Genomic DNA, 53,486 nt, shown 5'->3' on the forward strand with positions numbered 1-53,486 from the left:
CCATAGGCGGCAGGTTCTCACAAGGCATGGGGCTGTCGGCCACCCACTGGGAACCCCAGAAGGCCTGGCTCAGCCCTGGACCGAATCTCCCGCACCCAACCACACAGCCGCTCCAGCCAGGCTCCTCCTCAGCCCCGCTCTGAGCAGCCAGGGAGAGGGCTTACCCTAGGAAGAATCAGAGAATAGGAGGAAGGGGCGGCGGGGAGAGGGGGGATAACTGAAGAGGGTGGCAGTGGGGGGGGGCAGGGCTCAAGAAACTGGGGGCCAGGGGTCCAGGGGAACCGAGAGAGAGAAGATACAAGCAGTGAGGAGGCCTCAGAAAGATCCATGGGCTCTCATCCTTGTCCTCATGGCCGCCTCCATCTTCCCACCCTAGGACCACTTCTCTTCCTAGGAAGGACTTGGGGAGCAATGAAGAAGTCAGCAGAGGAAAGGGAGATGCAGGAGAGCCCTGAGAACACAAGCTGACTGCGGGAGCAGAGGAGAGAGGTGGGGAGCATGGTGGAGCCCGGCCACGGGCGAGAGGAGAGGGCTGATGGGTGGCGGAGCAGAAAGGCAGGGTGAACTTTGGAGAGAGGATGCGCAGGAGCTGAGGGGGATGCTATCGGGCAAGGGAAGAAATCCTGGGTCACCTTCAGATATGAGGAAAATCGGCAAGGCCAGGAGTAGTGACGTTAGAGAGGGGCGGACAGAGACCCTGGAGCAAGACGCAGAGGCAGAGATGAGACAGGCAGAGGGTGAGCGGAGGTAGGGCTGAGAGCAAGCAGAGACTCGTGGAAATGTCGGCATATCAGCCCCCAGGATGGGCAGAAACCTGGCTCCAGGGAGACTCGGAGGCCAGGCCCAACTTTGAGACAGGGAACCGGGCAGAGGGAAAGGGAGGTCAGCCAGAGACAGACAGAGATCCCGGGAGCCAGGCACAGGGTGGCAACCTGGTGTCCCCTCACCTGTGACAGGAGTCTCCATCCCGTGCCCTCACGCTCCAGAACTTGCAGCACAATGAGATACTGCTGTGGGAGGCAGCTGAGGGAGGACAGAGCGCAGGGATGGATGTGAAAGCTGGCGGAGAGGAGGAGACCTATGGGGGGGAAGTTGGGGGGAGATGGACCAGAGAAGGAGGCTGAGCCCTGGAATTAACCTCTTCCCTCTTCCTCCTTCCACTGGAGAGAGACAGTGGGAATGGCCTGCCCACCCCTCACCCGCTGCTCCACCTCTACTGAGTCTGGCCTGCTCACAACACAGGGTTCCCTGAGGACAAAGCCTGGTCTCTGTCGGCTGGACCTAACCCAGCCTGACCTGGTGTTCTCAGCCCCTTATCACCTCCCCAGGGCAATGGGAACCGGGCACTGACGCACTGGGCTAACCCCCCAGCTTGCACACCAGGGCCTCAAGTGACCTAGAGCTGGGGACAGGTGGTCTGCATCCCTTGGGGGGTAACACTTTGGTGTATGTACCTGAAGGAGATGTGGATGTGGGGTTGACGCAGGTTCCCCCCCGCAAGGACACTGGGTATAGGGTACAAGTCCCCTGGAACAGATGTGTGTTCCTGAGTCTAGTAATGGGGCAGTGGAGGGTCCTAGGGAGTTGGGGACCTCGGGGGAGAAGCCACATGTTTAATGGAAACCTCTCCTACCCGGAGGAACTGACCCTTGTCTGTCCTACCCCCCTCCACACTCTAGAGCTATATTGAGAGGTGACAGTGGATGGGGTGGGAGGGGGGAGCTGGGAGAGTGTTCCTGCATGTGAGGGTGTGTGGAAAAGCCAGAGCAGGGGAGTCTGGCTTTGTTTCCTGAACACAATGTCCACTTAGTCATACCAGGCACGGCCTGCTGAAGACCCGACACCTACTGCCTCTGAGAGGTGGCATCGCTGGAGGCCAGGGAGGGGGGCCTTGAGGGCCTGGGGCACTCGGGGACGCCTGCAAAGAAGGGCATGTGAGTATGAGCCCCAGGAAGGTTGGGAGAGGACACCAGAGTTCTACCTGAGGAGGGGGAGACGGACTGCAGAGCCCCCCGCCCCACCCCATGGAATGCAGAGCTTGGGGCCCAGCTGGTGTAAATCCCTGGGCCTGCCAGGCGCCCCAGCCAGCCTCAGCAGCACCTGCACCCTCTGGCAGCCGGGAAGGGAGCAGCCCCCCACCCCCACCCCTCCTCCCTCGGGCCAGGATTAATGCCTCCTGTCTTTCCCCACCCCCTCCCCGTCCCACACCAGGATTAGCGGAGGGTAAAACTTCTGTGTGTGAAAGTGGGTGTGCAAATGTGCGTATCAGTGTGCCTAACAGCAAGTGGGAAAATCTGTGATCATAAGTGTGTAAGTGTGAACGATCTGCATGTGTGGGGCTAAGAATGCACATGGACGTGCGTTTGTCAGGTCGATAGGGGAGGGTACAGGACTGTGGGTCTGAGTGCAAATCTGCTGTGGTGGCCTGGGAGAATTCCCTCTCCTTTGAGAGGACAGATGGTGGCCACTTCATCGGGAGCATCGCGGGAGGGGCCAAGGGCTCCAGATGTGTCCCCAAAGCAGCACAGCCTCAAGTCCTCAGGAGGATACCTGCCTGGAGATTTGGGGAACAGAAGGAAACCAAGCACTGCATTTGTGCAGAGAGAGGGTAACACAGACATCTTCTTTTTTCTTTTTTTTTAAATATTTTATTTATTTATTTGACAGAGAGAGACACAGCGAGAGCAGGAACACAAGCAGGGGGAGTGGGAGAGGGAGAAGCAGGCTTCCCGCGGAGCAGGAAGCCCGATGCGGGGCTCGATCCCAGGACCCTGGGATCATGACCTGAGCCGAAGGCAGACGCTTAACGACTGAGCCACTCAGGCGCCCAACATCTTCTTTTTTTCTAACAAAGGGAGTCATGGAGCTGGGCAGTAGATTCCCGTTGTTGGACATCCCGGCTCCAGCTCCCAGCCCCTAACACTGTGGGACTTCAGGTCAGAGAGGGTAGGCAGATGCTCCCAGCCTGGGGCTGTGTGAGGACAGGCCAGGGTAGAAACGGGTAGAAGGGTGGGGAACCCATGGTTGGGGTGCAGGGGACAGCATCTGACCTGTAGGAGAAGGTGACTCTTGCCCAGTGTGCTCAGCTCACCCTTCAGGTTAAAAATAACAAAGGTAAGGGCCTGGCGGGCACGGGCGTTTGTGCGAGAAGGTCCTGTCTTCCTGCTATCTGCCACACATCAGTTCTTTGGAGGGAAGGAATGTGCCCAAGGACTAAAAAAAGGCCCTGGAGCCAGAGGGGCTAGGGTGACAGACCTTTCATGGGCAAATCTAGAGGCCCTGCTGTCCTCCTGTCACCTCCAGAGCCAAGGGATCAAGGGAGGAGGAGCTGGGAGGGAGGGTCCCTCCGGAAGGACTCCAAATTTAGGCAGGGGGTGGGGGCAGCAGGGTATAAAGGAGATTGCTCCCGAGGACAGACAGACACTCCTCTGAACAAGGTAAGAGGGAGTTTGGGAGACTCTTTGGCCAGTCCCCAGAGCCCCCACCTTGGGGGACTCTGCCTTCTTGGAGAATGGGGTGCAGGGTGGTCTGAGGCCCAAGGGTGCTGCTAGAACTGCCTTGCTCCAACCCCAGGAAGTTCCCACTGATAGCGGGGAGGTTCACAGGGAAAAACCAGAAACTTCTCTCCTCTGATCTGCCTTTCTTTCCCTGCCTCTGCTGTCCCCTACTTTCTGTATCCTCTATGCTCTGTCTCCATCCTCCTCCCACCTCGGATGGCTTTCTGCTCTTTGTCTGGCTTTATTTTGTCTCCTGGTCTTTGTCAATACCCGTCACTGTGGTACTTCTTTGTCTGTCCCCTTGCCCTTCCTTCCTGGCTGCGTGTTCTGATCGCCTCACCTCTCTCTGTTACTCTGATCCCACCTCCGCCCCTGGCGCTTTCACTAACTCTGCATCCTTTCTTCGCTGACTCTCTGCATCTTCTCTCTCCCAAATTCCGCATTTGGTCTGTCCTGCTCATCCGGCTCTTTGGGTCGATCCACCTGGCTCACTTCTCCCCAATGGCCCTTCTCCACTGTTCTCTCTCCTTGTCTGGTCTTCCCTCTGCCTACCTGCGTCTCTGTGGCTCCACCCATGGTTCAGAATCTTCAGGATTCTCTGTGAAGAGATAACCAGGTGAGAACCACCCCCAATTTTCTCCTGGGAGCCAGGTTGCTGGACCAGGGCCCCCTGTCTCTCCTCCAGGCAGCTCAGCACCTCCCCGTGCAGACCCTTAGAGAGTCTCCTTCAGCTCCTTCAGTCAGAGGGCAAAGGAAGTAGAACCTGAAGCATGGGGAGGACAGGACCCAGGCCCGGATCTTCTCAGTGGGAGGGAAGAACACAGCGCCAGGTGGTGAGGAGGTGTGGCCAGGAGTAGGTGCCACCCACTGAGGCTTGGGCCCTCCTGTCGCAGGCACAGGGAAGCACTAAAATGACTGATGCGCAGATGGCCGATTTTGGGGCGGCAGCCCAGTACCTCCGCAAGTCAGAGAAGGAGCGTCTGGAGGCCCAGACCCGGCCCTTCGACATCCGCACTGAATGCTTCGTGCCCGATGACAAGGAGGAGTTTGTGAAGGCCAAGATCTTGTCCCGGGAAGGGGGCAAGGTCACTGCTGAAACAGAGAATGGCAAGGTGTGTGGGGCATAGTGCCAGGGAAAGGGAGAGAAGGTTTGGTGGGGGTTGCATTGGGGGGGGGCACTTGCAGTGGGAGCTGAAGGCTCTGGAGAAGAGCCAAAGTCAGCAGGAGTGCAGGACATGCCCCCTCGAGGAACCCAGCTCTTCGGTGAGAACTCTGACGTTTCTCAAATGGACCTGAGCGGGTGTAACAGGGCACCACACCAGGGATGTGTGCCCTTTGCCAGATATGGTGCTGGGGCAAGGGTGGGGGGACCTCCCCTGGTATCTGCCTCAGCAGGGTCCTGGAGATAAAGAAGACACAGACACCACATCAAGTAAAGTTCCCTCTTGAATGTGTATCCCTCCTCTCTGTGCCTCAGTTTCCTCCATGGACCAACTCCCCCAAATCCACCTCACTCAAACCAAGAGCAAACTCTTAGACCCAGATGAACGCAAAAAGCAGGAACTCTTGAGCTGAACGCTCAGTCCCGGGGCTGGTGACTAGCACTCAGAAGTCCACAGTACCTGCTTCCTCACGCAAGCCGTGAGAATTGCCACTGGTCACTAGCAGCAGCTCACAACTGTCTGCCTTCACACATGCCAACTGAATGTTGGGTCCCAACGAGGTGTGCAACGACAGGCCACAATCTGCTGGGGGCTTTGACTCTGATCCCGGCTCTGCTACTGGCTATCTACCAAGCTGGAAAACCGTTTAACTATTCTAGCCCTAGCTTCCACCACGTCAAAAACAATACCAGAATACCTACCTGCAGGGTCTGATCACATTAGGGCATGGCGAACTGACTGGTACCAATCGAACCACACTGATGGTGACCAATGGGGAGTGTAGGGTTGGTAGGTGAGTTGTTTTCCAGCAGGGCACGGTTTGCCCTGAGCAACTGATGCCCACAAGCAATGCCCCCAGGAGTCAGGGTAAGGTGTGTGCACAGACTGGAGAGCTGCCAGCCCCGCCAAGTTTGCCCCTAGATGCTTGAAGCAGGGACAGAAAGGTGCTGCTCATGCGCACAAGCCTTGGGCACTGGCAAGACACAGAGACCCTAGCATGAAGGGACAGTGAGCAGTAAGTTGTCTGGGGAAAGCGCTATGGGGGAGCCACGGGGCAGGGCTTGGGCACTGGTCAAAGAAGAGTTGGGGGAGCGAGGCCAGGTAGTGGCCCATGTTCTGGGAGGAGGTAGGTGGGCGAGGCTGGTGAGCGCCGACTGGCAAGGTGGGAGTGTGGTCATCCCTGTCCATGCACCCACCCCAGACGGTGACCGTGAAGGAGGACCAGGTGTTACAGCAGAACCCGCCCAAGTTTGACAAGATCGAGGACATGGCCATGCTGACCTTCCTGCACGAGCCCGCCGTACTCTTCAACCTCAAGGAGCGCTACGCCGCCTGGATGATCTACGTGAGTGCATGTGGCAGGAAGCCAGTCCTGGATGGAGGCTAAAGTAGGCCAGGGCAACTCTCTCAAGGCGAGGGGTCAGAACTCTCCCAAGGGGCCCAGCTCCCCTCTGCCCCCTTCCTACCCCTGGTCAGCTGCAGGAAGAGAGGAGCCAGTGGGGGTGACCAGGGACTCCCCTGCCTGTCACCACCTGCCCCAGGCTTCCCCCTCCAGCCCCTCATGCCTGCCCTCTCTTCTGCTCCAGACCTACTCGGGCCTCTTCTGTGTCACCGTCAATCCCTATAAGTGGCTGCCGGTGTACAACGCCGAGGTGGTGGCCGCCTACAGGGGCAAGAAGAGGAGCGAGGCGCCGCCCCACATCTTCTCCATCTCTGACAACGCCTATCAGTACATGCTGACAGGTGAGTCTGGCAGCCCTGACCTGTGACCCCCCCCCTCAGCCCCGTACCGGTGGACCTGACCCTGTTGCCTCTCCTCTTTTCTCTCCCAGATCGGGAGAACCAGTCCATCCTCATCACGTGAGCAAATGCCATCCACCCACCTAGGGATTTGGCGGAGACCCAGGCTGATTCCTGGGGGTGCAGAGGGGAGGAAAGGTTTAAGGTTGTGATTGCAAGGAGTGCGGGGAGCTGGGCTCTCAGGAGGGGTGTCAAGTGACCTACAATGATATGCAAATTCTGCAGGGCCCTGGGTCCTGGTGCAAGAGGTTAGAAGGCCGGGATTCTGAGGGAGGAGGGTGCAGTGGGCTGAACTCCAAATGGAGCTTAGGGGAAATCTTGGATTCTGATGGGTCTCTCTTGCCTCAAGTGGAGAATCTGGTGCAGGGAAGACTGTGAACACAAAACGTGTCATCCAGTACTTTGCCAGCATCGCGGCCATAGGTGACCGTGGCAAGAAGGACAATGCCAGTACAAACAAGGTACGGGGTGGGCCACAGGCTCAGCAGAGGGGACCTGGGGGCAGGCTGACCCAGGTGATCCCTAGCCTTGCCCTGAGGAACAGTGGGGACAGCACTACCGAGGCCAGTGCTCAAGACCTTCCTGGCGGGTGCCTGGGTGGCTCAGTCGGTTAAGCATCTGCCTTCAGCTCAGGTCATGATCCCAGGGTCCTGGGATCAAGTCCACATCAGGCTCCCTGCTCTGTAGGGAGCCTGCTTCTCCCTCTGCCTCTGCCTCTTTCTTTCTCTCTCTGTCTCTCATGAATAAATAAATAAAATATTAAAAAAAAAAAAAGACCTTCCTGGCAGGAGATACACACTCTGATGTCCGTATATGGCCCTTCGGAGCCACAGACCCACCTGCGGTCCATCCAGCCCCACCCCCATTCCCCAGGACCAGAGCAGCCCCCTGTCCTCCCTACTGCTGGAGATGGACAGAAGATAAACCCTCGGGGTTCTGCTGCTTTTACAGGGCACCCTGGAGGACCAGATCATCCAGGCCAACCCCGCCCTGGAGGCCTTCGGCAACGCCAAGACCGTCCGGAACGACAACTCCTCCCGCTTCGTGAGTGCCTTTGACAGCTGCCCACTGGCCTCATTTGGTCTCGACAAGAAAAGGGGGGGTGCTGTTTTGTCAACAGTCACTACACCCAGTTGATCATCCTGTGTTTGGCTTTGGGATATCAACAAGCATGCGGTGCACCAGCCTGTGCGTGTGCACACACACACACATACACACATACACTCAAACCCTCCTGACTCAGCCTGGCTCCCTGAGGTCTGAGAATTCGAGAAAAGAGACCCAGAGTCACCATAGCTATTCCATAGCCAAGTAATGGAGCTGATGTGTCACATTCTAGATTTTCCAAATGACTTTTTCCAGAACTCTTCCAGAACTCTTTCCAGAACTCTTGGAAGTGGGAAGAGAGCAGAGGTACTGGAGCCAATTCTCCAGCATCCCACCCGCCCAGCAAGTCCCCACGCCTCTCTAAGTCCCAGTTCCTTTATCTATGAAACAGAGGTAGCAATATTTACCTTGCAGTTTACTGAAAGGATTGAGATCATATCAGAGGTACAAACGGGAGGCATTGTATCTGTGTTCATTCCCGTGTTGTTGTTTCTGCTCAGAGATACTTAGTAATATGGAGATAAGCATGCTTTCCCCTGTTTTACTGAAACTAAACTGGGACACCAAATAGGTCATTAACATTTCCAGAACTACCCAGGGCTTTCTGGATTGTGTTGAGGTCCAAGATCTCCACTCTGTCCCTTCTGGCCAGTTCCCTGACTCTTTGTCCCATCCACCCCCAGGGGAAATTCATCAGGATCCACTTTGGAGCCACCGGAAAGTTGGCTTCTGCAGACATAGAGACCTGTGAGTATGGCAGGGAGCCCTGCACACCCCTCTGTGTCTTCCGCCTCTGTGTTCTTTCCCAGCTGGGCCACCCTATCTCAACATTCCCTCTCCATCTTTCCTCTTCCCCTGGCTCTCTCCATTTTGCTATAAGAGCATTTCTCCCCTAATCTCCACCCTTTTGCTGGACCAGCTCTCTCCCTGTCCTTACCTGCCTTCCTCCCTTCTCCTCACTTCAGATCTCCTGGAGAAGTCCCGGGTGATCTTCCAGCTGAAGGCTGAGAGGAATTACCACATCTTCTACCAGATCCTGTCCAACAAGAAGCCAGAGCTGCTGGGTGAGCCTGCCTAATGCCTCAGTGCCCCCATTGCCCTCCCCAGGCGGGTTGGGTGTCCTCCTCCTGCTCATCTGCCCCTGTTCACCTCTCTCCTCCTTCAGTCTGCTTAGGTCTTCTCTTCCTTCCCCAACTCAGATCTGCCTGCAACTCCTCTCGCCTCTCTTCCCACTCTTTCTTTGTCATATTTCTTCTCCTCCTCCTGGTTGGTTTTCCCCTTCTCCTCCTTGTGCCTCCCCTGCTCCCAGGTGTCATTCTCCCACTGTCCTCCCTCCCCAGTCCCCTGCCTACTTTTTCATGTCTTTTGGATTCTCTGCATGGTTCTTGCTGACTCTCCTCCTCTCTCCCTGCTCCTGGTCCTCTCTTCCATTGTCCCTGCCCCACCCCCACCGTGCCCTTCTCCCAACCCCTCCCTGCCCGTCCCCTTCCCTGCTCCTTGCCTGGACAGACATGTTGCTGGTCACCAACAACCCCTACGACTACGCCTTCGTGTCTCAGGGAGAGGTGTCCGTGGCCTCCATCGATGACTCCGAGGAGCTCATGGCCACAGATGTGAGTGAGGAGGCAGCATGAGAGCTCCTGAGGGTTCCTGCGCCACCAAATCCAACCACCCTCTTTGCCTCTCTTGCTCTGTCCTAGAGCGCCTTTGACGTGTTGGGCTTCACTCCTGAGGAGAAAGCTGGAGTCTACAAGCTAACAGGCGCCATCATGCACTACGGGAACATGAAGTTCAAGCAGAAGCAGCGGGAGGAGCAGGCCGAGCCAGATGGCACCGAAGGTGCGGGCAGGTGCTGAAAAGGCCTGAGGTGCTGGGTGTTCACCTGTCATGAGGACATAGTCCACTGGGAGCAGGGTCTCCTGTTCTATGTCCAAAAGTGGTGCTTTTCAACAATTCTTGAAGAGCTAGGCTGACAACCTAGTTTTATTAAGGTTATTAGGACCATGACAGCAAAAGTGGGAGGAAACCAGAAGTATGACCAGGACGTGGTCAGTGGGCAGTACCTCTTCCCAGGGGCAGGGCCCTCACACTATCCAGCCCTACCTCTAGGCTTTCTCCTTGTTAGATCCTTGTCAGAGGCCACCCACTGTTCCCAGACAGGCTGGTTCTTGGCGACCTGAGGCCTGTGGGGTAGATGGATGGGGTGAGAACCAGGGAGGGGCAAGGATGTGTGAGAGATGGGCAGACAGGGAGCCCCCCCACAATCCTGCCAAATCTTCAACCCCAGCTGCACTGACCAGAAGTGAGTTCAGGATGTCTCCTCCTGGGCCCAAGACTCGCCGAAACTCAGGAAAGCACAGACTCTAGAGCTCTGCACATCCTGATCATTAATGCAGTGTGTATGTGGAGCATGCCCAGCCCTTGGATGAGCCCCTTTCAAGCCCTGTGCCATGTTCTGTTTGGGAGGTAAGGGCCAGGGGTCAGGATATAGCTTGGCATTAATATGTCGCATACCTCCCTGGGCCTCAGTTTCCTCCTTAGTGAAATGGAACAACAGTCCTTTCTAGCTCACTCTGGGGCTGTTGTAAGAATTTGTTGAGAAGGAAATGTCAAGGTGTGAACAGGGCTAGCTAGACAAATGCCCAAGAACATTCCTCTTAGCCTACCTTCAAGGACCCCTTCTGTGTCTATCCAGATCAAAATGCCAAGCCTGGGTTTCATGACAGGATGTCATCAGCTATCACAAAACTCTTGAAATTGAATCAAATACATTTTCTCTAAATAGAGATCATATGTTGGATGGCACAGGTGGAGAGTTAGGGTGAGAGGGGTAACATGCTGTTAGGAACCTTGATTTCAAGTTGTTCACCACATGGATTAAGAATGGAACAGGCCCAGTCCTGGATCAGATCCTGGGATGGGAGCAAAGGAGGCAGGGAGCAGCGCACATCTCTGTCAGACACAGTCCCTGCCTTGGAGACATGGGAATGTGCTCATAACAATGCTGGTCAAGGGCCTGGACCAGGGACACCAAGCAGATGTTAAAGACAGAGACGACAGGAACTGCTGGGTGGTGGGAGGTTCTGGACAGACGAGGAGGCCTGGGCTCCAACCTGATTCTGCACACTGGCTACGTGCCCCCTGGCAAGCCTCGTGCCCTTCCAGGCCTGGATGTGCAACTCTTAAGTGAAAGCGGATGGACCCGAGGCTTCAGAAAGGCTCTGGCCCTGGAGCAGGGAAAGAGGGTCTGCCGAAAGTGCTTGCTTACTTCTTTCCTTCTCCACCAGATGCCGACAAGTCTGCCTACCTCATGGGGCTGAACTCAGCTGACCTGCTCAAGGGGCTGTGCCACCCTCGGGTGAAAGTGGGCAACGAATACGTCACCAAGGGGCAGAGCGTACAGCAGGTGTACTACTCCATCGGGGCACTGGCCAAGGCAGTGTACGAGAAGATGTTCAACTGGATGGTGACACGGATCAATGCCACCCTGGAGACCAAGCAGCCACGCCAGTACTTCATAGGGGTCCTGGACATCGCCGGCTTCGAGATCTTCGACGTGAGTGGGGGGGAGCCAAGGCGCACATGTGCGGGGGAGGGGGCAGTGACTCACTCATTTGCACCTGTGACCATCATGGCCAGTGGCCAGTCACGGGAGAGACAGTGGGGCTCAGGGGTGGCAGACACATCGTCCTGTCTTCCAGGGGAGCTCCCCCTTCCCGGCCTGACAGGGGAGGGGACCAGTCACACCCCTGGCTGGGCTTGGGCACGGGCCTGGGCTGACCCCACTGGCCCCTCAGACCCCTGCCTGCCTGACCCGCTCCGCCCCCACCCCCTGCAGTTCAACAGCTTTGAGCAACTGTGCATCAACTTCACCAACGAGAAGCTGCAGCAGTTCTTCAACCACCACATGTTCGTGCTGGAGCAGGAGGAGTACAAGAAGGAAGGCATCGAGTGGGAGTTCATCGACTTTGGCATGGACCTGCAGGCCTGCATCGACCTCATTGAGAAGGTGCTGCCTCCACCCACTGCTTGTGTTTCCTTCCCTTGGCATCCCAGCCAGAGTGGCAGGGCTGTCCCTTCTACAGCCAAGAAACTAGAGTCCCCAGAATCCCCAGCCTCTCCCAGACCCAGCTTCTACCCACTGTGAAGTCATACATGGGATGAGCCCCCTTCTACTCTCCCCAGGACCTAAGACCTTGTCCTGTATGGTGGTCACCTCCCAGAATCTTAAGAAGGAGATGTAGTGAGGGGAGGACTCTTGGACCCTCTGACAGTTCATGGGAAGCATCATCTATGGAAAGATCCTAGGCTGACACTAAAGACATTTGGCTTCCCATCCTTTTCCTGATAGCTGATAATAAGCCAGTCTTCAGCTCCTCTTGTCCACAGACTCAGAGGAGACAAGAACGGAGCTGGTGTGAGGTTCCCAGTGCTGGCTTGTTCTCAGTGTGCTTTTGCTGGTACAGCCCAGAGCCCAGAATAACTACCCTCACCCGGCCCGCCGGTGCCCTTCAGAAAACTGGAGCTTCCCAGAAGGTCTGGGTGGTTATCCAAGGTGCTCCTCTTCCAGAGGTCTCAGAATCACCTGAAAGTATATGGAAAAGAGTGTGTGTGTGTATATATGCACGTGCACGCACACACACACATGTGTTTACATGCATTTTTCCAGGGAGGCATCTTCAGTTTAATCAAATTCTCATTAGGATTCCTGTCCCAAGGAAAGTCAAGAACCACCAGACTCTCTGAAAAGCAGAATGTTGTGCAGAACATGGATCCCTCTAACCATCCCTTGGAGAACTGTTACCCATCATATAGGCAGAGGTCTGGCCTGCCCCTCAGTCTGGCACCTCTGACATACACCTGTCCCTGGGGCAATCCAAGAAGGAGGGACTTGCTGCAAGGCCTTGGGGACCTGGCAGTGTGGCTGGGAGCACAGGGTTCTTCACTAAGTCCACTGAGGCAGAAAGAGGTTATAGGCCAGATCTGAATAGAATTAGATTTAGGTTAATTCCAAGAATATTAGGGTCCTATATTGGGACAAGAGGTGCTAGCCCAGACACTGTAGCCTGCCAGCCCTACTGGGCTGTAGTTTTTCCTCTGGCAAGGTGTGGGGCTCTGGAAACCTGGGAGTGCATGCAGTGATGCTCTCTCTACCTCCCCACCCCCTGCTCTCAGCCCATGGGCATCATGTCCATCCTGGAGGAGGAGTGCATGTTCCCCAAGGCCACTGACATGACCTTCAAGGCCAAGCTGTATGATAACCACCTGGGCAAGTCCAACAACTTCCAGAAGCCACGCAACATCAAGGGGAAGCAGGAAGCCCACTTCTCCCTGATCCACTATGCTGGCACAGTGGACTACAACATCCTGGGCTGGCTGGAGAAGAACAAAGACCCACTCAACGAGACAGTGGTGGGCCTGTACCAGAAGTCCTCCCTCAAGCTCATGGCCACACTCTTCTCCACCTATGCTTCTGCTGATGTCGGTAAGAGGGCAGCCCCTGACCTGGGCCAAAGCAATTCTGAGGTTGCCAGGGGCCAGGGTCCCTCTGCTTCAAAGCACAGGATTCTAGAGGCAGAAGAGAACCCACGAACCATGGGATGGGGGTCAGGAAATCTCACAGTAGTCATTCTGCCACTGATCTGTAGAAGGGCCATTTTCCACTTTGTGTTAATGGATATTGGTGTACATGTCAAGTGTCTCCTCAAGACTGAACAACTGGAGGTGAGTGAGGCACATGCATCGCTGTGTAGAGCGTAGAGCTGTGCCTGGCCCAGTGTAGAGCTGTGCCTGTGGGAGGTCTTGGTAAATGCTGAAAGGATCACCGAACATCTGGTAGCATGGGTGAGTGTCCCATTCAGAGAAGGAAGAGAAAGGCTGTGGCTTGGGAGGAGGAGGAACTACAGGAAGGAAGGTAGACCGTGGAAAGAAGCAGGCGTGAAGGGAGGGGTTCGAAGAAGGTGGGAGAAGAGCACTCATACGATTTCAGCACCTACTATGTGGCAAGCAAGCTTATCTAATCTCCATCCCAGTTTTTAGAGGCAGTTCCTGTTCTCGTCGTGGGAAAACCAAGACATGGAGAATCACTTTGTGAAGTCACACAGCTAGTGAGAGGCAGAGCCCTGCCTCTGACCAAGGGTTCCTCAGCTTTCGGACTCTGGCTCCTCATCCCTTCTCTTGTTATTAGGGGACAGCGGTAAAGGCAAAGGAGGCAAGAAAAAGGGTTCATCCTTTCAGACAGTGTCGGCCCTCCACCGGGTAAGAAGGTCCCAGAGATGCCAGGGGGCCTGTGGTGGGCAGGCCCAGCCCTTTGACTGTGTCACCCTAATTTGATTCTCTGAGTCTGGGGAGGAAAGAAGCTAGAGCTATGTGGTCATTTTGGGCATGTAAATTCTACCCAAACCTGAACTCCCATCATAAATTATGTGTCAACTCTTGGTCCCTTGGAGAATTCTGGAGACAGGCTGTCAGGGACCCAGGGCCCAAAAAGATGGTCCCTGTGGCTCCTGACTCCCCACTCTCATCCACCCCAGGAGAATCTGAATAAACTTATGACCAACCTGAGGACCACTCATCCTCACTTTGTGCGCTGCATCATCCCCAATGAACGGAAGGCTCCAGGTGAGCGATGTGTAAAGGTTTAGTCTGGGGAGGGCACTTGGCATCCACTTGCCCTGAGACCGACAGCTTCTCCTCTCCTGCTGCAGGGGTGATGGACAACCCCCTGGTCATGCACCAACTGCGCTGCAACGGTGTGCTGGAGGGCATCCGCATCTGCAGGAAGGGCTTCCCCAACCGCATCCTCTATGGGGACTTCAGGCAGAGGTGGGTACAGGGGCACCCTAGAGCTCAGGGAACAGGGGAAGCCTGGGCAGACTTAGTGAGGAAGGGAGTCCACAGGTGGCCCCGAATGCTGTGGGCAGAACAGATTGGTGCAAAATGTGAGTGACTTGGGGCACCTCCCTCTCCAGGTACCGCATCCTGAACCCAACAGCCATCCCCGAGGGCCAGTTCATTGACAGCAGGAAAGGGGCAGAGAAGCTGCTGGGCTCCCTGGACATTGACCACAACCAGTACAAGTTCGGCCACACCAAGGTGGGTCTAGAGCCCCACAGGGTGGCACTGCGGGACATGTCGCCACCTTGAGCAGAGCAGCTGGGAGTTTGGAAAGCAGGCCTCTGATTCCTGGCTTCCTGTATTAATCCAAGGGCTGGAACCCAGGCTTCTTTTCTGTCTTGTTTTTCATATTTCACTCTGAGGTCTAGGATATATGGGTAATGGGTCACCTGGGAGCTTAGTCAGCACCTCCTTCCCTCTTCCTCCACCCTGGCTACCCTTCTCTGAGGCTGCAGCCCTCTTGCCTGCAGGTGTTCTTCAAGGCAGGGCTGCTGGGGCTGCTGGAGGAGATGCGGGATGAGAGGCTGAGCCGCATCATCACCCGCATCCAGGCACAAGCCCGGGGCCAGCTCATGCGCCTTGAGTTCAAGAAGATTGTGGAGCGCAGGTGAGGCGAGGGAAAGGGCGAGGCTCTCCCAGAGATGTAAAAGGTAGACAAGCAATGCTAACTGGTGTGACTCCGAAGACCTGAGTTCAAACCCTGACTTCACCACTTACTAGCTGGCTTGAGCAAGTGACTACCATGCTAGGTCTCATTTTGAATTCTTTACAAAAAGAAAATTCCCCATAAAGAATGAGATACCATTTTAAAACACCAGCTTGACAAAAATCAAGAAGTCTGACCCACTGCTTACAGGTACATAAATTAGCACAATCTCCCTGAAAAACAACTTATCATTATCTTTTAAAGATGGACAATTGCAGGGGTACCTGGCTGACCCAGTCCATAGAGCATGCAACTCTTGATCTCGAGGTCATAAGTTTGAGCCCCATTTTGGGTATAGAGAACATCCCAAAATAAAAAAAATAAAAAATATGGACAATTGCATAGCTTCCAATTCCATTCCTAAGTGCTTTCCCACAGAAACTCCTGCATGTATACAACATGGGACAAAAAAGAATCTTCATAGCAGCATTGGCCAAAATAGCAAAGATTTGGAAACAACTCCAATTTCCATCTCCAAAGGAATGGGTAAATAGTATAGTTGTTCAGTGCAATATTATAAAGCAATGAAAGGAGGGACTTACAACCACATGGTGCAATGTGTTTGAGCCTCAGAAGCCTATGGTTGAGTGGACAAAAGCAAGTCACGGAAGGATACATAAAATGTAATATAATTTTTATAAATCTCAGAGATACTAAAAAATAGTGACATATTGTTTAAAGACATGTACATATATTGTTAAAGTATGTTTTGAAAAAATAAGGAAATGAAAAACACAAGATTAAGGATAGTGGCTGCTTCTGGTGGGGGGACCAGGAAAGGGGATTGAGAAGCACACTGAGAGAGCCAACACTGGCAACATGCTCTTCTAGTTGTTGTTCGAAGGATTGATAGGTTCATGCATAGTCATTTTGTTTCATGCTTCATAACTTACATGTACACTATAGATATTCTTACATGTAAAATATAATTTTTTTAACATATCTGAGGTTCTTATGGGATTAGAAACACTGAACTTAGTAGACACTCTCTGAATGGTGTAGCTTTCATTACTACTAACGCCCCAGTAGGGAAGATATAAACTGCCCTTTTGTTGAATTAATTAATAAATATTTATTGAGCAACTCCATGTTCAGTGTGATAATGTTGGAGTGGGGGTGCATATCAAGGCAACAACACAGGGCTCCTGCCCTCAGGTGCCTATGAGCTTGTTTAGATGGGCTGGGAGCCAATTGCAGTTGGTCCCATGCTTGGGAAGTGCTCTTTCAGAATGCCCCTTCCTGCCTCCGTGTTTCCTTGCCAGGGATGCCTTGCTGGTAATCCAGTGGAACATTCGGGCCTTCATGGGGGTCAAGAACTGGCCCTGGATGAAGCTCTACTTCAAGATCAAGCCACTACTCAAGAGTGCAGAGACAGAGAAGGAGATGGCCACCATGAAGGAGGAGTTTGCACGCATCAAAGAGGCGCTGGAAAAGTCAGAGGCTCGCCGCAAGGAGCTGGAGGAGAAGATGGTATCCCTGCTGCAGGAGAAGAATGATCTCCAGCTCCAAGTGCAGGCGGTGAGGCCACACGATGATCTCTTCATTCCTTCCCTTTCCTCCCCTGGATTATAGCCCATCTCATCCCCAGGAACTAAGACGCTGGATCTTTCCTCTCTTTAATCACCAACTCTCCTCTCTGTCCTCTTCTCCAGGAACAAGATAACCTCAATGATGCAGAGGAACGCTGCGACCAGCTGATCAAGAACAAGATCCAGCTGGAGGCCAAGGTGAAGGAGATGACCGAGAGGCTGGAGGACGAGGAGGAGATGAATGCGGAGCTCACTGCCAAGAAGCGCAAGCTGGAAGATGAGTGCTCTGAGCTCAAGAAGGACATTGATGACCTGGAGCTGACGCTGGCCAAGGTGGAGAAGGAGAAGCACGCAACAGAGAACAAGGTGAGGGCAGTTCCTTCTGGCTCTATCCCAGGTCTCCTCAGGATTCCCAGACCAGAGTGTGGTCCTGGTCCTTGGTCTTGGACATCCTCATAGATGTCTCCAGGCCGATGACCTCTAACCCTAAAGGGGATGGGGTTCTTGGTCAACAGGTGAAGAACCTGACAGAGGAGATGGCTGGGCTAGATGAGATCATCGCCAAGCTGACCAAAGAGAAGAAGGCTCTGCAAGAAGCCCACCAGCAGGCCTTAGATGACCTTCAGGCTGAGGAGGACAAGGTCAACACACTGACTAAGTCTAAGGTCAAGCTGGAGCAGCAGGTGGATGATGTGAGTAGTAAGAACCATGCTCTGTCTCTCTCAGGTCAGGATTCTGCAGGCAACATCAACAGCGAAGGGGCCTCTTTGTTCTCTGCAGTTCCTCACTAGGCTGGGGCTCAGAATTTTTTGTACTCGCAGGGATTTCTCTGCTGGTTTGCCCTCCAATCTCACTGGACTTTGAGTTTAGAAGGGAGCAGAAGAGCACACACTGTGGATCTCAAGTTTTCTACTGCTTGTTTATTATCTTCTTTCCACCAGCTGGAGGGGTCCCTGGAACAGGAGAAGAAGGTGCGCATGGACCTGGAGCGAGCAAAGCGGAAGCTGGAGGGTGACCTGAAGCTGACCCAGGAGAGTATCATGGACCTGGAGAACGACAAGTTGCAGCTGGAAGAAAAGATCAAGAAGTAGGAGCCTGAGATGGCCAGGAAGGGCTAGTGGAGATGGCTGGCCTGAGGGTTAGAGCATAGAGTGCTTCACCCCCACTGGCCATGACTGTCCTGGGCCCAGTGTGAATGAGGAGGTCAAATGGCCCTCCTGCATTCACCGTCTGGGCCGGGGGGAGGGGACTGGTCCTGGCATGCCATGGCAAGAGAAGAGAATGGGTACAGAGGTAGGAAGACCACCTGTCACCGTCCCCCCAACTTCTCCTCCAGGAAAGAGTTTGACATTAATCAGCAGAACAGTAAGATTGAGGATGAGCAGGCACTGGCCCTTCAGCTGCAGAAGAAATTGAAGGAGAATCAGGTGAAGTTCTTCCTGGTACAGCCAATGGGGAGCTCAGTGGGGAGGCAGCTGAGGATGCAGAGCTGCTTAGGGTTCTAGACAGTATCTAGAACTCCAGGCAGCCTTGGAGACCCCACCAGCCCTCACCTGGCACTGGAGAGCACCGGCCTTCCCCCACTAGAGTAATGATGTCTTATTCTAGCAGGGCTCTTTGGGGGAGGCAAACAAGCCTACTAAAAGGGCTCTCTTGCTGAGCTATGCCCTGCGTCGTGGGATTTTGCTCCGGTGCAAATGACAGGGTTCAATTCTCATCTCACCCTTTCTCTGGTACTTCTCCCCTCTGTATGCAGGTGAGAAGGGAGCCCCTTCCTATGGGGTGCTCTGATCATACTCTTCCCAGGTACTGATCCCATGATATATAGTCAACTCCTACAACTCTGAGCAAGTCACTTCCCATTGCTGAGTCTCAGATTCTCTTCTCATCCATGAAATGAGATAATAACACCTGCCTTACAGAGGACCAGGGGAGATAATGTTTATTAAACCATTTTGTCAGCTAGCAGTCAGCCAGCCACTAGCAAGAAGGTGTTCTTTTGTTTTCTCCCTGGCCTTCTCATCTCTCTGCAGGAGGAGAGTAAGTTAACAGCCACAGTCTCCCTTACTTTTAGCACACCCTGAATTTTAATGGGCTTTTCGTCCTGTCTTTATCAGAAGAGCCCTGGAAGCAAGGAAGGCAGGTACTGCCATCCCCATCTTATAGCAACGGAAGCTGCATGGCCACATCTGGACAGAGTGGCCCCAAGGACAACATGTATTCAGCTGCTGTGGGCAGGGCCTTATCCTCTAATTTTCTGGTCAGATGGTGGCTACTGGAGAGAGCTGATCACCCCTCAGCATTTGGAGCCCACAGTCCAGGCTACAAGTGACGCATGGACACAGTTCCACTCATTTGGGGAGCTGCTCAGGGGCTGGCCTGCCTTCAGTGATAATTTGCCCTCCCATTTTCTTGGGTGCCCCTCTGGGTTTTAGCTAGAATATGAGGACATTCTCCAGGTTCTTCTGTTTGGGTCGAGGCAAATTCTTTGGCTCTTAGACCCAGAGCAACAGTGCTGTTATCCTCACCAGGTCTCGGCAAAGGGCTGTGGCTCCTCCTTCTTCCTGCCCAAGCTCTTGCACACAGTCCCACTTTCTTCATCTTGGGAGTAGAGGCATGGTGTTCCTCTCTCTCCTGCTCCCAGCACCCACCCACACACATCCTGTAAATACTGTCCACAACCACCAATGCAGGGGTCCCACTGATCAACACTCCCCTTTGCTCCTGGCTGGTCAGGGAACAGATCAAAATGACAGATGGGACATTCTCCCAATTTAGTCAAGGCCAAGGCTAAGGCCAAAAAATGACGTAGGGACATGATGATGATAAGGGCAACCTGCTAGCACTTGCCTGGCCTAGAAGGGAACAGTCAAGGTGGACCTGAGCCTAGGCATAAATAAGGCAAGCCCTGGAGAGAGAAGAACATGGTTGACTGGACTTTGTGGTTAACTTGGAAAATTACAGAAGTTTTTATTGTCTTATGGCATATGGTTGCAAATATTTGTAAGATACCAACGCAGGCTTTCCCACCTTATATTTAGCAGAGCAGAGCCTAGTGAATCTGTGAAATCTTTGAGATCCAGGATCTCGTAGGATCTCCGAATCCCCATCTGAACATAGATTCTCAGGATTCAGGGCTGCAGATAATAGACTGAGTCTAAATGCCTTGAGGGGTCAGCTTTGACCAAATTGCTACTGATGGCCTGTGCAGTACAGAATGTCTAGCAGCACCCCTGGCCTCTACCCACTAGATGGCAAGTCACGGCAAGCAAACGTGTCTACAGACATCGCCAACTATCCCCTGTGGCACAGAACTTTCCCTAGTTAAGAACCATTGCTCTAGAGGGACCTGAATGTCCTAGAGCTCTGGGGTGGGGGCTCCGCCGGACGGCTCCGGGCGGTGGGGCTGAGACCTCTGTGTCCCGGGCCAGGCTCGCATCGAGGAGCTGGAGGAGGAGCTGGAGGCCGAGCGCACCGCCAGGGCCAAGGTGGAGAAGCTGCGCTCAGACCTGTCCCGGGAGCTGGAGGAGATCAGCGAGCGGCTGGAGGAGGCTGGGGGGGCCACGTCCGTGCAGATCGAGATGAACAAGAAGCGCGAGGCCGAGTTCCAGAAGATGAGGCGGGACCTGGAGGAGGCCACGCTGCAGCACGAGGCCACGGCAGCGGCCCTGCGCAAGAAGCACGCGGACAGCGTGGCCGAGCTGAGCGAGCAGATCGACAACCTGCAGCGCGTGAAGCAGAAGCTGGAGAAGGAGAAGAGTGAGTTCAAGCTGGAGCTGGACGATGTCACCTCCAACATGGAGCAGATCATCAAGGCCAAGGTAGGCTGCCTGCTCACCGTCCTTGCACCCTTCTCTCCCACAGCGGTCTTACTTCCACTCTCTCTGCCCTGTCTTCTCATTGTCACTCCTTCATCAGTCCTTGCTCTCTGTCTCGCTCTCTCTCTCTCACCCTCCCTGCCTCCACCCACAGCTTCTCACCCTCCCTCCTTTAATTCATGCACCCCCTTCAGACTGTGCCCTCCAGCACCTCTCCATTTCAGCCCCTGAGCCCTATGCTCTCCCTATCTTGGCCCTCCCTTCCTTTCTCTGGTCCACCCAGCCCCTTCTCCATGACAAGTTGTCCCTTACTGCCTGAAGGCAAACCTGGAGAAGGTGTCCCGGACGTTGGAGGACCAGGCCAATGAGTACCGCGCAAAGCTGGAAGAGACCCAACGCTCTCTCAATGACCTCGCCACCCAGCGAGCCAAGCTGCAGACAGAGAACGGTGGGTGCCCCTAAACGGCTCTGCGCCTGCCCCAGGGTCAGGCACCAGTTGCCCCCTTCCATAGCCCACAAACTCTCTCTTGTTCCCACCTCCAGGTGAGCTGTCCCGGCAGCTGGATGAGAAGGAGGCGCTGATCTCCCAGCTGACCCGAGGCAAGCTCTCCTACACCCAGCAGCTGGAGGACCTCAAGAGGCAGCTGGAGGAGGAGGGCAAGGTGAGGCCCAGCTAGGGGACAGTGGGACAAGCTTGATGGCAGCCCTGGGTAATTAAATTACATCAACACCAGGAATGGAGCCCGGAGGCTGGAGATAAGCCTCTGTTTGCGGTGGAAAGCCCCCCCCCCCCAGTCTAGGTTCCTCTACGCACCAGCTAAGCCACACCTGAACATCATCGAATGCGTCTTTCCTTATTTGCAAGGAGTGGGGTGGGCAAGCTGGAAAGCTACTTCGAGATGGGGAGACCCCACGCCAGCCTTCACCCTGAATGAGCGAGGCTGAGCTTATTTGAACTTCATGGATATAAAAAAGATCTAGAGAATGCTGGGGTCGGGGGGGGGGGGGGCATTCCCTCCCACCTTCCTGGGAGATAAGCCCTCCTCCCGGTGCCCGCCCCTCCGCAGGCGAAGAACGCGCTGGCCCATGCGCTGCAGTCGGCCCGGCATGACTGTGACCTGCTGCGGGAGCAGTACGAGGAGGAGACGGAGGCCAAGGCCGAGCTGCAGCGCGTCTTGTCCAAGGCCAACTCGGAGGTGGCCCAGTGGAGAACCAAATACGAGACAGACGCCATCCAGAGGACCGAGGAGCTCGAGGAGGCCAAGTGAGTCCCGGGCGGCCCACCACCCTGATTCTAAAGGAAGAAGGAGCAAGAGGGCCTGGGATGGGGACAGGCAGAGTGGGCACAGGAAGGAGATCTGAGGAGAGTGGGAAAAGGTGGGGGGCGGGGAGGAAACTTTGGCTCAGGTCATGATTCCAGGGTCCTGGGATCAAGAGGTGCTTGAAAGGGAGCCTAGATCCTGGCCTCTGAGTGAACTTGGCTGGCCCTGACTCATTTCCTGTGACGCATGAGCTTTTGGCTCGGGTTATACCTGATGCTCACGTATAAGACGAGCAAAAAGCTTGTTGGTCAGAGGAGCTTCCATCGATCAGCCTGGTGTGGGGAGGGATGGAGGCTGCCACCCAGATGCTGCTACACATAGGGAGGACTCTCTGTTCCACCTACCTGCAGGCTTGGGTCCCTCAAGGCTGGGGACCCGGGGCCTGAAGGGCTGATCGGGGACCTGGGGCCTGAAGGGCTGATCAGGATCCCAGGGAGCTATGGGAGAGAATGGGGTCACCCTGGTCTGGGGAGGAGGTGGTTCCAAGGGCCTGCTGTTGTAGGGTCACACACACACACACACACACACTCTTACTGCCCCGGGCAGGAAGAAGCTGGCCCAGAGGCTGCAGGATGCTGAGGAGGCCGTGGAGGCCGTCAATGCCAAGTGCTCTTCGCTGGAGAAGACCAAGCACCGGCTGCAGAATGAGATCGAGGACCTGATGGTGGACGTGGAGCGCTCCAACGCAGCCGCTGCGGCCCTCGACAAGAAGCAGAGGAACTTCGACAAGGTGGGCCTGGGCTGGGGGCCTCAACCAGGGGCAGAGCAGGGAGGCCGGCGTCACCAGGAAGCCAGGGACCTCCTCCTGGGGGGCCGGGAAGGAGGCTGAGCCCCGCCGAGGGGCCTGGACAGGCCCTGGAGGGCCGAGGGGATAGGGGGTGGCAGGGTGTTGGGGCGGGGGCTGGGGGCTGTGCAGTGAGCCGGGTCCCCACAGATCCTGGCCGAGTGGAAGCAGAAGTATGAGGAGTCACAGTCAGAGCTGGAGTCCTCGCAGAAGGAGGCGCGCTCCCTCAGCACAGAGCTCTTCAAGCTCAAGAACGCCTATGAGGAGTCCCTGGAGCATCTGGAGACCTTCAAACGGGAGAACAAGAACCTTCAGGGTCCGCTGGGGCCAGAGAGGCTGGGGAGGGGCTAGGGGCAGGGAGGGCCACGCTGGAGCAGGGAGAGCTCAGGCTTTGAGCTTTCTGGCCCTCTGACCCCCAGAAGAGATCTCCGACCTGACCGAGCAGCTGGGAGAAGGAGGGAAGAATGCACACGAGCTGGAGAAGGTCCGCAAGCAGCTGGAGGCTGAGAAGCTGGAGCTGCAGTCGGCCCTGGAGGAGGCTGAGGTGAGCCAAGCTCTGCCTGCACCCCTACCTTGTACCCTCTCCTACCCACCCCCTCTTGTTTCTGACTCCCCATTCTCCTTCACCCCGGGGGTGACACTGACCCTCAGACAAAATTTATTAGCTCCTTTTTCTCAGTCTACTCACTAACCCGATACCCATGACTGCCTCCAAAGCCAAGGTCTGCACCAAGGAAAGCATCACAGTCTGATCATACGCCAAAAGGTTATGTTTCCTACAGTGTTTAGAAAGTTGAAATATGGTCATCATAATAACCCCTCAGACAGTAGGTGGGAGTGTGGGCTTCAGAGTCAAGCAGATCTAAGTTTGAAACTTGGCTTCAGGGGCGCCTGGGTGGCTCAGTGGGTTAAGTGTCAGACTTTGGCTCAGGTCATGATTCCAGGGTCCTGGGATCAAGCCCCACATCGGGCTCCCTGCTCAGCGGGAGCCTGCTTCTCCCTCTCCCTGCCGTTCCCCCTGCTTTTTCTCTCTCTCTGTGTGTGTCAAATAAATAAATAAAATCTTGAAAGAAAGAAAGAAAGAAAGAAAGAAAGAAAGAAAGAAAGAAAGAAAGAAAGAAAGAAAGAAAGAAAGAAAGAGAAAGAAAAAGAAACTTGGCTTCAGGACCTTCACTGTGTCATTGGACAAGTTTCTTAACATCTCTGTACCTTAGTTTTCTTATTTCTGATGGAATGAATTGTACACACCCAATAAGATTTTATGCATGATTGTTACTAAGATTAAATGAGGTCACAAACTTAAGCACTTAATATGTATTTGCTATTGTTAACTGTTCATTTGTAGAGAACCTAGGGAGAGCCCTGAGTTTCAGGGCTTCTAACTTTTTTCACTGAAGGGTAAGTAACTCAGAAAATAAAAATAAAGTTTGGAATATGTGGTTATAAAAACCTCCCCCTTTTCTATGATACTTAGAAGGTCAGGATTGTGCGGTGTTAGTATTAGAGGGCCTTGGCACTTGTGAGGTCCAAACCCTTTCCTTGACAGAGGAGACCCAGGGCATCCTGGGATGCAGGTCCCACCTCCTGCATCTTTTCCCAGACTGTCTTCTCCAAGCCGTAGTCCTGGCTGATACCCTGCCTCTCCTTGGCCTCCCTCCGCACCTCGCCCTGTGCCCTGACAGTCTGCCTCCGACCCTCCCTCCCCACCCCCTCCCAGGCCTCCCTGGAGCACGAGGAGGGCAAGATCCTGCGGGCCCAGCTGGAGTTCAACCAGATCAAGGCCGAGATGGAGCGGAAGTTGGCAGAGAAGGACGAGGAGATGGAGCAGGCCAAGCGCAACCACCTGCGGGTGGTGGACTCGCTGCAGACCTCCCTGGACGCGGAGACGCGCAGCCGCAATGAGGCCCTGCGGGTGAAGAAGAAGATGGAGGGCGACCTCAACGAGATGGAGATCCAGCTCAGCCAGGCTAACAGGATAGCCTCAGAGGCCCAGAAGCACCTGAAGATTGCCCAGGCCCATCTGAAGGTAACAGAAGGTGGGACTCTCAGAAGGGAGCTGCCCACAGGTCTGGTGAGGGCCCTGGGCTAACGCATATGAGAAACTGGGAGCCACTTACCTCCTGTACCTGGAGGCTTGAGGAAAGAGAACTGATCAGACCCCAAGCATGTCCTGGACCAGACCAGCCCCCGGGGCCTAGAGAATAGACGAGGGGATGTGCCCCTTGGCCCTATGCTTGACGGAAGGTTTGTGAACATGGCATCAGGTGTATCAGACCCCAAATGGGAAGCCCTGATGGGATGGGTGCAGGTCTCCAACATGCTTCCCCCCACCCCGCCCCCTCCAGGACACCCAGATCCAGATGGACGACGCGGTCCGTGCCAACGACGACCTGAAGGAGAACATCGCCATCGTAGAGCGGCGCAACAACCTGCTGCAGGCGGAGCTGGAGGAGCTGCGGGCCATGGTGGAGCAGACGGAGCGGTCTCGGAAGCTGGCTGAGCAGGAGCTGATCGAGACCAGCGAGCGGGTGCAGCTGCTGCACTCCCAGGTGAGGTGCTCAGGGGCCATGCAGAGAAACCTGCCGAGGGGCAGAGCCCAGCACACCTACAGAAGTTCTGAACCAGGTGCCCCGAGTGAGCATGTCCAACTGGGATGGCAAATTACTTCGTCTCCTGGGCCATCCCTCCTCTGCTAGTCATGGCACTGCCTTGAGAAGGGGGCCTATACTTCAAAGCTAATGGTGTCATGATTGGTTGCTGATGTCCACTGAAGTCACAGGTCTGGGAGTCGTGGATAGCTTGCTGTAATTTGGCATCCCTGATCTAGAGGACAGCCTCCAGCTTGCTCTGTAAAGATGAGATCAGGGGAGTTTAAAGAAGTACAGATGCATCCACGTGCAAACTAAATTCTCAAGGAACACCACTGTTCCGCAATCCCTTACACCCAGTCACCAGCTGTTCTCTGCAATGAGTGTTTGTGTCTATCTTACGGCAGGGTCCCATGGGGCTTTTATCGGTAATCTGGTACGTGTGGGAATGACGTCATGCACTGACCCCGTCCCCTCTTCCTTACTCCACTACATTCTTTCTGTAACTATAATCATTTCCAGGATATTGTCCTGGTAAACAAAGTTATTCCCATTTTCCTGGGAATGTTTTCATGCTCCTGAATAGACACATTACTAAAGATGTCAGAAGTAGAACTGTAGACCTTTTGCTGCTTGAAGTCTTTCTTCAGAGCTGAGTAATTTTAGATATAACATCTAGAACATATCTGTTTTCATAGGAAAAGGAAAAGCAGATACAAAACATGGAATATACAATAACAAAGGTACAACAAATAAACAAAAGCAAGACTTTTTTTTTTAAGTGACTAGTTTTTTGGGGAGCCTAGGTGGCGCAGTCTGTTAAGTCTCCAAGTCTTGGTTTTGGCTCAGGTTGTGATCTTGGGGTCGTGGGATCGAGCCTCACATCAGGCTCTGTGTTCAGCATGGAGTCTGCCTGGGATTCTTTCTCTTTCTCCCTCTGCGCCTCCCGCTCATGCCCGCGCGCTCTCTCTCTCTCCCAAATAAATAAATCTTTAAAAATAAATAATAAAAATAAATTACAAATGACTAGTTTTAATTTTCTGTGGATAAAAGTGTAGAATCTAGTAACAAAGTATATATTTGATAGTTTTCTCTACCTATATCTAGAACACCAGCCTCATCAACCAAAAGAAAAAGATGGAGTCAGACCTGACCCAGCTCCAATCAGAAGTGGAAGAGGCGGTGCAGGAGTGCAGGAACGCCGAGGAGAAAGCCAAGAAGGCCATCACCGATGTGAGTGACTGCTCCCCTCCCGCCCCCACTAAAGACATGAACAAGGGCCCTGGGTCCCGGCCAAGCTGCTGCGCCGTGACAAGCCGACTCCTATGGTTACGTGGGTTGGCGGGCCTCGGGAAACAGACACCAGGCTGGGAAAACGCCGATCCTTGAGGGACAGGGGGCCCTGGGCCCAGTTCTTTTAGACCTCTCTCCTGACCCCAGGCTGCCATGATGGCAGAGGAGCTGAAGAAGGAGCAGGACACCAGCGCCCACCTGGAGCGCATGAAGAAGAACATGGAGCAGACCATCAAGGACCTGCAGCACCGGCTGGATGAGGCCGAGCAGATCGCCCTCAAGGGGGGCAAGAAGCAGCTGCAGAAGCTGGAGGCCCGGGTGCGGGAGCTGGAGAATGAGCTGGAAGCCGAGCAGAAGCGCAATGCGGAGTCAATCAAGGGCATGAGGAAGAGTGAGCGTCGCATCAAGGAGCTGACCTACCAGGTGCGGGCATGGTGGCTGCTCTGGGGGGCAGTCAAGGGCAGATGTGAAAGCACTTCCTCTGCCCCACTTCCTGGCCACACAGGCCCCACGCACAGCCACTGTCCGGGAATGCCCCTCAACCCCCTGGCACCTACTTCTTGAGAAGCTGTCTTTAGATTAATTTTCTTTCACATTCCCTGGAGTCCATTTGGCTTGAGTCCATGATTTTTTCTAGCGAATGAGAACCTATTTCTACTTCTTGAAAGCTCTTTTAACCAGCATTTCCTCGGGTTTTTTTTTTAAGAACCCAAAGTGTTACCATAAAGGCTTTAGCACAGTCCACAGAACCTTTCTACCTGCCTGAAAGGGAAGGACGTAGTATGGCACTTTCAGGATAAAAGTCAGAGATGGGAAAGACTCAGACCTTCCCCTGGAACTTGTGGGACAACAGATAGATGGCCTTAGATAAAGATGATCCCAAAATGTTCTAAGACCTGCACCTGTGTAGCTCAGAGCTTTTGCCCTTGTCCTGTTATTTTCACAGTGCGCCTAGGAAGGAAGGACAGAGAAAGGGGGTATTGGTCCATTTAACAGCTGGATGTGAGAGACACGAGAAAGAGCTACAGCTGGAGAACGGCAGATCTATTGTGTACATAAGTGGGAGCGGCACCCTAGCACATGCAGTGATGATGAGATAGAAATGATCAGGTGACATTAGAGCCAGTGATCGTGGTGCCCAAATCTGCCCAATGCAATCTACGTATCTGATAGGTTAGAATGGTCTGCTTATGACAGTACCGCCTTCACCCTGTGTTCCTCATTAGTCCTCCCCGCTCACTCTAAACCCACCGGCCAAGAGCACCGACGGGGCTCCAGGCTGGGGCTGCAACAGCCCCAGTAACCTCCATGTTATCAGATGAAGGAATTCAGTTTGGTTCTGGGCCCCTTGCCCCACTTCCAGCTTTAGGGCCACAGCCCTCTTTGCTTTTTAGATCTGGACTGAGGACCTTGCCATGGCCTTTTGACCTACCAGTTGAGGCAGAGCTGGAATCCAACACCCCCCTTCTTTGACCTGGCCCAGCGGAGGGAGGGAAGACAGCTGAGGCCTGGGGAGAAGAGTGACGGATTGAGGGAGGGCACAATGATTGCACTCGCTCCTCCCCCAAATTGGCTTCTCCCATCCATCCGCCCCCAGACAGAGGAGGACAAGAAGAACCTGCTGCGGCTGCAGGACCTGGTGGACAAGCTGCAGCTGAAGGTCAAGGCCTACAAGCGCCAGGCCGAGGAGGCGGTGAGTTCATGATTTTCTCTACTCTCTGTCAACACACCTCCCATGTGTGAGAATCCACGGTGTCAGGCCCAGCCTGGGGGCTAGATGTTTCACGTGTCCGTGTGCTCAGAGCTGGGTCGGGCACTCTGAGCGAGCAATGCCTACAGACTGCTGAGAACCCGTACTCCCATAGACCTGAGGGAAGGCAGTGTAGCTGCTAAGCAGGCCACGGGGCCAGACAGTGCTCAAGGCTGGAAGGTGGCCGTGGAAGTGAGCCCAGGAGAGGACCTGACCATAGGGCAGTGGGGAAGATTCTGGGTGGGCAGAAAAGTGTGAAAGTAAGGTGTCGATGAGCACACATGTGCAGGAAACCCCAGAGCTGAGAACATCCCCGGAGCTGGGAGCATCTATCAGAGTCCTAGTTGGGCAGATGCAGTGAAGCTGGATTCTGAATGGGACTGGACCAGACAGCATGTAATTCATCTCAGGCAGTGGGTGGCCATGCAGGATTCTGAATGCTGGGCAAGTTGAGGAGGGTGCCAAGCCGGGAGCAGGATACCCTTGACAAGGCTGTTGCAGGAACGTAGAGGGGTGAGAGCCCTGAACCCTGGCTCAGGGACAGGGAATCTCTCAGACTGGGAGGCTGGGAATTTCCACCTCCTCCCCCTCCCCCTGCTGCCTCTCACCTCAGCCTCCCTGTCTCCGAACCCCCACAGGAGGAGCAGGCCAACACCAACCTGTCCAAGTTCCGCAAGGTGCAGCACGAGCTGGATGAGGCAGAGGAGCGCGCGGACATCGCCGAGTCCCAGGTCAACAAGCTGCGGGCCAAGAGCCGCGACATCGGCGCCAAGGTGGGTCCCTCCCCTGGGCCTCACTAGTCGCCCCGTGTCAGCACATCCGCCAATATCAGTGGCCCTCAGAATGGGCACTCCTTACCCTATATTATGGCAGACCTGGGGGTCCCACAGCACCCACACCTGAGAACCCCCTGAACCTCTGAAGAAAGCCCAGTCCCACCCACTAAACTACAAGGCCCCCAGGTGAGACCCAAGATCCCCGAGGCCAGAACCTCTCCCTCTAAAGCCATCCCCTTTAGGCCCCTGAAAGCCCTAGAGATTCCTCTCCACACCCTGCCTCCCTCTTGCCAGCTGGCCCCTCACACCTTTTACTCCTTTCTCAGCAAAAACTGCATGACGAGGAGTGACACCGCCTCAGGAAGCCCCCTCTTGCCAACCTGTAATAAACCTGAATGCCGGACTCTGCCTGCGCCCTGTCCTTCCCGCCACGGCTGCCAGCCAGCCAGGAGCTGTCTTAAAGCTCCCCAGCGGAGGGAGGCCCTGCCCCTGTGTCAGAGCTGTGGGAGCCCAAGCTTTCCACATCTACAGAGGAGGCAGCCAAGGCCCGGAGAGCCCTGGTCAGGAGGGGAGAAAACAAAGGTACCAGAAGGGTGAGCCGATTCTGTGTGCCGAGAGAATTTTCGTGTCGAAGCTGAAGCTCCCGTCCACCTACCCCAGCTCTGGGCTGCAGGGGTTCAAGGTGTCCTGGGACACCCGTTCCCTCCCAGATGAATTTCCCACTGACACCAGGAGAGGCTCAGGGCTCACTGGGGGTGGAGGTCCATAAAGGGGTTGGTACAGGTCCCATTCTGTCTAGACCCTTAGGAGTAACCGACAGGGAGTCCCAGGCACAGTCGGCTGGGGCCCAGGTCTGATCTTGGCCTCTGTGGTCAGCACCTCACTGTGAGGGGATCCTAAGACCCTGGGACCAGCTGACACCAAGCCTGAATCAGCAGGCTCTGTGGACCAAAGCCAAGTGTTGCTTGTTTCATTTCGGCCTCTCACACGGGCACAGATGGGCACAGGCACGTAAGCAGGTACACACCGTAGATCACACTTCCACTCTCTCTGAGCTCCCACCAGGGACAGTCTAGCCCAGGTTATATGCCTGCCCAGGGGGCAGGGCTTGTCCCGGCCCCATTCGGCTCCAGGCGAATCCCTGCCCCTTGCTGGGCTTTATAGCCCAGGTTCTCCTAACCACCTTCTCATCCCTTCACCTGGCACCCCATCTCCTAAACTGCCCTGGCTAAGCCCCTGCTATGCCTCCTCTAAAGCCTTGACCCCACCTCCCCCAAGGGTGCCCAATCAGTGTTGAGAGTGGACTATGCATAGAGCCCTGAGAATGTTAGCAGAAACCCAGAAAAACACAAAATCCAGTTGGTTCTAGCCCTGGGGGGGCTGCCAGTCCTGGTGAGGAGCTCGGATATGAGGACAGGAAAGTTGGAGAAGTCCGACCCAGACAGACCCATGATTATCACCAAGGGGAGCAGAGCCGTTCTACTGGAGTTGTAGGGTTCAGGCAGGGCTTGGGGGCTGGGGCCTGCCTCTGGCAGGAGCACCCCAGAAAAAAGGGAAGGTATTTCAGAGCAGGAGCAAACCAGCATCAGAGGGATAGCAAGCCAGCTTGTATGAGCCACTGAGTTAGGCCACATGGGTGGGCAGGGACATCCCAGCTGCCCTGGATTATCATGGGCCAAGCAGGCCTGATTCCTGGGTGGTCGCAGTGCCTGCTCTCCAAACACCCCCAGCCAAACTCTCCCATAGCATTCACTGCAGGCAGGCATGGCTGTCCTTCACTAGCCTGTCTCCTTGCCAGGCTGTGAGTGCCCAAGGACAGGCCTGCCTGTCACCTCTGAATTCCTGGGGACCAGCACAGGGTCTGCACACAGGAGATGCTCAGGAAATGTTTGCTGAGGCCCTGGCAAGCTGGGAGAGTGGACCCATTGGTGGAGGGAGCTGGAGATGAGGCTGGGCCATTTTTTTCCTGAGTTAGCAGGAGTTCCGTACTGTATCCTGATCACCTGTAGAGATGTGCGGCAAGCTCGGTTCTCGTCCCAGCTCTGTCACAAGTGAAGAGGTCACTTCCTGTAATTGGGCTTGTTTTCTCTTATGTGAAATGAGGGCATGGGACCAGCTGATGTCTAAGAGCTCTTCCAGAGCCAGCATTTCGGGAAGTTCTGCCCTCATCTGGTGCCAACGGCTCGCCTCTCTCCTGTGGCCTGTGAGCCAAGTCCTCCCCACACCACAAGGGGGAGCTCTACACACGCCCCAGGCAAGCACCTGGCTCCAAACCCACTAACAAACCTGTGTGCGCAGGTGTGCCAGGTGGGCACTCACATGGGAAAGGTTGTGCCTTCTCAGACACAGGACTCTGGGAGCCCAGCCACCAGGCCCACCACAAAGTGACCTGGCACACAGAGATCGTAGAGCGGAAGTCTGGTGTTGAAGGAAGTCTTCAGCACCTCAGTCCAGTCCCCCTCCCTCATGGCTCAGACCTGGTTGCAGAGGAGGGACCATGACCATTTTTGTGAATACTTCCTGGCTTTCCTGATCTGCCTAATTCCTAGGGAAGAAAAAGACTCACCAGTAGGATTCGAATATTTTAATTTGGGAATGACCAGCTTCTTCCTGCCCTCCCTCCCCAAAACACCTCCTTCCTGGTAGAGCTTCATCGGGAGACAGAGCTCAGAGCACTGAGCCCCACAGACAAGTCCCTGGTGACTTCTCAGGCCAGACTCCACCTCTGAAGGCCTGGCTGGGGAGCAGTGGGCTGTGGGCTAGTGAATCCAAAGAAAAAGTGTCTGGGCTGCACTGTTCCTTTTGTCTGGCTAGTCCTAGGAGCCAGGTAGCTCAGGGTCACTGCTGGTCCTCTGTGAATATGGAGCCAGGCCGGGAAGGGCATGTCAGGATCAGGGAGCCACGGCACGGGGTGGAGGGGGCACGTCCTCTCCCCAGAGCACAGACACTCACCCTGGGTGGTCCTGGGAGCCATCTCGGTCCGGTAGATCTTGAAGGCATCGTAGGCAAAGACGGAGACCAGGATGATGCCAAACACCTGTGGGAGTAGGCACGTAGGCATGGGGATGACGCAACGAAGGCCGCCGGCCATCACATACTAGGGAGAGGGAGGTGGGCGGTACGGGGCACGGTGTGAGCCCAAGCCCGGGGCGCTGGCTTGGGCTTGTGGGGAGGCACCGAGAGTGTGCAAACGCCAGCCAGAGGCCCTTAGAGCCTGGGGAGCTCTGTGGGGCTGGACTCACAAAAGCAGCGATGGCAGCTCCATCCCGGGAGGTCACAGCTGCAAAGGAGACCACCAGGAAGATGATGATGGCACTGACACAGCGGAGGAAGTCCTGGGGGATCGGGGGGGGGGGGATGCAGGGTCAAAGGGAAGTCAGAGGGCAAGAGAACATCACCCTGAAGTTTTCCAGGCTATTCAGGGGCTTGACCCTCAGGCACTGTGAACCCCTACATGGAGATACCCCTGGGCACGATATAAAGCACTTGAGACAGAGCCAGGGAAGGGATGCAGGTGAACGCAGAGCGGCCAGGACTAGGAGCCAGGACTCCAGGTGGGGCAGGGCTGGGGCATGCGGGCCAGGAGGTCCAGGGGCAGGGGTGGGGCGGGACCTTCGGTGAGTGGGAGGTCGTCCCCCTTGTCAGTGCCTCATAGCTGTGAAATCCGTGTAGGGTCTGGGCCCCATACTGCCCCAGGGAAAGGACAGAGGCTGGGAGGGAAAAGGAAAATTTTGCCTTCAGAGAAGAAAGGGACCAGAATGGTGAGGGGGCAGGGTCCCTCACCAGACAGGGCCAGTTCAGCCGATCGAAGCGCAGGTAGTACTGGGTGGCGTAGAGGAAAAGGAAGGCGAGCGTGATGAAGAACTCCAGCAGTGCTGCGGCCATGTAGGCGGAGATGGAGGCCGTGAAGCAGATGAAGATGATGAAGGTCAGGGCCTGCAGGACCAAGTGTGTGAAGCTTGCCAGGAAGGGGACACAGGCCTGGCCAGATTTTTTGCCTTCCCCTCCTCGGGAACTCCCCCAGGCTGGCCCCCACCACCCATCCTTGGAGGTCTGCCCATCCCTGGTAGCGGGAGCCACACTCCAAGGTGTTTGCCCATTGAGGGCAGTCTCCAGCTTCCCAGCTCCCCCTGCCCCTGGCTCCCAGCAACCCCAGCAGTTTGACCAAGCTGCACCCCTCCAGGGGGCACCATTCTATGGAACCCACAAAAGAGGTGTCCTGCTGAAGCCCAGGGTACAGAGTGAACATCAGCCCCTGGAGTCACGCCCACAGCAGCCCTGCACCCCAGGAGGGACCCCCATCCCGCAGTACTTTCCCCACTCCCGGATGTCTGAAACTCCTCTAAACAAGAATCAAAACAAGGCCTTTGGTTCACACCAAGAGACGAGGTTTAGAAGGCAGATGCTCCATGGTGGACTCTAAGGGACGCTTCAGCTCTGGCGATGTCGGTGACACATAACTCAGTGAACTTAGGTTGAGACTAAGGTCTTGCTAAGTGACAGGGGAAGATCCTGTCCCGAGAGCAGATGTTCACGGGGGGGGGGGCAGACACAGATAAAGGGGGACTGCAGGAAGCGTGCCCTTTATGTCCTAACCAGTTCTTCCTCCTGCCACTGAAGCTGCTGTAAGGGCCTTCAGATGGAGAGGGAGCCAGAGGGCCGGCGGGCGGGGAGGTGAGGGCAGGGCAGCTGGGGCAGGAGAGGTGTCCAGAGAGCCCGGGAAAGGGGACCGCTGAGGGGCGAGCCCAGTGGGGGCACTGGGCAGAAGCGGGGGGAGTAGGATCAAACTGGGAGAGATGGAGGTGCCAGGTTGGGGAGGTGGCCGTTACCAGCTCAGTTTCCAGCAGGATGCCTTTGAGGGAGGAGAGGAAGGTCTTGTCCACGGCGAAGCCCTGGAGCCCCGCAGCTGCCCCCTCTGCGGGGGGCCCGTCCCAGCGATCCCGAGCACTGAGCATCTCCGTGGACCCCACCAGGCACAGCCCCCACTGCCACCAGCCCGAGAAGGGAACTGGGAAGACGAAACCTGGAGAGATGGGAAAGCAAACAGGAGCAGGGAGGCACTTGGAGAAACCTGCAAGAGAAGCAGGCAGGCCGGCCGAGGGGCCTGCGGGAGAGGCTTGCCCAGATGGGCCTTCTCCCAGCTGCCCAGAGTGCCCCTGCTGGTGCCTGCACCAGCCCCCCCAAGAAGCACGTGGGGAAGGGAGGGGAGGGGCGGGGCGGGGAGGAGTGGTCAGCCCTCCCCTTGCTGGAGCCCAACCCCCACCCAGAGAAGGGGAGCAGGGAGGAGGGGGGAAAGGAGGAGGTCCACACAGAAACTGGGAGGAGCTGGGAGGTGAGCCGAGGAAGGAGCTAGACTAGGAGCCCCCCAAGGACCCAAGCCTGAAGAAGTTTGCATCCCCCTCCCCTAACTCCTGTCTTCCTGGCTGTCCTTTCTCCCTTTTCCTTTTAGGGAGGGTGGGAGCTGGAGGCCGGCCCAGGCAGCACCCCCCAGGACCAGGCTGTAGCAGCCAAGACGGAGGACAAAGGCAGATTGTTGGGGGGACAAGGGGGCGCTGTGTGCCTGCTGCAGTGCCTCAATGGGCCTCTGTCTGTCCAGCATGCCAGGAGGGCAGCCTGACCCCCACCCCAGGGAGCCAGAGAAAGGGAGGGATGGGAGGCCACAGCGGAAACTCTGGAAGGCAGAAGGACAGGGTAGTAGGTAAGGGCTGACCGTGCGGGAAGAGAAGGGATCAGGCTGGGGAGCCTGGTGTTCAGGCACCAGGGACGCCAAGACAAATTAGGCCATTTTGAACACAGATTATTTATTTGGATAAGTCTCTCCATTCTCAATAACAGCCTCTTCCTCAGAGCCTAGTAACTGCACCAGGTATGTGCAAAGTAGATGTCACTGAGTGCTGGATGGATGGATGGATGGATGGATGGATGGATGGACGGACGGACGAACACATGAAATGAGGGGCTCTCCATTGGCAAAGGGGGAAGTAGCAAGAAAGTGCTTGTGCTGTGCCAGGGCAGCTGGGGATGGGAGACAAGGAAGAGATGGGGGTGGTAGGCTCTAGAGCCTTAAAGACCTTTCCCAAGAGGAAATGCCAGGATGTCCTCTTCTGGCAGCCATAAGCAGCTCTGTTGCTTCACCCCACATTTCCCACCCACTCCAAAAAGTGAGACGTGCAGTTCCCCCCAAAGTCCCCGATCCTGCCCCACGGTCCTGCTGCTCCAAGTAATGCTTTGGAGGGGTCGAGCATTCAGGCGTCCTGGCTCACCGTGGCGGGTGGTCCGACCAGGAACCAGGCACGGGCGGCACGGCTAGGCCATCACTCGCGGCCGCACACACACACAAGCCAAGGAGACAGGGTAGAGCTTCTGTTCCAGGCAGTAGCCATCATGGGCACCCTGCTTGCCAGGGCATGGCCGCCGGTAGAAGACGGTCTGGTTGTGGTAGAGCAACTCCGAGTTGCCAAGGGGGTCCATGTGGGAGCCCGTCTGTAGGCTGACACAGTGTGAACACAGGCAGCGGGCGTGGTACAGGTCCTGGGGGAGCCGGTTCAAGTCCCTGTCCAACCTGTGGGGGTAGCACTCAATCAGACCCTGGAGGGAGGCTGGCGGGGCGGGCAGGCAGGGGATGGGGTGGGGTGCCGGAGTGGTGATGCTGGAGGAAGGAAATGTGGTGAGGTGGGCCTGGCTTTTGTCCCAGCTCTTGCACCCACTTCCTGAGTGACCCCCACCCCTCTGGGAGTTATTTTCCCCTGCGGGCAGTGAGGGGCAGGGACGGAGGGGTGGTTTTCTGGCCTCGGAGCCTTGCAGAGGCAGGGGAAGGTGAGCGACCTCCACCACACAGGCACTGCTTCCATCTGATGTACCCACTGGGCTCGGGCATGAGGTTTCTTTTTGTAATTGTTATTACATTATTAGGTTTTTTTTTTAATTATTATTATAAAGTAAAAACTGCTCTTACATCCCAGTATGAAACACTGTAAAGTGAGGACATCAGTCTCCCTACCAGTCCCCCTCCCCAGAGGGAGCCGCTGTCAACCATTACTTGCACATCCTTCCAGACTTTTCATGCATCTGTTATAAGCACATGTAAGCGTGCGCGGTAAGACTTATTTACTTATTCTGAAAGGGTTTTGTGGCCAAAACAAGACTTGAAATGTAGACCCTCCAAAGGTCTGGTCCTCCCAAGGACTAGCAGGAAACAGCCGCTGGGTTCTAAGACCATTCTCTATGCAGACAAGCCCTCACGAGCTGGGGCTCAGCTAGAGCCGCGTTTCCCGGCGTGGGTTCCCTAATAAGTACCCTGCAAGAAAGGGGGCCCGGGGCCAAATGAGTTTGGGAAACGCTGAATTTATGGTTTCTTTTCTGCGGACTTCTTGCAACTTTCAATGTGCTGGGCACATTATGAATCTCCGAGGGGTGAGGGCTGGAACAGCTTTCCCCACACTTCACTGTCATCACTTTTTTCTGAGGAACAGCCTGTGGGATGAGTATCGCAAAGAACACTTTGGGGAAGATCAGCCAAGTAGTCATCAGGGGTTCGTGGCCCCCAAACAAGAGTTCTGGACCCCAGCCAAGTCAGCCATCTGGCACCCAACCTCTCCAAAGTGGTTCCCACCTCGTTGGAGTTAGCCCAGGACCCAGCCAGACTTCCAAGACCACTTCAAAGCATGATGACCTGGAGTCTCCACCTGGGATCTAGTCTCAGCCTAAGCTGACCTTCTCTTTACCCACTGAACTTGTCCAGCCATCCCCAAAGCCAAGGTCAAGCCGGAATTAGACTTATGGGGAATGGGAACCCAGGCACCCCAAGAAGACGCAAGACAGAGATCCCTAAGGCCCTAATTTTTAATATTTTGCACATTGTTCCAATTTCTGTGCTTCCTAATATGTTTTGCAGCATGGCACCAATAGAGAATTTTAATATTTGTGTGGCACACTGAACGAGAGTAAGACCGCCCATAATCACAGATAACCACCCCCAGAGTGGAGGCTTTCACTAGCCTGGTACACTTATAACCCATCCAGGGACCGGGGCAGTCACATTGGGTATTGAGGTGCTTCATACCTGTAGCATACCCTTATTCCCTGATATTTCAGTTAGAAAAACATGTCCCATTTGTAGGGACAGAAGAAGAAGGAGGGGGAGGAGGAAGAGAGGAAAAGGAGAGAACCGACCTTTTCTGTACTAAGTACAGATTTGACGTACATTATTTCACCTGATCTGCATGTTGGCCTGGGGGGTATTACCTCATTTTACAGATGAAAAAAACTGAGCTTTGAAACCTTAAGGAAGTGGCTCAAAGTCACCCACTAAGAGTGAGAGCTAGAACCCAGACTAGGCCTTGCCTAACACCCAAACCTTTATGGCCTCTCTGAGGGGCAGGCAGGCTGGACTTGGGTGGAACCCCTTCCCCCCCCCCCCACCCCGGGGCCTCTCACATACACCCTGATGGACAGACATACTAGCATTCGGGAGGGGGCGACAGACTCACTCATAGCTCCAGGGAGAGATAGACCTGCTGTTGAGGGGTCCGTCTTCACTGGCCCTGCAGGATTCTGGGTGGTGGGTGAGGCTAGTGGCCTCTCGGGGGAGCTTGAGCACAGTGTTCCCCTTCAGAGACTCGTGAGCGGGGTCCTGCCTTTTGCTGGGGCAGCATCTGGGCCAGTGGGTGCAGTCCTTCCGGATCCGAAAATTGAGGCTGTGGGTTCCCATGGCCATTACCAAGAACACAATCACCTACGGGGAAAGGCCAGTGAGAGAACTGCTCTCAACTAATCAGGGTGCTCCCTCCCCAGCTGTTCCCTGAGAGCCTGGTTTCCAGCTCCACCTGGACCCCAGCCCCAAACCCAGAGCCTGGCCTCTCTCCACCCTCAGCAACGTCTCAGCACCTGTCAGGCCCCCTCGCACTCACCTGGTTCATGCCTGATGCTTCTCGCCCAGCCACGGTGCTGCACTGGCTGACAGGTGGGGCCTTGTGGAAGCAGGCTGACTGGAGCAGCTGGGGCGCCCTGGTTTTATTTTCAGCAAACCTGTTTTGTTTATTCAAATTTATTTCCACGACCTTTTGGAGGGAGTGACCTGACATTAAAAAACAAAACAAAACCAAAAAAACCCTGCAAGTGTTTCCAAAAGCTGCTTAAATGTTATATTCATGGAAGTTATAATTCACATCACACCTGGGGAGCCTATTGGGGAAAATCTGTTCTTTGCACCTTTCTGGGTGTGGGGTCAAAGTAATAGTATTCTGCTATTCTGGGCATTGGAGAACTGGCATTATGGGAATTTCCCTGGTTGGCTTGGTACCCCAAATTCGGGAACATCATCTGGTCTGTCTTCAGGAGGCCTCATTTCCATGCCCCACCCAGGGCCTTGTCTCAGCCATTCCCTTTCTTCTCAGAAAGCCTCCTGATCACCCACCTTAGTGAACACTTCCCTCTATCTACTTTGACCCTTAACCCTTCTGTTCTCTGACCCCTTCCTCGCTTTCGATGATGCCAACATCTAGGACCCCCATCACCCAAGACTTCTTCCTCATTGTCCATTACCCACTCCCTAACTTCCCCTCACCCTCTCCAGTGGCTGCCTCACCCTCCATCTCACCCTTCCCTGACCCCCTTTGGGCCAGGGATGCAGGATGCCTAAACCCACAGGACTGCCAGGAATGCCCTGACCCCATCAGTTTGTTGGCTGGACGTGCAGGTCTGTTGGAAGAAGATGTGGGTGGTTGCTTCCATTGCATGAATGAGGTGAAGCCAGGAAGGGGAAGGGCTTAGTTCTTAACAGCTTCACCTAAGACCCAGCAGGTGGTCCCAGCTCCAGAGCAGGCCTGCCCCTACCCCAACTCAAGGGCGCTGGGGACAAGGGCCATAGCTGGGGTAGCTGCCCTTCTCAGACTATGGGACAAGTCCATTCAACCTCAGCTCCACCCCCAGCTCCGTGGGCCACTGTTGGCCAGGAAGGGGCATATGTGCTCAGAAATGCTTTAACTAGGCCTAACCCCAAAGACATGAGTCAGCCAGGGGTCACTGCTCCTGCAAGACACTGTGCCAAGAGCGGGCCACCTACTTCCCTCCAAGCCTTTTCTCTCCTATCGATCTTGCCCATTGATCCCCTGCATCCCCCACACCCACAACCCCCCCCACACACACACTCATACACAGACATGGTCTCTAGAATCATGTTTTCTGATTTGCATGTGCTTTCCCTTAGAAAATACTCCTCTAGTAACCAGGGACTCCGAAAGTAAACAAAGGGAACCAGGAATAAGTGAAACTGCAGAGTGAGGAGGAATTCTTCAAATGCTGGAGGGAAAAGCAGCTGCAGAGCAGAGGAGTGATGAGATCAGGGGGCGGTCTGGAGAATTGGGAGAAGCTGTTGTAGTGGCTTTGGGGAAGCGTGGAACTGGGGGTGAGGCGGGGGCGTAGGGGAGAGAGGTGGTAGCTGGGAGAGCAGGAGCTCTTAGGAAAAGCACTGAGGCGGGGAACATGCCACCCCACTCCCATTGCCCTGCTGTCTGCCCTATGCTCCCCAACGCCCTCTCGCTTCTGCACGCCACTGACCTCAGCTCCTGTGTATCATGTGCCAGGCTAGGGCCAAGCCCTCTACATGCATCAGCTCATTTTATCCTTACAACAAAACCACGAGATGGAAACTAATACACCCATATTACAGATGACAAAACTAAGGCCCAGAGAAATTTAGTAACCTGCCCAAGGTTGCACAGTTAGGAGGAGGCAGAGCTGACTTTTTACTCCATCCCTGACCAGCTCAAAATCTAATCTCCTGGCACACAGGTGCCACACTGGGCTGACCCCCAGTCAGCTGCAAATGGAAGAGAAGCGCCACCCCCACCCCCCATCACCCGCCCCCCCCCCCCCCCCGTCTGTGCTTTCCTGCTTACCCAAGCTTGGGCCGGGACAGGTCTCACCTGAACCTGCCAGAGGCCACCATGGGACATTCCTGCCCACTCGGGCACTCAGCCCTGAGGGCTGGGATCCACTGCTCTAGCTCCATATTCCCCCGCCTTTGGCCTGGCACATGGTTACCAGGGTGGCTTTTGGTGCTCCTGAGAAACCCCTAACCCCAGAGAAGGCTGTGAGGGGGCACTGCTCTCCCACAAGAGCTGGATCCCTATGGGTGTCCCCCAAACCAATAAGAGCCTCAGAACCTGACATTGGCCCAGATCTTCCCATCTTGGCCCTGTCCAGGAGGGGTGCTCGAAAGAACTGGAAGTGCTTGTTGGGCTTGTTGATGCTGCCAGAGACCCACACCACCTTTCAGGAGAGGTCTTTGGGGTGTCCTCCTGCCTCTGTACCCGGACGTCCTCTGAGGAAAGCCCTAAGGGGCAAAGGGAAGGCCCCTGCGAGCACACAGTGGCCCCCAGGGCTGGCCTTTCCCCCCACTGTGGTGATCGGCTCTGACCTGAGAACCCGGGCTCTGAGTCACACGCACCCCACCCCCTCCGGTTTGCTCAGCCTCTGTCCTTATCTCCCAGCCGCTCTGTGGGATTCCTTTGGGTGATTCCCTGCCATGAGAAATATTTTCCAGAGGGTTTTCCTCCTGGGGGAACTAGTTTTGGAATCCCTGAGTCACTTCAGCTTCCAGGGAACCCTTAGGGGTGTGGGGAGATAGGGGTGGCAATGGGAAGAACGCTGGAGGCGGAAGCAAAGGAAAGTTCACCTCACACCTGTCCTCACTTGCCTAGGCATGGTCCCCGCAGCCAGACGGGGCTGGCCAAGCCCCTGGGGGGAGGGATCCGCACCCAGCAGGGAGGGGCAGGGGAGATGGGATGGGAGGCAAGACCCTGCGGGCTTGCAGGAAGCCAGAACGTGGCTGTCCTGCCCTTCCACAGAAAGACACGCCAGTCCTCACCTGCTCTCCCGAAATACTGCTGAAACTACAGGACTCAGCAGGGTCTGCAGAAGCTCATCTGCACACACCTGACGTGAGGGCCCAGCACTGGCGGTTAAAATGCTGAAATCCTTCTGCCCCCACTGATAAATCCATGCTGTCCTCGGTCCCGGGGGCATCTCTGGGATCACAACCTACCTATAAGCCAGCAACTGAACACCTGGCCCGGATGGAGGCCTCTAGAATACTGCTCCTGTGCCCTGATTACTAAGTGATAATGGTCCTGGTTGCTAGTTATTGGTAGTATCACCTTTAGTTACGAAGATGCTTAGGCTTAGGAGCCTGCTTTCAAAGAGAACCTTCTCTGGGGCCCCTGGGTGGCCCAGTCAGTTAAGTGTCCAACTCGTGGTTTCGGCTCAGGTCATGATCTCCAGGGTCTTGAGATCAAGCCCCACATCAGGTTCCACGCTCTGCAGGGAGTCTGCTTGAGATTTTCTCCCTCTGCCCGCCCCATTCTCTCTCTCTGTCTCAAATAAATAAATGAGTCTTTAAGAAAGAAAGAAAATAAGAGAGAGAAACTCGTCTGGCCTGGGAGACACGTGGAAAATCCGGGTGATCTGGACAAATAGCCCCGCAACTCCCTCCCCTCAGCCCAGTGCTGCTGCCCGCCCATGGAAGCCCTGGGCTTGCTCAGATTTCTCCCATAGTCACCGCTGCCCTGTTCATTCATCCACTCGGCAGCTATTTATTGAGCACCAGTATATGTCAGACACTATTCTGAATGCTACGAGTACAGAGGAGGACAAGCCAGATAAGGTCTCTGCCCCTCGTGAAGCTCACGTTTTAGGAGGAGACAGATGATAAACAAGGAAACCAGATCATTTTTGATAATAATTAGTGCTATGAAGAAAATGCAACAGTGTTATGAGACAGGGGGCGAAGGAAGGTAGAAGGAGGGTGCTGCTGGGACTTGGAAAGCCAGGGAAGGCCTTTCCGAGGATGAGGAATTTGACTTGATGATGGAAAGCATGTGGGGGAAGAGTGGTCCAGGCAGAGGTGGCAAGATAGGCAAAGTCCTAGAGCTGGGAAAGAGCTGGGAGTATCTGAGAGCAGAAAGGACGATGTGGATGGGGAACAAAGGATAAGGGGAGAGCCAGATGAGATAAGGCAAAGAGGGGGGCAGTGGCCAGATCACAGAGGGTCTTACCGGTTGTGACAGAGTATTTGGATTTTATTCCAAGGTCCTGACTGGATTCAAGCATGATCTATGTGATGTGAGTTTCTCAAGGGCATGCACTGTGTCCTTGGCCTTCTGCTGCCCCCATAGGGCTTGCATCAAATAGCAATAATAATAGTTGCTTTTATCCAACATTTACATAGCATGAGCCAGGCACTGTTCTCAGGAATCTCTTAATCCTCACAAAAAGTCTGATGCTATTGATTTCATTATTATTTATTTGTCAGAGAGAGAGAGTACAAGCAGGGGGAGCGGCAGGCAGAGCGAGAAGCAAGCTCCCCACCGAGGATTAGTCTTGATCCCAGGACCCCGGGATCATGATCTGAGCAAAAGGCAGACGCTTAACCGACTGAGCCACCCAGGAGCCCCTAATGATTTCATTATTATTCCCACTTTACAGACAGGGAACCAGAGGCTCCAGGAGGTCATGCCAAGGTCACTAACCAGTGTTGAAACCAGGATTAGAACCCAGACAATCTGGTTGCTGTGGGGTCCCAAGAGAGGAGAACTGGAAGAAGCCCTGAGTACCTGAGTTTTGAGCAGCAAGAGGAACAAGAACACTCATGATATGTAATGGAAGAAACCAGCAGCTGGCCCTGCTGGGAAGGGGAGAGAAACTGGGGCCCAGAAAGCCAGATGGAGGGGTTCCTTCCTTGCTACCCCTGGAATATGGCCCGGACAAGCCCTGAAGGGGAGGGCCCAGCTGCCTGAGGCTGCCACCCACCGCCCACCCAGGGTCTAACTGCCCAGCCGGGGTTCTGCCCAACCTCACCTGGAGCCCAGAGCTCTCCCTGAACAGGTAGAATCGCCTTAAACCTCTGCAAAGGAGAAGGCAGAGATGAGATAAGGATGGGAAAAGACTCCTCTTGGCCTCAACAAAGAAACACTTTCAGTTTTCATGAAAGTACAAGCAGGGAGGAGGGGGCGGGGGGCAGGGAGCCAAGGTGAGGAAAAGCCACGGAGGGAGATCTCTGTGCTAGGCATTTCACATATATTTACTCTTCACCGAAGACACTGCAGCAGATGAGGATCTGAGACTCAGAGATGTTACATAACTTGACCAAGGTCACACAGCTAATAAACCAGGGTTCATTTCTGAGTCCGACTGGCTCCATTCCATGCCTGGGCACTCCAGAAGCACTGTCTCGTTATCCTGCAGGTTTGTACTCTGCTTCCCCTCACCTACATTTATTTCCCCGGGCACTGAGCTCGGACAGTGAGCCCCAGTGCCCTCCTCCCAAACCACCATTTCGCCTGGTCCTAGCACTTCTTTCCTGCCTAGTCCTGCCTATTTGGCCACCATCTATTTCTCCTTGTGCCCCTCTGAGCATTCATCTTTGGGAATTGGATTTCCTGCCCACCTCTGTCTCGGGCCCCAATTTACCTTGGCAGTCCCCAGGCAGAGCAAAGCAAGTCACTCCCCAGCAACTGAATGTCGGTGTTGCAGGCAGCCAGCCTCCCCCCACCCGCGCCCCCACCCTGGGGCTGGGGTCTGGAGGAGATTGGACTGGGATGCGGAGCTCTCCCTTCAGATCCATCTGGAAATTTATAAGTTCCTCTACCATCCTGAGGGGTCTAAGTCTATTCAGAATCCCCAGGCCCATGCTCAGGTCTGCACCCCAGCTGTGAGCCAAGCCCAGAACCAATACTGTACTGTCCATCCCCCCACTCACCCCAGAATCTCTTCCTAACCCATCCCATAGGTACCACTTCTCCCCTCCGCACAGGATTCTTCACAGGTGCCCAGGTGACAGGGAGGGGGAGCCAGCCCCCTCCCCTGCTAGGACATGCCTGGATGTGTGGGCCTGTGCAATGGGAGGAGAGAAGGAGGGGAGCACCTGTTCAAGGCCTCAGGTTCACAAAGGGCCTGCAATTAGACTTCTGATGTTATCTCCATATGAGGTTATACATAGAGTCATCGTCTGTTTTATAGGTTTGAAGTGTTAATTTGTTCAAGGTGAACACTGAAAATCTACTACAATTTTTCAATCCTGTGTGGCATCTCACTTTTTCAACACCAGGAACCTCAAAAATGGAAGAAGGGAGGCTCCCTTCCAGCCTAAGAGGCCTTGAGGTGTGCCCCAAAAGGAAGAAGCAGGAGATGGGGGTGGGTGGAGGGAAACAGCACACACTAAGGAGAGTGGGGACCCAAGAACCCTGTCCTTTCAGCTGATCCCAGCTCCTCTGAAAGAGGTCTGCCCTTTTGTGCCCGCAGCCCCCACTCCTGCTCCCCGAGGCCGAGGCCGCAGAGCGAGCCAGAGTGAGGGCGGGGGACAGGCCCAGACTGGCAGAGGAGTGTAAGAGGCGGCACGACCCGCCCGCCCGCAGCTCTGGGACCAGGCTCAGACCCCCACTCGTCGTCCCCTCCCCCCTCGCCCCCCAGGCACGGCCAGCCAACCCTGTCACCGCTGCGGAGGCAACGCCGAGAGGAGACGCTCGGCTGAGGACCCCAGAAAGGAGGAAGGAGCGCGCTCCCTCCCACGGGAAAGACATGTGGGGCTCATGAAAGGGACGCGGAGAGGGGCGCGGGGCTGGCGGGGCAGAGCGGGGGCGTAGCGGGGTGAGGGAAGCTCCCAGGAGCGAGCGCACCAGACCTCGGGAGGTCCGTCGCGACGTCCGGAGCCGAGAGGCGCCGGGGAGCGGGCCCGGGAGGGGGCGTGCAGTTTGGCCCGAGGGTCCCGAGCTGAAACTCAACACCCGCCTTTGGAGGGATCGTCCTCCTTTCTCCTCCGCCCCTTCCCTTCCCCTCCCTTTTCCCCTCCCTCCTTTCTTTTAATCCCCAGGACTGAGCCCCGCGCCGGAGCGGAGAGGGCCCGAGGGGAGGAGAAAGGAACTGCCCCGAGAGGGAGCCGGGAGCCGGGGAAGGGGAGGGAAGGGGAGCCGCGCGCGCGGGGGCTGAGCCCGAAGGCCACGCGAGACCCCTCGGAGCCTTCGCAGCCCCCTCAGTGTCCCCCCTCCCCGACCCTCCTCCAGGCGAGTCCACGGGCCCCTGGCCCCTGCTCCTCCTTCGCCTTCTCTTTGCTGCTTCTTTTGCTTTGTGGCCTTTCTCTCCGTCCCCAGAGACACCCGGGAGCTGCCCCGAGCTCCAGGGCGCGCCGAGGGGCCCTGCGGAGGGTGCGCGTGAGCGGGCCGCGGGGTGGCGGCGCGCGGGGGGGGCCCCGCGGAGGCGTGGGGAAGGCCGTCCCGCCCCTTCGGGCCGAGCCCGCGTGCGGGGAGCGAGGTTCCGTCGCGGCGTCCCCCGAGCCCCGGGCGTGCAGAGGGCGAGTGTGCGTGAGTGTGAGCCCGCCTCGCCGCCGGGCGTGCGAGTGTCTGGGCCGAGCGCTGCCCTCGGGCGACGCAGCGCAACCGCCACGCTCTCGGAGGCCTCCGGCGCCAGCCTGGCCTCCTTTCGCCAACTTGGGCGAGTTTGAAGAGGGGCGAACGTCTCAGTGCTCGCTCGCCCCACCCCCTCGCAGCTGGGCAGCCACAGGGCCCCCGGGCCGCTCTACCACAGCCCTGGGAGCACCGCTCTCTGCCGCGGCCCCCGGCTGGGGAGCGTTGGCCCCTGAACTCGCTCGTCCAGCCCAACCGCCCCGGCGGCTTCTCCCAGCCCTCGGGGCCGTCCTGAGCGGCCTGGCGAGGCGTCGAGCGCGGCCCCAGCTCCCGCCTCCTCGGTGCCCCGGCCCTGGGAGGGAGCTTTCGGCCCATGCGGACCCGGGGTCCCTCCGCGGCCTAGGCCAGGCAGCTCCAGGGGCCTGGCCAAGCCCGTGGTCCCCGGGACGGCACGGAGCGCACGCCCTTGGATGAGGTCCCGCAGCGACGCCCCGGCCCGCCCCGCTCCTCCTCCTGCCCGGCCAAGCTGCCTCCCATTTGGGGAGTTTTGTGGGTTTTCTTTCTCCTCCTCCAACCTCCGCGGAGGCCACGACTCAGGCGCCGCAGCCGGGGGCCGCCTCCATGGTGCCGGGCGGCCGCTGCTGAAGTCAGCGAAAGCGAACCTGGCCTGGAGCGGGCCGCGCGGGAGGCCAAGGCCATGGCCATAGCCACGTCGGTGAGTCCACCAGGGAGTGGAGGCTGCGGGCCATAGGCCTCCACGGTCTGCCCTGCACTCCTGTCACTTTTATTTCTGCTTTCTCTTTGTCTTTCTCCCTGGGCCCTTTCTTCTCCGAGAGGCTGTGTCCTCCACCCCCCCACCCCCACTTTTGTTTCCCTCTCTCCCTCTCACTCCCCTTCCCTAGCTGCTTCTGGGTCTAGGTTCCCCCTCTCCCCTCCTCCTCCCCATTCTCCTCTTTTTCTTTCTAGAGGCTGTCCCTGGATGGAGGGGAGGGGGCAAGCCTAGCCCGAGTCCTATCTGCTGTTTTAGGGGCGGGAACAGATGGCCACCGGTGGTTGGCAGGGGCTTGTGATTGGGAGGCAAGTAAAAGGTTGGGGGGGGCTGAAAGAACGGAGGTGGCTCCAGGAAAATGGGAGAGGTCAAAGAGGCCCTTCTCTGGGGGAAGGATGGAGAAAAGGGGGGGATAGAGCAAAAGAGGGAGATCGGGAGGGGAGAGAGAGAAAATAGAGGGAGCAGGAGAGGTGATGTCAGCCAGCCTCTGGCCACTTTCCGGGGACTGGTGACAAAGGGAGGAGACAGCCGGCATGATGGGACGGTGGGAGGAGGCCTCCCAGAGAGCGTGTGGCCCACTGCCACCCCCAAGTTAAGGCAGCCACTCCCTCGCAAGGCAGCCGGGCCCCTGAGGAGCGGGTAGGGCAGAGGTGGCCACACCCATCATCAATCAGTCTATCAGCAACTCTGGCCTGGGTTCCTGAAGCCGTGAGGCCCAGAGGTTTGGCCCCATTGGACGGAATTCAAACCTTAACACAAGGAGGAGCTCTCCACAGCCCCACCTCTGCTTTCTGCCCAGCAAGCCTTGTGGTGTGAATCCAAGCAACTCTGTCCCCTTTCCACCCTTCCCTAGACCCTGTGATTCCCGGGGAAGGCAAGGCTGCTGCTTGCTTTCTGGCCCCCTCCAAATGGGTACTCTGGGAAGGAGGACTGTGAGGCTGGAAAGGCGAGAAGCATGGCTCCTGACATCCTCCCATACCCCTCGAGGACGAGTTCAGTTTTCACTCCTTCTCAGACCAAGCTCCTTTTAGCTCAGTCTGTATGATGGTGAGAAGACCTTAACTCAGAGCCTGGAGAGGGGGAGGTCCTGAAAACAGTAGCTCAGGGCTAGCTGGTCAGCTGGTCTGCTTTGTAGTCCCAGGAGGTAGATTTTTTACCTAGAGGTGGGGAGTGGCATTTGCGCTAATCAAACTCACAGGGTCCTAATAACAGCTAATAGTTTTTGAGCATATACTGGCCCTGTGCTGGTCCTAAGCTTTGTCTTGGTTTGTCCTGGTTGTTTGGTGCATTATCTCCTCCAGTCCTCGCCGCAATCCCGTGAGGATGGTGCTGTTATTATCCGGGACTGGATATTTGGATATGGACATGGAAGTCTACAAAGGAGGAGACCGAAGGCTTGGGAAGGTCAAACAACCTGCCCGAAGTCACCAGTTAGAAAGGGACAGAGCCAGGACTCAACCCTGGGTCTGTCTGCCTCAGAACTGTGCTCTTCACCCCCTGCCTAATCCAAAACACTAATTTCTAATTTACAATTAGAAAGAAGAGTGCTGAGCTAACCAGGAATTTGTGCCATCTGGTTAGCATGTTTTCTTTCTGTGGGATAATATCCTTTAGAAGCCAAAATATAATCAGAAAATGGTTTGATCTGGAACCAGGCAAGAGGAAAAGTCAGTTTGTTGTTAACATCACCCAGCCATGAGGGCTGGACCACCTCTCCATGCACATGGGAAATGCCAATCAAGAGAAACATGCACTCCTGCTGGCTGAGCAGGGCCTCCTTCTCTCCAGGGTCTGGGGGCCAAATGCACCCCTGCCGGAGATCTTTAGCTTGAGATGTTTTACTGAATTAGGCCACATGGATTCCCTACTCTGGTGATGCCTAACTACCTGCTTTCTGCCACCGCTGTTTGGGGTCCTGCCAGCAAGCATGGTCACTTAGCAAGCATAACCCAACCAGAATATATTTCGATACTGTGAGTGGTGTAAGATTGATTCTACCGAAGGACAGCATGGGACCGGAGCCCTGTGAAGGGTGAAATGCAAAGGAAAGTCGAGTATAATGAAGACTTCGTATGCGCTTGAGTCATGTTTGAGTCATGGACTCTACTTAACCAAGAGGTTAAGTTACTAATAGAAGAAGAAGAAAGTATAACCTCATTTTTGGGATCGTGGAGAAGCAGTAGGGGTTGATTGAGAGTGCTGGCTCTGGAGTCAAACAGCCTGGGGTTCAAGTCACCTCCACCAGCGGCACCAGCTCTCCATTGTGGGCGGAGTCCTACCCTCTCTGTCCCGGCCTCCTTTCCAAATGGGGATAATGATGGCTCCTTCCTCATAAGGATGTTTTGAGATTAAATGAGATGAGATGATTAGTGTAAAGACTTGCACCATGTCTGGATACATAATTTGCACTTGATATCTGTGACTTACCACCTGAGCAGGTGGCTCTCAGAGCAACAAAGCTTAGACGTCCCTACCAGACAGGACTGGAAACAGGCTGATATGTTTGCTCTTGGTTGGTCTGCCAGGCCCTCCTACACACACACACACACACACACACACACACACACACACACACACACACACACACACACACACAGTAGAGTGTATACTCTTTCTCCTCTCCATGGTAACGTCAGCTTCCTCTGATAGAACCTTATTTGCTGAGACTGAGAACAAAACAGTTGCTTCAGTCTCTGTTTTCTTCCTTTTTATGCCTAGGCACTGTCTGGGCTGGGTTTTTCCCAGTCTCTCTCAGACTGATGGGTCTCTGCTGCCACTCAATCTAATTCTGCTTGTAGGGGATGCTGACTGGGAAACAGGGAAGGTGAAGGAGATTCTCTGGCAGACCTTAGCAGGGCTTTCTCATGTGCACAAAGCTTTGGAGGAAATTCATTCAACACATGTTCACTGAGACCTGATTCCAGGTGAAGCCCTTTCACAGGGGCCAGGAATATAGCAGTCCCTGTTCTCCCAGAGCTTACAGGGTAAGGGAAGAGGTAGATAATAAGAAATGAAATTGGCAAATAGTATAAAGTAAGATGAAGGAAACAATGGTGGAGACAGACACAGAGTGGGGTAGGGAGAAGAGTGAAGAAAAGACCTTTTTGAGAAGGAGACACTTAAGCAGAAGTGAAGGATGCAAAAGGGCCAGTCAGGTGATGAGTCAGGCCAAGAGCATTCTGGGTCAAGGAAACCACAAGCGCAAAGGCCCTGAAGCGGGAAAGAATTTCTCTAGTTCAAGGAATAGAAGGGAAGAGGAAGAGTACAGGGGATGAAGCTGGAGACAAGGCAGGACCCAGTCAAGAAGAGCTGAGTCAGTTCAGATTTGTAGCTTGAGGGGAATGGGGGGGCTCTCTGATATTTCTGAGCAAGGGACCTGATGACCTGATATGTGTGTGAGACCCCTCTCCCCGCTCCCGCCTCACCCAGCAGGCCCAGCTGGCCCGGGCACTCTACGACAACACTGCTGAGTCCCCGCAGGAGCTGTCCTTCCGCCGAGGGGACGTTCTACGGGTACTGCAGAGGGAGGGCGCTGGTGGGCTGGATGGCTGGTGCCTCTGCTCTCTGCACGGCCAGCAGGGCATTGTGCCCGCCAACAGAGTGAAGCTTCTTCCTGCGGGCCCGGCACCCCAGCCCAGCGTCACCCAGGTGCCCCCAGCCCAGCCTGGCTCACCACATCCAGCCCCAGAGCACGGCAATGAGGACCAGGAGGTGAGAGCTGGAGCCCTCCCCACCCCAGGCCAGAAGAGCCCCGTTGCGCTCTGCTGGAACCTGCAGCAAGGTGGGGCAGGACGATCCCTGAGACCGCTGCTCTTCACCCACCCGGCACTGGGTGAAACCTGTTTGCCACCCTTCCTGGGCTCTCATCCCATTGGCACGGGGGCCGGGGGGGGGGGTTGGAAGGGGTGTTAGCTCCTCTATGGCATATATTAGCTGCTTCTCTCGTCCCCACTCCTGACCCACCTGTCTGTCTTGACCCCCCAGGTATATGTGGTGCCACCCCCAGCTCGGCCCTGTCCTACCTTAGGACCTCCGGCTGGACCCTGCCTGCCCTCCCCTGATCCCATCTACAAGGTCCCCAGAGGGAGTGGGGCCCAACCGGCTGCCCCTGGAGACACGCTGGAGGTGAGGGCTAGACATCCATGTGTATGTTTGGCAGGGAACAGAGGGCTCTCACTGGGCGTCCACCGCGGAGTCAGGATAACCGATGGCTCTGCTCCCTCTCCAGGTCTATGATGTGCCCCCTACTGCCGTCCGAGTTCCGTCCAGTGACCCCTATGACTCCCCTGCCTCCTGTACCCGCCCTCTGGCCCGGATTGCCCCGCAGCCCCCTGGAGAGGATGAAGCTCCCTATGATGTGCCCTTGACCCCAAAGCTACCGTCAGAGCTGGAACCGGATCTGGAGTGGGAGGGGGGCAGAGAACCCGAGCCCCCCCTCTACGCTGCCCCCTCCAACCTGAAACGGGCCTCAGCCCTGCTCAATCTATACGAAGCGCCGGAGGAACTGCTAGCAGATGGGGAAGGTGGAGGCACCGATGAGGGCATTTACGATGTGCCCCTGCTGGGGCCAGAGGCACCCCCTTCTCCAGAGCCCCCAGGAGCCTCAGCCTCCAATGACCTGGACACCGTGGCCCTGCTTCTGGCCAGAAGCCCCCCACTCCCACACAGGCCCCGCTTGCCCTCAGCCGAGAGCCTGTCCCGCCGCCCTCTGCCTGCCCTGCCTGTCCCTGAGGCCCCCAGCCCTTCCCCTGCTCCCTCTCCTGCTCCAGGCCGGAAAGGCAGCATCCAGGATCGACCTCTACCCCCACCCCCATCCCGCCTGCCTGGCTATGGGGGCCCCAAGGTTGAGGGGGATCCAGAGGGCGGGGAGGTAGAGGATGATCCAACAGGACACCATAATGAGTATGAGGGCATCCCGATGGCTGAGGAGTACGATTATGTCCACCTGAAGGTGAGCTCCCCTCCCACCAGAAATGCCCCCCAAGATAACCAGAGGGAGGAGTGAGGAGGCCTGGGGCCCAGAGGGACCCTCCGTTTCTTCCCTCCCTCCTTCCTCCACTGGCCCTGCACCCTATGGCCTGGGACCCCAGTACTTGGTCCCACCACGTGTACCGGTGCCACACTCCTAAACCCAGCCTGGGGTCCCCAAGCCATCTGACCTGCCACCAGAACTCTCCGAGACCTGGAGTCAAGGGCCTGCAACCTCTGATGGCCGTAGAGACCTGGGGAAGAAACGGGGAGGGGGAAGGGGCAGGAACACAGCAGGAGAGGGGTGGGGGGCACCTGCCCTGCTCCTCCACCCCTGCTCTGAGACCCTGGTCCCTCCCACAGGGCATGGATAAAGCTCAGGGATCTAGGTCCCTGGATAAGGCCTTCCCAGGGGATCCTGAACTGCTGGAGAGGGGGTCACCGGAGCAGCAGGTAACCCTGTGGGGACGGTGCTAGAGAAGGGGCACAGGAAGGAGGAACAGGAACTTGGAGGAAGCAGCAAGGGAGAGAGATTTAGGGTGGGGGTAAGAACTCAGGGAGCCAGATCTGGGGTAGAGAGAAGCAAGAATTCGGCAGGAAGGACTGGAACCTGGAAAAGGATATCAGGAATTCAGAAAGAGGGGAAAGAATGTGTTGGAGAGGAATCAGAAAACCAAGCAGCCAAGGAAGCAGAGAGAATTTTGGGCTGGGCCAGGTGACTTCTGAAGCTCCTTCCAAGTGAATTCCTGGGTTCCTAAGAGACGGGGCTTCTAATCCCAGCTCCACCAGTAAGAAGCCGGGGCCCTGAAGTCACCAGTTAATCTCTCTGGGCCTCAGGAAAGTAAGATGGTCTCCCCGACTGTCTAGAATGGTCCTAAGCATAGCTACCATTTATCAGGTAGATACCAAGTGCGGACCCTGTGCTAAGCACATCGCACAGGTCAGCACTAATCACAGCCACAGTCAGTACTGGTACAGTGCTCACCGTGTGCAACGTTCTGTTCTAAGCCCTCTCTGCATGCTGTGGCATTCACTGCCCCGCAGCCGTGGGAGGCAGACGCTAGAACGGCACTATCCAATAAGGTGGCCACTAGCCACATGCGGCTACGGCGCACTTGAAATGTGGCTAGTCTGAACTGAAAGGCACTGTAGGTATAAAACAAACGCACACCAGATTTTGCACTTAGAATGAAAAGAATCGTCAGTCTTTTTTATATTGATTACATGTTGAAATTACAACAATTTTTATATCTGGAGTTAGAAAAATCTTTTTACTTTTCTCAACATGGCTACTAGAAAAATTTTGATTACACATGTGGTTCCCATTATGTTGATACCGGACAGCATAAAATGGGACAGATGCCCCATTTTAGAGATAAGGAACCAAGTTCAGAGACTAGTTTGAATCCAGATTGATCTGACATCAGCTCCTCCGGGCACTTTCCTGGCCCTGGCTATGAGAATTTAAACGTTCTGGTGGGCGGAGGGAGGAGCTCGGGTAAAAAGGAGGGAGTGAAAGGAAGAAATGAGGAACGGAGGAAGGGAAGGAGGGAGGAAAGCAGTGCAGGAGTAGCACCACTGGAGCGTGCCTGCCAACCACTCCTCTTGCCGCCAGGAGGCCCCGTCCCCAGGGGAGCCGCTGGATCTGCCCACCGGAGACCTACAGCTCCTGCACTTCTACGCAGGCCAGTGCCAGAGCCACTACTCAGCACTGCAGGCAGCCGTGGCAGCCCTCATGTCCAGCACCCAGGCCAAGCAGCCCCCACGCCTCTTCGTGCCCCATGGCAAGCGGGTGGTGGTGGCCGCTCACCGCCTGGTGTTTGTAGGGGACACTCTGGGCCGGCTGGCAGCGTCCGCGCCTCTGCGAGCGCAGGTCGGGGCTGCAGGTACAGCACTGGGCCAGGCACTACGGGCCACGGTGCTGGCTGTCAAGGGGGCTGCGCTGGGCTACCCATCCCACCCTGCGGCCCGAGAGATGGCGCAGCGCGTGGCGGAGTTGGCAGGGCAGGCCTTGCAGTTCACCTCTCTGCTCTCCAGCCTGGCCCCCTGAGGGCCCCCTCCAGGACCTGCTCCTCCCCTCTCCTGCCTGCTGGAGCCCCCTTTTGGGCCTTGGGTGGCCGGAGGGCTCCGTTTTAGGGACCGGGAGAGGCGGGGGCGTCTTTCCCCTTCCAGTCATCTCAGTTTCTCACAGAGATGTTCCTCCCCCTCCCGCAGCTTTTTGTACGAGCCATTTTGTATAAATTATTTATATTTAATATTATTCCCTGTTTTGTCAGGGGCAAGTGCCAGGCCCTTTGGGGCAGGGAGGAACTGGACTCTTTT

General features: G+C 55.8%; 4 protein-coding genes across 9 annotated transcripts; 2 read left to right on the forward strand and 2 right to left on the reverse strand.

The window, feature by feature from the left end:
• Positions 1-4,408: 4,408 nt before the first annotated feature.
• Positions 4,409-29,380, forward strand: LOC114217834 (myosin-6). The gene is made up of 37 exons (XM_028114765.2): positions 4,409-4,609; positions 5,862-6,005; positions 6,247-6,403; positions 6,493-6,520; positions 6,810-6,921; positions 7,412-7,504; positions 8,251-8,314; positions 8,533-8,631; positions 9,077-9,180; positions 9,268-9,406; positions 10,855-11,123; positions 11,406-11,576; positions 12,743-13,052; positions 13,755-13,825; positions 14,101-14,188; positions 14,275-14,392; positions 14,539-14,662; positions 14,935-15,071; positions 16,433-16,688; positions 16,823-17,065; positions 17,215-17,391; positions 17,641-17,786; positions 18,036-18,126; positions 20,131-20,520; positions 20,839-20,965; positions 21,061-21,179; positions 21,585-21,781; positions 22,386-22,569; positions 22,774-22,939; positions 23,043-23,167; positions 24,341-24,649; positions 24,969-25,172; positions 26,319-26,444; positions 26,652-26,927; positions 28,102-28,197; positions 28,893-29,027; positions 29,357-29,380. The coding sequence occupies exons 1-37, from the start codon at positions 4,409-4,411 to the stop codon at positions 29,378-29,380; spliced, it is 5,820 nt and encodes a 1,939-aa protein (XP_027970566.1).
• A 2,488-nt stretch (positions 29,381-31,868) lies between these two features.
• CMTM5 (CKLF like MARVEL transmembrane domain containing 5) lies at positions 31,869-34,204 on the reverse strand. The gene is made up of 6 exons (XM_088025174.1): positions 34,127-34,204; positions 33,860-34,015; positions 32,814-32,966; positions 32,273-32,365; positions 31,983-32,067; positions 31,869-31,882 (listed from the first exon to the last, which is right to left on the reverse strand). The coding sequence occupies exons 2-6, from the start codon at positions 33,983-33,985 to the stop codon at positions 31,869-31,871; spliced, it is 471 nt and encodes a 156-aa protein (XP_087881300.1). The 5' UTR covers positions 33,986-34,015; positions 34,127-34,204.
• A 1,132-nt stretch (positions 34,205-35,336) lies between these two features.
• Positions 35,337-37,948, reverse strand: IL25 (interleukin 25). Its single transcript, XM_028114754.2, has 3 exons — positions 37,940-37,948; positions 37,520-37,764; positions 35,337-35,592 (listed from the first exon to the last, which is right to left on the reverse strand). Exons 1-3 carry the CDS (start codon positions 37,946-37,948, stop codon positions 35,337-35,339), a joined length of 510 nt encoding a protein of 169 aa, XP_027970555.2.
• A 7,949-nt stretch (positions 37,949-45,897) lies between these two features.
• EFS (embryonal Fyn-associated substrate) lies at positions 45,898-53,214 on the forward strand. Of its 6 annotated transcripts, XM_088025063.1 has the most exons (7): positions 46,125-46,142; positions 46,394-46,504; positions 49,629-49,907; positions 50,181-50,321; positions 50,425-51,147; positions 51,528-51,617; positions 52,780-53,214. In XM_088025063.1, exons 1-7 carry the CDS (start codon positions 46,125-46,127, stop codon positions 53,212-53,214), a joined length of 1,797 nt encoding a protein of 598 aa, XP_087881189.1. The 6 variants fall into 6 exon arrangements, with proteins under 6 accessions (XP_087881190.1, XP_087881189.1, XP_027970534.1 ...); XM_028114733.2 differs by lacking the exon at positions 46,394-46,504; XM_028114735.2 differs by lacking the exons at positions 46,394-46,504; positions 49,629-49,907 and having other exon boundaries at positions 50,425-50,541; positions 50,770-51,147.
• Positions 53,215-53,486: the final 272 nt, after the last annotated feature.

The sequence above is a fragment of the Eumetopias jubatus genome, unplaced genomic scaffold (assembly GCF_037043125.1).
Source record: "Eumetopias jubatus isolate StellerSeaLion01/CBP00866 unplaced genomic scaffold, mEumJub1_p1.0 scaffold_7, whole genome shotgun sequence".
NCBI classification, from domain to species: domain Eukaryota; kingdom Metazoa; phylum Chordata; class Mammalia; order Carnivora; family Otariidae; genus Eumetopias; species Eumetopias jubatus.

Bases quoted from the DNA above. Each gene is read 5' to 3' on its own strand.
- LOC114217834 (XM_028114765.2), top strand. From the start codon at position 4,409: ATGACTGATGCGCAGATGGCCGATTTTGGGGCGGCAGCCCAGTACCTC. The intron at 4,610-5,861 runs GTGTGTGGGGCA...CACCCACCCCAG, and splicing joins CTGAAACAGAGAATGGCAAG to ACGGTGACCGTGAAGGAGGA. The intron at 24,650-24,968 runs GTAACAGAAGGT...CGCCCCCTCCAG, and splicing joins TTGCCCAGGCCCATCTGAAG to GACACCCAGATCCAGATGGA.
- CMTM5 (XM_088025174.1), bottom strand. From the start codon at position 33,985: ATGCTCAGTGCTCGGGATCGCTGGGACGGGCCCCCCGCAGAGGGGGCA. The intron at 32,967-33,859 runs GTAACGGCCACC...TTGGTCCTGCAG, and splicing joins TCCTGCTGGAAACTGAGCTG to GCCCTGACCTTCATCATCTT. The intron at 32,068-32,272 runs GTGAGTCCAGCC...CTACTCCCACAG, and splicing joins GAGCTGCCATCGCTGCTTTT to GTGTTTGGCATCATCCTGGT.
- EFS (XM_088025063.1), top strand. The intron at 49,908-50,180 runs GTGAGAGCTGGA...TTGACCCCCCAG, and splicing joins ACGGCAATGAGGACCAGGAG to GTATATGTGGTGCCACCCCC. The intron at 51,148-51,527 runs GTGAGCTCCCCT...TCCCTCCCACAG, and splicing joins ACGATTATGTCCACCTGAAG to GGCATGGATAAAGCTCAGGG.
- IL25 (XM_028114754.2), bottom strand. The intron at 35,593-37,519 runs GTGAGTCTGTCG...CTACCCCCACAG, and splicing joins ATCTCTCCCTGGAGCTATGA to GTTGGACAGGGACTTGAACC.